General features: G+C 36.1%; 2 protein-coding genes and 1 non-coding gene across 4 annotated transcripts; 1 reads left to right on the top strand and 2 right to left on the bottom strand.

Moving 5' to 3' along the window:
• Positions 1-33,013: 33,013 nt before the first annotated feature.
• Positions 33,014-36,369, bottom strand: LOC107609799 (24-methylenesterol C-methyltransferase 2). 2 transcript variants are annotated; one of them, XM_016311828.3, is made up of 2 exons: positions 34,139-35,854; positions 33,014-33,377 (listed from the first exon to the last, which is right to left on the bottom strand). In XM_016311828.3, exon 1 carries the CDS (start codon positions 35,247-35,249, stop codon positions 34,155-34,157), a length of 1,095 nt encoding a protein of 364 aa, XP_016167314.1. In that variant the 5' UTR covers positions 35,250-35,854; the 3' UTR covers positions 33,014-33,377; positions 34,139-34,154. The 2 variants fall into 2 exon arrangements, with proteins under 2 accessions (XP_016167314.1, XP_088349179.1); XM_088493053.1 differs by lacking the exon at positions 33,014-33,377 and adding an exon at positions 36,238-36,369 and having other exon boundaries at positions 33,900-35,942.
• Positions 36,370-41,431: 5,062 nt separating this feature from the next.
• LOC148553818 (uncharacterized) lies at positions 41,432-42,259 on the bottom strand. The gene is made up of 2 exons (XM_088494892.1): positions 42,070-42,259; positions 41,432-41,928 (listed from the first exon to the last, which is right to left on the bottom strand). The coding sequence occupies exons 1-2, from the start codon at positions 42,257-42,259 to the stop codon at positions 41,432-41,434; spliced, it is 687 nt and encodes a 228-aa protein (XP_088351018.1).
• A 26,386-nt stretch (positions 42,260-68,645) lies between these two features.
• Positions 68,646-68,749, top strand: LOC148553819 (small nucleolar RNA R71). The gene has a single exon (XR_015892517.1). It is a non-coding gene; the product is annotated as a small nucleolar RNA R71 (small nucleolar RNA).
• Positions 68,750-72,089: the final 3,340 nt, after the last annotated feature.

Below are 72,089 nucleotides of genomic sequence, written 5' to 3' on the forward strand. Positions count from 1 at the left end.
AACCGAGTATTTAAACCTCGGGTCGTCTTCTCAAGGAACTGTAGAGAAGTATGTTCTTATTATTGGTTATGAGTTTGTAAATTGGGGTTCTGGAGTTTGGGCAATGGGCACAGGTATATTTTCAAAGCAATAAAAATAAATAAATAACTGTAAAATAAACTCTTGGCAAGGTATGAGAACTGCAAGCCCTATCCTGGTTATCCTTATCAATTGTAATGAGAATTGGATTTTTCTCCCACTTTGTTAACCTCTAACTATGAAGGTAAGTTAAGTGGATGAATTAATTTTTATTCCTCAGGTCCTAGTCCTTCCTTGGGAAAGGATAGAGTTATTGGAACTTGAATTAATGAAATGAAGAAATCCAATTTTCAGTCAACAATGAGTTTGATAACTCAAGTGTCTCCAATGACTCAACCAAAGCCAAAAGGGAAAAAAGTCTAATTGAATGAAAATAATTTGGATAAACAAAGAGCATTAGTAAATTAAAGAGAGCAATCATAAGTCTGAAATACCTCAAATTATATTAATAAAAGCAATCCAATCTAACATGAGAGATTTATGAATCAAATGGGAAACATAAGTAATTAACAAATAAAAGTATTAGAGTATCTAAAAGTAAAAGAGAAATATAAACTGAAGAACACTGAACCTGGGATTGAGAGTCACTCCTAAAACTAAGAGAAATCCTAAATCATAATCCTAAGAGAGAGGAGAGAACCTCTCTCTCTAAAAACTACATCTAAAACTATGAAAAGTGAATTATTAAAAAGCTTGATTATGAATGGATATATTCCCCCACTTTATAGCCTATAATATGTATTTTTCGGGCGAAAAATTGGGTCAAAACAGCCCAGAATTCGCTGGTTTTTCGTCACTGCGACGCGTCCGCATGGAGCATGCGGTCGCGTCACCTAACGTCAGGGAAACTATGGCATATTATATATCAAATCGAAGCCCCTGACGTTAGCTTTCCAACGCAACTAGAACCGTGTCATTTGGACCTCTGTAGCTAAAGTTATAGCCATTTGAGTTCGAAGAGGTCAGGCTGGACATCTTAGCAATTTCTCCAACTTCTTGTATTCCTTCCACTTTTGCATGCTTCCTTTCCATCCTCCAAGCCATTCATGCCCTGTAATCTCTAAAAACACTTAACACACATATCAAGGCATCTAATGGTAATAGGAGAGGATTTAAACATAGGGAACTTAAGGCCAGAGAAGTATATTTTCAATCAAAGCACATAATTAGGAAGGCAAATGTAAAACCATGCGAATAGTATGAATAAGTGGGTAAAGAGTTGATAAAAACCACTCAATTGAGCACAAGATAAACCATGAAATAGTGGTTTATCAACCTCCCCACACTTAAACAATAGCATGTCCTCATGCTAAGCTCAAGAGAAGCTATAAAGGTGAAGAAGAGTAGTAGAATGTATGAAATGCAACCTATCTATATGAATGCAACTACATGCAAAATGATTCTACCTACTTGGTTCTAAATAAGTTCTCCAAGACAAACATGAATCAGATTTCACTAATTCAAATTATACAATAAAAGACAAGTAAACTTGTAAGAAGATAGCTCATGAAAGCAGGGAACATAGAATCAAGCATTGAACCTTACTAGTAGTGTATATCACTCTAATCTCTCAAGTGTATAGGGTAATCACTCCACTCTTCCCTAGTCATGCTTTCTAAACCTTTTTTTCATCTAACCAATCAACAATATTTAATGTATCAATGCAAACATCATGAGGTCTTTTCAAGGTTATAATGGGGCTAAGGTAAGGGTAAGAGTATATATATATATATATATATATATATGGCTAAGTGAGCTTTATAAAGTGAATCCTTGATTAGTCTAAGATCTCACCTAACATATACATACTTTATATAATTTTAAAATGCTTTATCTAGCTACCCAAATTTTTTCCACTTTTGTATTACATGCTCATGTATCAAACTTATTTTTTTTTTTTTTGAATTTTGTCCCATGTGCATTGATTCTTTTTATTAACTTAACATTGGGGTAATTTTTGTCCCCTTATTTATTTACTTATTTATTGAATATTTTTTTCTCTCTTTTTTTTTTCAATACACATGGTAATTTAATTATTTTGATTTCACATGAGCATGCTTTCCAAATTTTCAAATAACTTATTCAATTTAATTCCCTACTTTTTCATATCATCCCATGTTCCCATGAAATTCCCCACACTTAAATTATACACAATATCTATCTTAAGCTAACCAAGGATTCAACTTGGGATTTTTATTTTGTTTTTCTGCTTAAGGCTAGTAATGTGGTTATGAAATAGAAGGGGGTTAAAAAGTTCAAAGTGGCTAACAAGGGTGATGTAAAAGGTAAGCTTATTTGGGAAAAGTGAGCTAAAATCAAACAATGGCCTCAATCATATGCAAGCATGTAACACATTAAACATTGGACATATAGAATGGAACAAAGCTAAGATTGCAATCATAGAGAAGTAAACACACAGAAATAAAATTTTATGGTTAAATAATGTAACCATGTAAATAAGCTCAAAATCTCACAGGTTGTGTGTTCTTTGGCTCAAAAACCATGTTCCAAATACAACTTCAAACAAGTTTTAATAGAAAAGTTTTTTAATTTAAATTAGTGAAATACTATATAAAAAAATTTTGAAAAAGAAAATATTACTTCAACCAAGTAGTAATTAAATGCACAAAATCAAACAAACATGCAATTAAATATGCGAATGCAGCAATTAATAAAGAAAATAAAATATTGGTGTTGAGAAGAAAATACTAACCCATGGAGATCGGTATTGACCTCCCCACACTTAAAGATTGCACCGTCCTCGGTGCATGCTGAGATGTGCAGGTGGATGGGTTGTTCCAACTGATGCTTTTCTTCAAGGATTGTGCAGATGGACTTGTTTGTCTCCCCTTTTAGAAGTTTCTCCCTTTTTCCGTCTTCGGTGGCCAGCCTGAAAGAAGAGAAAAAGAAGAACAGTAACCCAGAAATAAAGATAAAATAAAATATGGTTGGGTTAATACCAGATAATGAGGATCTCAATTACATGGTAGCTACAACATGCAAATGAGAAAACAGTAGAAGTACATGGCATACCAGTGGTGCAGAATTTGCAACAAAGGAGAGAAAAATGTGGGTAATGCAAGATAGTATAAGTTCATATCAATGCAAGAGAAGTACAAGTATCATAAAAGATTAGCATTGATTTAAATAATGTTACCCAATCAGAATAAAACAAGTCATAAGCACTAAGGTAATACCAGAAAAGACATAACAGTTGAATAAGAACATTTGAACACCAAAGGAAAAATAATGAATTTAGAAAAGAAAATAAAAGTATGCACAAAATTAAGATGTAATGAATGAAATATGCAAATAAATTAAGTAAAATAAAGTGAGAGATAAGAAGAATGAGAAGGAAAAGAAGGGAAGAAGAAGTAAGTGAGAAAGGAGGGAGGAGAAATTAGGATTGGGGAAGAAAAGATAAGATAATTGGCTGATCTGGATAAGCTGTGCGGCGCAAGCGACGCGGACGCGTGGGGCACGCAGTCGCGCGACTTGTGCTTATTCGGATTGACGCGGTCGCGTCGGTCACACGGTCGCGTGACTCGTTTATGCTACTGGCGCGAGGGCAGCCTCGCACTCGCACAACTTTCTGTTCGAAATCTTATTTTGCCAAATTTCAGGTGACGCGATCGCGTGGGTCATGCAATCGCGTGAGTGGCCATTTTCTTAAAATGACACGGTCGCGTGGGGCACGCGGTCGCATGGTGGGGCTTGGGCTTCCAGCACGAGTCCAGCCTAATTCCAGCTCAACTTTCAGCCATACACCTTTTTACGTCGATTTACAGGGCCACGCGGTCGCGTGGGTGATGCGGACGCATGGGGAGGCATTTTTCCCACATGACGCGGACGCGTCAGCGACGCGGTCGCGTGGGTCAAATTATGCTAAATGCGCACCTCCAGCCACGCTCTCGCATGACTCTCTGTTCAATTCTTTTCTTCCCGACGCACTAGTGACACGGACGCGTCAGCGACGCTGCCGCGTCACGTGCGTGCTTTTTTTTTATATGCAATTATGCAATTATGCAGTATGCAATGCTAATGTAGATGCTATGAATAATTCCAGGTTCAATGAAATTAAAATAAAATAAAAACAAACAACATGAAATAAAATTGAAAAAGAAACAATCATACCATGGTGGGTTGTCTTCCACCTAGCACTTTTAGTTAAAGTCCTTAAGTTGGACATTTGGTGAGCTCCCTGTTATGGTGGCTTGTGCTTGTATTCATCCAGGAATCTCCACCAATGTTTGTAATTCCAATGGCCTCCAGGATCCCAAACTAGGCGCAGAAAGCCTTCAAGTAAGTTAAAGCAAGTGACAAGGCCCCAAGAGTGTTGATTTCTAGACTGAATTCCGGGGTCCCAAATCTTGCTTTTGCACCCGTCTTCTAGTTGATTATCATGATTCCATCCGGGTGGTTCAGGTTTAGAATTCTCACTGAAGCGTCCAAACAACTTCCTAGACCCATTCAATTGAGCTCTACACCAACCTTTGTGTTTAAACTTAAAGCTTCCAACCATAATGAACCTTGCAGGACAATTCTTACCACTGGCCATCTTTCTCTTACTCTTAATGCCACAAAGAGCTCTAAGTTGACCATCCATCTCCAGTAGCCCATATTCAAGTGGGATTAGAAAGCTAAGGGATATGAATTTTACCTACTTGAATGTTGTGAAGGATGATGGCAACTTAGGGGGAGGGATCTCCAATAACTTTGGCAAGGTGATTTCAAGCTCCACTCCCTTGTGCTCTTTGACAACTTCCACCTCTTTGCAAACTTCTTTAATTTCAACCTCTTCCTCTTGGTAGCTTTTCTCCAATTCAATCTCTTCTTTATTGCTTATCGAGGGCATGGGAGGCCGTGCTTCTTCTTCTTTAATCTCCATCTCTTGATCGACCTCTTCCAAGTCCTTAATCATGATATACCTTGGAGGTTGTACACCCTCCTCAACATCAATTTCAATAGCCTTGGAAGGAGGTTCTATGTCTTGACTTTCCCATGGAGGTTCAGCATCTCCTAAGTCTTCAACTACTTCTTCCTCTGCAACTATTATGGCTTCCTCCACTTGTTCCAATACAAAGTCATGTTCCTCATTGTCCACCGAAGTTTCTAGTGTCTCCTTCATGCTTTGCTCTTCTTTTGATTCTCCACATGTAGCCATGGGAGTTCTTTGAGTGCTCAGATATTGGGAAGCTATTATATTTACGAACTCGCCTAAGGCGGCCATGAAATTTAGCACACTCTTATTCATCCTTTCTTGCCTTTGAAGAATAACACGAAGTCTGTCATCCATTGGAGGTCAGGACGGATATGAGGATTCATTGGTTGGGAGAGAGAGTTCATAATAGGAATGTGGTTCATGAGAGTAGTTGTGTTGGAAAGGTGGTGGTTCTGTGTATGGTTTATTTGGCTTATAAGGTGGTTGGTATGGTGGATACGGGTTAGGGTCATATGGAAGTGCATGGTTGTAGTTGGCTTGTGAGTGTGGTGGTTCAAAGTTGTGTTGAGGAGGTTCATAGGCATATGATGGGGGTCCATCATATCTATCATCTTGGTATGCCCCCTGGAATGGCTCTTGACTATAGTAATTTGGTGGATGTTGGTTGTCACGGAAGGGTCCACCATAACTATTGTCTTGGTATGCATCGTGGAATAGTCTTTGTCTGTGGTACTGTGGAAGGTGTTGTTGCCGGAAGGGTTGATCAGATCCTCGTGGCTCCTTCCATCTCTGATTGTTTTGACCTTGATGCATGTTCCTGTTATAATTTCCATTCCTTGCAACAACATTGGAACCAAACTCAAAGCGAGAGGGGTGAGAACTCATAATAGTAAATAAAAATTAAAAACAAAAATAAAAATAATTTGAAATTAAAAGGTTATTGAAATTTAAATTTGAAAATTAAATTTTGAAATTTGAAAATTAAATTTTGAAATCTGAAATTTGAAATTTTGAATTTTAAATATTGAAATTTGATTTTTGAAATAAGATAAGATAAGATTTTGAAAAAGATATGATTTTTTTGAAAAATATTTAAATTTTAAAATTTTAATTTTGGAATTTTAAATTTTGAAATTTGAAATTTGAACTTTAAATCTTTGAATTTGAATTTTGAAAATTGAAATTTAAAATTTTGAGATTTGAATTTTAAATTTTTTTAAATTTGAATTTTGAAAATTGAAATTTGAAATTTAAAAATTGAATTTTAAATTTTAAATTTTTGAATTTAATGAGGAAAGAGAAAAACAATAAAATGACACTAAACTTGAAATTTTTAGATCAAAACGAAGAAAACAACTAAGAACAACTTGAAGGTCAAGATGAACACGAAAAACAACTTGAAGATCTAGATGAACACCAAAACCAAATTTTTGAAAAAATTTTTAATAACTAAATAAAAACTAATAACCTCTTAATTTACGAAAAAGCAAAAATAAAAATAAAAATAAAAATAAATAAACAAGCAAAAAGCAAATATTTACAATAACCAATAATAAGGCACACGTTTGCAATTCCCCGGCAACGGCGCCATTTTGATGAGAGAACTTTTGCGTGGTCTAGAAATTTGCGGATAAATTCTCGTTGCAAGTATAGTTTCTAAAGCTTCAAAAGTCCTTTCATACAAACGTTTTGGTTGTCACAAGTAACAAACCCCTTTAAAATTGATAACCGAGTATTTAAACCTCGGGTCGTCTTCTCAAGGAACTACAGGGAAGTATGTTCTTATTATTGGTTGAGTTTGTAAATTGGGGTTCTGGAGTTTGGGCAATGGGCACAGGTATATTTTCAAAGCAATAAAAATAAATAAATAACTGTAAAATAAACTCTTGGCAAAGTATGAGAACTGCAAGTCCTATCCTGGTTATCCTTATCAATTGTAATGAGAATTGGATTTTTCTCCCACTTTGTTAAACTCTAACTATGAAGGTAAGTTAAGTGGATGAATTAATTTTTATTCCTCAGGTCCTAGTCTTTCCTTGGGAAAGGCTAGAGTTATTGGAACTTGAATTAATGAAATGAAGAAATCCAATTTTCAGTCAACAATGAGTTTGATAACTCAAGTGTCTCCAATGACTCAACCAAAGCTAAAAGGGAAAAAAGTCTAATTGAATGAAAATAATTTGGATAAACAAAGAGCATTAATAAATTAAAGAGAGCAATCATAAGTCTGAAATACCTCAAATTATATTAATAAAAGCAATCCAATCTAACATGAGAGATTTATGAATCAAATGGGCAACATAAGTAATTAACAAATAAAAGTATTAGAGTATCTAAAAGTAGAAGAGAAATATAAACTGAAGAACACTGAACCTGGGATTGAGAGTCACTCCTAAAACTAAGAGAAATCCTAAATCCTAATCCTAAGAGAGAGGAGAGAACCTCTCTCTCTAAAAACTACATCTAAAACTATGAAAAGTGAATTATTAAAAAGCTTGATTATGAATGGATGCATTCTCCCACTTTATAGCCTCTAATCTGTGTTTTCCGGGCCGAAAATTGGGTCAAAAACAGCCCAGAATTCGCTGGTTTTTCGTCACTGCGACGCGTCCGCATGGAGCACACGGTCGCATCGCCTAGCATTAAGGAAACTATGGTATATTACCTATCAAATCGAAGCCCCAAATGTTAGCTTTCTAACGCAACTGGAACCGCGTCATTTGGACCTCTGTAGCTAAAGTTATAGCCGTTTGAGTGCGAAGAGGTCAGGCTGGACAGCTTAGCAATTTCTCCAACTTCTTGTATTCCTTTCACTTTTGCATGCTTCCTTTCCATCCTCCAAGCCATTCATGCCCTGTAATCTCTAAAACACTTAACACACATATCAAGGCATCTAATGGTAATAGGAGAGGATTTAAACATAGGGAACTTAAGGCCAAAGAAGCATATTTTCAATCAAAACACATAATTAGGAATGCAAATGTAAAACCATGCAAATAGTATGAATAAGTGGGTAAAGAGTTGATAAAAACTACTCAATTGAGCACAAGATAAACCATGAAATAGTGGTTTATCAATGCCATATTTATTCATTAATCACATACATAATAATACAATCCATCTCAACCAATTAACCACATCAACAATTCAATTTCCTATCCTAGGGTCACTAGCCTAAGTTTTCACATTACATTACATTTTAGATACGAGAAACCAAAACCATACCTTGGCCAATTTCTCGATAAATCCGGAACACCTCAAGCGTTCCCGCACCACAAGCTCCACAACTCCATCCCCCTCACCAATGATACCCAGCCTCCAAAGTTAATCCTCTAGCTTCCAATTTCTCAAATTAACTCAAACCGATAACCAATTTCAATCTAACATTACAATTATCACTATAATCAATATAGAGTTCACTAATTCAACATTTCAGAAAGGGTTGGAGGGTTCTTACCTGACCCACAGCTCAAACAAGCTAAACCTGACAATACCCGCAAGTTAACTCAAAAATAGAAAATAAAATGCACAAGGCAACTAAGGACTTAAAAAAAACTAGTAAAAGAAAGTCAAAATTAAAAGGAAAGTAAAATAAAAACAAACGAAGGAAGGGGGGTTGTGAACGAAAAGGAAACAAATAAAGAGAAAAAATTGGAAAATAAAAATTAATAATACTAAAAAAAATAATTAAAGTAAAAATTATCTAATCTAAGCAATCAAACAACAAGTAGTTGTCAATCACAGTCAATCCCCGACAACGGTACCAAAAACTTGGTGTAGAATTTATAACCTACAAACTAACCGGCAAGTGCACCGGGTCGTACCAAGTAATATCTCAGGTGAGTGAAGGTCGATCCCACGAGGATTGATGGATCAAGCAACAATGATTGAGTGATTGGCTTAATCAGACAAGCAGAAAATAGTGTTTTCGTGTTGTGAAGCATTAAACGGTAAATTCAGAGAATTAATAAAGCAAGCAGTAAATTGGTGTGAAGAATATATGAGTAAAATAATTAAGGTTTCGGAGATGGTTATCTTCCGGATTAACTTTTCTTACCAACTATTTTAATCATGCAAGATTCAATTCATGGCAAACTGTAATTGACTAAACTCTGATTCCTTAGACCTTTTTAGTCTCCTCTAGCCTTCATCAACCGCCAATTCCTTGGTCACTTGATTCCGATTAGAGGGTTAAGTTCAAAACTAGTTTATGTGCCACAAAAACCCTAATTATCCAAATATAAGATGATTATATGTCACGTATTTCGTTAAGTCCAGATAATTAGAAATTTAGGAGAAATTATTTTCAAGCTGTTGTCCAAGTAAATTGCTTTTCCAAGGTTTTACAAGAACTCAAATAGAATAACGGTCATACTTCCATTCCATCCAGATTCATAAGATGAAGAATAAAAACAAATTCTTGAAATTGAAATCAAAACAGAAAATAAAATAGAAGAGTAATAGTATCAATCCATACAATAAACAGAGCTCCTAACCTCAACCGTGGAGGTTTAGTTGCTCATGGCTCAGAGAGAAAACAAGGATTCTGAAAAATTGTAAAGTGCGGAATGGGGTAAGGGAGAAGAGAGGAGCCCGAAGGGCTGATTCTTTTCCCTTTTATTTCTAATCCTAATTAATGTAAAATATATTTTCTAAAACTAAATAATATCTTTTCCTATTTGTAAATAAAATAAAATTTTAATCAAAATAAAATAAAATCTTCATAGCATTCCTTTGATGGACGTGGGGCGATGACTGGAAATTTGCACGACAAAAATTCCTTCGGCAATTATACCAAATCGCCAAGTAATAACTCACAGTTGAGTGAGGTCGATCCTACAGGGATTGATGGATTAAGCAACTTTAGTTATGTGATTTATCTAGTCAAGCAAATATTTGATGATTTTGTGTAATTGAGTGAACAAAATTGTAATTGAGAAAGAAAGTAAATGTACGGAAATTAAATTGTTGAAGAATAAAGAGCTGAAAGTAAATTGTGAACGGTAAATGGTAGAAACTTAAATAACAAGAAATTAAAGAGCTGAAACTTAAATGACAAGAAAGTAAAAGAAAGAATGTAAATAGCAATGAAAGATAAATTACATGAAACGTAAATGGGTTCTGGGTGCTGGGAATCAAAGATAACAAGAAATTTAAAGTAATTGAAAGGAAGAGCAACAATGGGTGAGATTCATTAGGGATTGGAGATATTATAATCCTTCATGAATCAATGGGTCTCAACTTCATTCTCAATGATATGAAGTAGATCTATGGCAGATTGTAAATAATTGAGTTCCAATTCCTTGGCAACCCAATTTCTCTTAACACAATCAATTGCCAATTCCTTGATCTAATTGTTCATGAGAAGAGGTTAAGTTCAAATTTCTAATCCATAAGCCACACAACCCTTAAGATCTCAATTCAAAGAGGTTATATGTCACATACCAACTAAGAATGTGTTGATCAAAAGAGTTATGAGGGAGAAGCTTCAAACTAAATCCTATGATCCCTTTTCAAAGGCTCACATAGAGATTCAAGTAGATCCAAACCCCCTTCCGATAGTGAATGGATCTATGAAGCACAAAAGCTTTCCCTTAGCTACAACAAGCAGATTGAGAAGAAGAAGAAGAATTGCATTAACTCATTTGAATTACAATAGAGCTCCTCCCTCTAATGATGTGGGTTTAGTTGATCATAGCTCTAGAAAACTCAGAGAGAAAAATAAAGTACATGAAAAGTAAAACTAAGTACAAAGAAGAAAGAAAAGTAGTCAGAGTTTCCTAATTCGGAACCCCTAATTTCGATATGATCGATCCCCCATGCAAGTTCAAAACTCCTCCTATTTATACTACTCTTCTGATCTTCAAGTGAGTCTTCAAGTACTTGGATGTGGTCCATTGGCCTTAGTTGAAGCAATGAGGGAAATTTGAGGCCCTTCCCAAAGCATTGGTACTGGCGTTAACAACGTTACCAACGCTGCCTTCAACCCTTCTGGCGTTAATACTGGCGTTAGTGTGCTAACACTGCCACTAATGCTAGCGCCTGTTGTACGTACGCATGTTGACTCATGCGTCCGCATCCTTGTAAGTTTTGCCTCGTGTGCGTATGCACACTGCTTCGTGTGTACGCACACTGACCAATTTTCCTCTGGTGCATACGCACACTGCTCCGTGCGTACGCACACTAGCCAAATCTTCCAGCCCTAACTCGTGCCTTGATCGAAGATGTTAGTATGCTAACGTTGGTGGCATTAACACACCAACGCTACTTCCTTCTTCCTTGGGTAACAGACGGAGGAAAAATGTCGGTAAAGATTTTCACAAAAATTATCGCGTTGCAAGTATAGTTCTAAACCGACAATTAAACCTCAATCAATGTTTAAAATGTTTGTCACAAACACAAATCCAATAAAATTAACTGAAGTATTTAAACCTCGGATCGTCTCTCAAGGAATTGCAGGGAAGTGTACTTATAATTAGTTATGGAAAAGTATTTTTGGGGTTTTTGTGATAAGAGACAAGTAATGTAAATAACAAGGAAATAAAATAACAACTAAGAAAAGTCCTAGCAAGGATTGAGAATTGAGATTCCTATCCTCATTATCATCATCAATTGTGATGGTAATTGCCTTTTGCTTTCACTTAGTCAACCTCTAACAATGAAGGAAAGTCAAGTGAGCAAAATCAACTTAAGTTCACAAGTCCTAATCAAAGACTAGATTTAGTGAAGCCTAAGCTGACCAGCAAGTCTCAATCACCAATCAACAAAAGAATTTTGATAACTCAAGAGTCTCTAATTGATCAATCTAAGTTAAGAACATAAAAATCTAATTTAAAATCCAACCAAGTATTTTATCAAACACATGGAAGGCATAACATAAAAACATAAAAAACTAACAAGACATAGCAAAATCTAAAACCAACAATTGCAATAGGAAACAATAATAACAAATGGAGAAAGAAGCAATCATAGACATGAAAACATAACTTGCATTAATAAGGATTAAAGGAAACAAGAAGAAGTCATAAACTAAATTGGCAACATAAAGGAATCAATGATAGAAGTAGACAAACTAAAGTACTAGAACAAATAAAAGTAGAAGAAAACTAAATAAAAGTAAGGTAGAAATCTGAATTTGAGAGAAGCTAAACCTAAAAACCTAAAACCTAGAGAGAGGAGAGAGCCTCTCTCTCTAGAAAACTACATCAAAACCTAATAATTGTAAATGAATGAGAAGTGAATGATTTTCCTTTCCTGCTCCACTCTGTAGCCTCTAATCAGTATTTTCGGGCCTGAAACTGGGTCCAAGGCAGCCTAGAAATTGCCCCCAGCGTTTTCTATAAATTGCAGCACATGACGCTCATCACGCGTACGCGTCAGTCACGCGTACGCGTTGCTGAAAAAATCCCTGGTCACATGTACACGTCATCCACGCGTACGCGTCGCTTGCCTGATGCGCTGGTCACGCGTACGCGTCGTCCGCGCGTGCGCGTTGCTGCCAGCTTCTCCAAACTTTAATTTCTTGTGTTCCTTCCACTTTTTCATGCTTCTTTTTCATCCTCTAAGCCATTCCTACCTTATAAACTCTGAAAACACTTAACACACATATCATGGAATCGAATGGTGATAAAGGAGGATTAAAATTAGCAAATTTAAGGCCAAAGAAGCATGTTTTCGATCATAGCACAAAATCAGGAAGGGAAATATAAAACATGCGAATTATATGAATAAGTGTGAGAATAATGGATAAAATCTACTCAATTCAATACAAAATAAACCATAAAAAAGTAGTTTATCAGTAATATTGTCCATGGCGTTAGTGAGCTAACTTTGGCCACTAACGCTGCCTTCCTCTTGAGTAACATTAGGACTGGCGTTAGTGTGCTAACTTTGCCCCTAACGCCAGCTTCTTCATTGGGCAGCGTTGGTACTGGCTTTAGTGGGCTAACTTTGCCACTAACACCAGTAACTCCTTCATTGAGCATGTTGACACTAGCGTTAGTTGGCTAACTTTGCCACTAACGCCAACACCCTCTTGCCTTCCTCTGCTTCTTCTTTGACTATCATCAATCAAATAAGTGCATCAAAGCTTGGCTATAATCACAAGATAATGTATCATTCATTGCATCAATTAGTTCTTGCATAAATCTCATGAAAATGATTATAATTCACTAATGTTTGATGAATCAAGACATGCATAAGTAACTCATCCAAATGCTTGCTTATTGATGAAGATAATGCATGAAACTAGCTTAAAAACTAACTAAAATGGCTTGTAAAACTAGCCAAGATGCCCTGGCATCACAACACCAAACTTAGATCTTGCTTGTCCCCAAGCAAGGAAATGAAATTCAAGAAAAGTAATGAAAGTGTAAAGAGGCATAAGTCCTTATTGAGACAATTTTAAATCTAGTTCATGGGGGCATGCATGGATTCTTTAGTGATTCTTCTTTGTGGCTAAGGTTGCAACATTCTTTTGGATACTAGCTTTGGTTGCACTCTATGAGACTTATTATTGTTTGATCCTTAACTTGAACTTTCTTGTTTTCTTTCCTTTTGAGTGAGACTTATTGCTTTGCTGAGGCTAAGTGCTCTGTGTTAAGGCAACTCTTTATAGTAAGATTTCAGCCAACATTCCCAAACCAGTTGGTTCAAGATGCTAGGTGTTGAGACATCCCTAAGGACTTACGTGCTCAAACCTCTCCTTAACACATACACACCACAGGCATTTAGCTTATTTTTGTTCTTTGGACATTGGTGCCTAGCACCTCTTTGGGTTACTAAATGCCTTGTCACAAAGCAGCCCTTGATTGTGGACTTTCAATTGGCAATCCCGGATTAGTTAACCCAAGTTGCCAGGTGATGAAGCACCCCTTAGAACTTAGTCATCCAAGCTTATCTTTGTACAAGAACATCACAGACATATATCCAAAGTTTCAAGCCATTGGTGCCTAGCCTTATTGCTTATTTCTTTTTGCTTCTTTCTCTTTCATTTGCTTTCTTTTACAAGGATCTTTTGATTTGCCAAGTCTCATAGAATATAACTCAAGTTCATACCTAAAGAGTAATGCTAACCTTTATCTTATTCATGAATCAACAATTGAACTAACATATACCACCACCCACTAGAACTTTATTCATCCTTCATAATTGAACTTTACTCTTTCTTTTTTTCATAATATTTTCTTCTTTGTTTAAACTTAGGAAACAAGCATACAATTTAAGCAAGGTAAAGTGGCATAGGTACTTAAACTAGCAATCCAAAATAAACATAAAATCAACCTAATACAAATGAATCATAACTAAAAGGACACCGATCAACAGGGGCACAATTGCACTTTCAATTAACACATTTAAGCTAGAGACAGTCAAGTAACAATACAACATCTTGGTGTCCACTTGTTTCCTCCTTGTCATCACCATCTTTTGACTTTTGTATCCTTCTTTTATCTCTCTAGATGGTGGTGCATATTCCCTCCAAGAGGTGAAATAACTATCTGCAAAGATATTGAAAGTTGCTTGTTCCCCAAGTACTTGAAAGATTGTTATCATGCATGTATGTTTATGAATTCTTGAACTAAAGGTGGTGTGTGAACACCAAACTTAGTTTCTTGCTCATCTTTCTATGCAGAAACAGAGTGCATATTTTAGCTTTTCATGCATGCATGAAACATCATGTGCTTTGCTACTATGAGAAAATAAACTATAAAACTAGAAATTAAACAAGTAGGATGCAAGGTTAATTGATTTTTGTGATTGCTAAAAATTTGTGATTGTTCATGATTGTCTCAAGGGTTACTTTGTGCTCACATGATGTTAATGGTGGAACACCAAACTTAGTACCATGCATTCACCCTTGATTTTGTTCCTTTGTTAGCACAATCACATTGGTGTGCAATACCAAACTTAATTTCTTGCTATATACAGGAATTTAACTAACCATTTATTCTGAAGAGAGTATGAAAGAGTTACCTAAGGTTGGGTTGCCCCCAACAAGCACTTTTTTAACGTCACTAGCTTGACGGTTGTCCCTTATTTAGGGAGGTTGATGATCACAGTGCCTCAATTTCTCCCCTCTCACTGTAAGCTTTCTTCCAGTATCCTTCTTGATGATTTTCACATGCTTAAGTGAAAGGATTTTGTTCACTTTGTAATATCCAAAAAAGTGTGGAGATGTTTCCACTTGTTGATAGATTAGCCTTACTTTATCCCCAGGTGAGAATCCTTCAATTAGAATTTTCTTATTTTTCCAACCTTTAGGCACTTTCTTCTTGCTGTTCTTCCCCTTTTTTTTATGATTTCTCCCTCTTGGTAGGCTCAATGTCAGGAGCTTTCTCATTTGTCACCATTGAAAACTTTGCTTGTGGCTTTTCTTTGGCTTCTCTGACTCTTTGAGCTTTCTGCCTCTCTTCAGTTTCTTTCTTCTCTTCTAAGAATGAGCTTATGAGTTCTAGAGGTAGCTCCTTAGATTTCTCTTTCCAATTTGGATCCCCCTCATCAGTCCTCATGCATTCCTTCTCTTGAGTGGGCTCATGCAAGATTCTGAAGACATGAAACACTAGGTGCTCATCATTACTCTTAGCATCAATTCTCCTTTTTCAACATATATTAATGCTCTGTCTGTAGCTAAGAAGGGCCTCCCCAGAATAATGGGAGTGTTGAAGTCCTCCTCCATGTCTAGGATGACAAAGTTAGCTGGGAGAAAAAATTTTCCCACTCTTACCAGCACATTCTCCACAACCCCGAGTGCTTGGTTAATGGATTTATCGGCCATTTGAAGAGCTATTTTTGTGACTTTCAATTCATGAATTTGGAGCTTCTTCATTAAAGATAGGGGCATGAGATTTATGTTTGCACCAAGGTCACAAAATGCCTTCTCAATTGTCATTTTACCTATGGTACAGGGGATATGAAAGCTCCCTGGATCCTTCCTCTTTCTTGGCAAATCCCTTTGGATTATGGAGCTACACTCCCTGGTTATCACAACAGTTTATCTTTCTTTCAAGGATTTTTTCTTTGTCAACACTTACTTCATAAACTTAGCATATAGTGGCATCTGCTCAAGGGCCTCTATGAAAGGGAGGTTGATATGGAGTGTTTTGAATACCTCCAAAAATTTGAGGTATTTCTTTTTCTTGTCTTCTTTTTTGGATTTTTGAGAATATGGAAAGTTGAGAACACATGGTTTTGCTTCTTCCTCCTTCTCTTGTGGCTATGATTCAAGAATGTTCTTGTCTTCCCTTGAGATTTGTGCGTCTGTGTTCCTGGGCTTCTTTTCTCTTCCATGCTCTGTCTTTTCTTCTAGAACCTCTCTATCATGCTTTTCCTGGATGGTGGATTCAAATTCCTCAATATCTTCACTTTTTAATGCAATTGCCTTGCACATTTCCCATTTTGCAGCCTTGCATTCATCCTTTGGGTTGGAGATTGTGTCACTGAAGAAGGCATTTGTGGGTTTCTCAGCAAGTTGCTTAGCCATCTATCCCATTTTCCTTTCAAGACTTCTTATTGATGCCTCCTGATTTTTGAGTGTCATGGCATGATCCTTCCTTGCCATTTCTTGATTTTGGATAAGTTTCTCCATCATTGCTTCTAAATTTGAGATCTTTTGAGACTCTAACTGTGGTTGTGCTTGCATGGGGTGTGATGGTTGTTGATAGAAGTTGTTGGAGCCATTTGAAGAGTGGTTAAATGAGGGTGTGGGGTGGTTGTTTTGATGCCATTGTAAAGTGTTTTGAGGTTAGAGATTTGAGTTTTGGGATTTTCTGGATTGGTTGTTGTTAGTGGGTGGTTGGTTGTAATTATTTGTGTTGCGAAAGTTATTGGAATTGGAGTTCTTTTGCCATTGATTCTACTGGTCACCCCACCTCAAGTTATGATGATTCTTCCAAGATGGATTGTAAGTATCACCATGGAAGTCATTTTGGAATGAACTTGAGGTGTTGTTCATGTACTGCACTTGCTCAGGCCCTTGTTGCTCATTGTTGCATGACTCAGAGCCTTCTTCAGATTGGTTCCATCCATTTAAGGCTTGGCTTGCTGTGCTCACTACAGCCAGTTGAAGTCCATCCATTCTCTTGGCCATCATCTCCATTTTTGCTGCTAGATTTGTTGGTGCATAAGTTTGTTATGTGCTAAGATTTCATCCACTCCCTCAAACTCCATTACTCCTCTCTTTGGAATTGTTCATCTCTATGAAGAGTAGAAGTATTGGTTATTTGCCATCATGTCAATGAGGTCTTGTGCTTCTTGAGGGGTCTTCATCATTTGGAGTGAGCCTCCTAATGAGTAATCCCGTGCTTTTCTTGCTTTTGGGGAGAGGCCTTCATAGAAGTTTTGGAGTCTTACCCACTCACTGAACATATCTGGTGGGCACCTCCTTATCAAGGCTTTGTATCTCTCTCATGCCTCATAGAGTGACTCTCCCTCCATTTGTGTGAAGGTTTGTACCTTTGTTTCAGCTTGATGATTCTCTGAGGTGGGTAGAATTTAGCTAGGAACTTGCTATTCAAATCTTCCCAATTGTTGATGCTCTTCTTTGAGAAGGTCTCCAGCCATTGAGATGCCTTGTCCCTTAGAGAGAATAGGAATAATAGTAACTTGTAGATGTCAGGATGCACCCCATTTGTCTTGACTGTTTCACAAATTCTCAAGAAAACAGACAAGTGTTGATTAGGGTCTTCAAGAGGGCCTCCTCCATAAGAGCAGTTGTTCTGAACTAAAGTGATGAGTTAAGGCTTCAACTCGAAGTTGTTTGTATGAACATTCGGGGTGAATATACTGCTTCCACAGTTTCTGGGTCAGGGATGGTGTAAGAGGCTAACACCCTTCTTGTAGGTTGGCCATTGTTGTTGGCCACCCCTTCATGATGGTTGTGTATCTCATCCTCCATGACTTGGTCTAAGTCTCTCTTTGATGACTCCTCTTCACCAACTACTCTCTTCCCTCTAGATTCTCTTCTCAATCTTCAAAGAGTTCTTTCTGGCTCAGAATCAAAGGAAATTGATGTTGCTTCCCTTTCTCCTGGCATACACAAAACAAAAACAAACCAAAAGCAAAGTGGATACTCTAGTGTTCAAATGTTGTTAGAGTTAGATGACACAAAGTGTCAAACAGTTAATGTGCTTAAACAAAACAAAAGAAAAGTGCTTAATCTAGAGTATCACCAACTTAATCATTGTTAATCTAAATTAATCCCCGACAATGGCGCCAAAACCTTGATGACTGAAAATTTGCACGAAAAAAATTCCATCAGCAAGTATACCGAATCGCCAAGTAATAACTCACCGTTGAGTGAGGTCGATCCCACAGGGATTGATGGATTAAGCAACTTTAGTTAGGTGATTTATCTAGTCAAGCAAATATTTGATGATTTTGTGTAATTGAGTGAACAAAATTGTAATTGACAAAGAAAGTAAATGTACAGAAATTAAATTGCTAAAGAATAAAGAGCTGAAAGTAAATTGTGAATGGTAAATGGTGAAAACTTAAATGACAAGAAATTAAAGAGCTGAAACTTAAATGACAAGAAAGTAAAAGCAAGAATGTAAATAGCAATGAAAGATAAATTTCATGAAATGTAAATGGATTATGGGTGCTGGGAATCAAAGATAACAAGAAATTTAAAGTAATTGAAAGGAAGAGCAATAATGGGTGAGATTCATTAGGGATTGGAGATATTATAATCCTTTATGAATCAATGGGTCTCAACTTCATTTTCAATTATATGAAGTAAATCTATGGCGGATTGTAAATAATTGAGTTCCAATTCCTTGGCAACCCAATTTCTTGGCAACCCAATTTCTCTTAACACAATCAATTGCCAATTCCTTGATCTAATTGTTCATGAGAAGAGGTTAAGTTTAAATTTCTAATCCATAAGCCACACAACCCTTAGGATCTCAATTGAAAGAGGTTATATGTCATGTACCAACTAAGAATGTGTTTATCAAAAGAGTTATGAGGGAGAAGCTTTAAACTGAATCCTATGAACCCTTTTCCAAGGCTCACATAGAGATTCAAGTAGATCCAAACCCCCTTCCGGTAGTGAATGGATCTATGAAGCACAAAAGCTTTCCTTTAGCTACAACAAGTAGATTGAGAAGAAGAAGAATTGCATTAACTCATTTGAATTACAATGGAGCTCCTCTCCCTAATGATGTGAGTTTAGTTGATCATAGCTTTAGAAAACTCACAGAGAAAAATAAAGTACATGAAAACTAAAACTAAGTACAAAGAAGAAAGAAAAGTAGTCAGAGTTTCCTAATTCGGAACCCCTAATTTCGATATGATTGATCCCCCATGCATGTTTAAAACTCCTCCTATTAATACTACTCTTCTGATCTTCAAGTGAGTCTTCAAGTACTTGGATGTGGGCCCTTGGCCTTAGTTGAAGCAGTGAGGGAAATTTGAGGCCCTTCTCAAAGCATTGGTACTGGCGTTAACAACGTTACCAACACTGCCTTCAACCCTTCTGGCGTTAATACTGGCATTAGTGTGCTAATGCTGCCACTAATGCCAGCGCCTGTTGTGTGTACGCATGTTAACTCATGCGTGCGCATCCTTGTAAGTTTTGCCTCGTGTGCGTACGCACACTGCTTCGTGTGTACGCACACTGACCAATTTTCCTCTGGTGCGTACGCACACTAGCCAAATCTTCCAGCCCCAACTCGTGCCTTGATCGAAGACGTTAGTGTGCTAACGTTGGTGGCATTAACACACTAATGCTACCTCCTTCTTCCTTGAGTAACGTTCTCCATGGCGTTAGTAAGCTAACTTTGGCCACTAACGCTGCCTTCCTCTTGAGTAACGTTAGCACTGGCATTAGTGTGCTAACTTTGCCACTAACGCCAGCTTCTTCATTGGGCAGCGTTGGCACTAGCGTTAGTGGGCTAACTTTGCCACTAATGCCACCTTCTTTTTCTTCCTTGGCAACGTTAACACTGGCGTTAGTGGGCTAACTTTCTCACTAACGCCAGTACCTCCTTCATTGAGCACGTTGACACTAGCGTTAGTGGGCTAACTTTGCCACTAACGCCAGCACCCTCTTGCCTTCCTCTGCTTCTTCTTTGCCTATTATCAATCAAACAAGTGTATCAAAGCTTGGCTATAGTCACAAGATAATGTATCATTCATTGCATCAAGTAGTTCTTTCATAAATCTAATGAAAATGATTATAATTCACTAATGTTTGATGAATCAAGACATGCATAAGTAACTCATCCAAATGCTTGCTTATTGATGAAGATAATGCATGAAACTATCTTAAAAACTAACTAAAATGGCTTGTAAAACTAGCCAAGATGCCCTGGCATCATGAGGACCATTGCTCTCTTTAGGCTTGGCACCTAACTTGGAAAATCCTAAGCTAGGTGCTACTATAGCAGCAAAACTTGGAGGCATTCTTCTGATCTTGGCGCTTAACTTGGAAAATCCCAAGTTAGGCGCCACCAATGCAGCACCTATTTCACGCATAATCCTTCTTCTGGCACCTAACTTAGGTAAACCCAAGTTAGGCGCCAGTATGGGCGAGCCTTATGGAGAAGAAGTGTATACTATTATACATCGTTGGAAAGCTCTGAAAGTTAGCTTTCCAATGCCACTAAAATCATGTCAATTGGACCTCTGCAGCTCAAGTTATTTCTGTTGGAGTGCAGAAAGGTCAGAGTTGACAACATCATTCACTTTCTTCTCTTTTTCTATAAAACTCCGTCAAATATATCTGAAAGCTACCTGAAATAAACAGAATTGCACACAACTCAAAGTAGCATTCATAATGGCCAAGAATTATTTAAATCTTGATTAAACTCACAAATTTGGATGCAAATTCACTAGAAAAACATAGGAAAGATGCTTACGCATCAGTCACAACAAGATCTTCTTCCAAAAGAAGAATGGAGGAAAATAATTTGACATTTATTTCTCAAATAGAGCCACAAAATGTAAAAAAAACTCTTGGTGATCCTTCTTGGGTCAAAGCCATAGAAGAGGAACTACAACAATTTGAGAAAAATAATATGTATACAGTTGTGCCGGATCTAATTGGAAAGAAAGTGATGGGAACAAAGTGGATCATTAGGAACAAATTGGGAGAAGATAGAAGTATAGCAAGAAACAAGGTAAGATTAGTAGCATAAGAATATGACTAAAAGAAAGAAATAGATTTTGATGAACTCTTTGCACAAGTTACCGAATGGAAGCAATTAGGCTTCTTCTTGCTTATGCTGCCCATTGTGGTTTTAAACGTTTTCAAATGGATGTGAAATGTGCATTTTTTGAATGGTATAAATAGAGAAATATATGTGACGCAGCCTCCCGGATTTGAAAATAAAAAATTTTCAAACTATGTTTTCAAACTTTCAAAGGTTCTTTATGGCTGGTGCACGAATCCCCACGCTTCATACAACTGAACTAACAAGTGCACTAGGTAGTCCAAGTAATACCTGAGTGAGTCAGGGTCGATCCCACGAGGATTGTTGTTTGAAGCAAGCTATGGTTATCTTACAGATCTTAGTCAGGCGGATAGAAGAGTTGTTGGATTTGTGAGATCTGAACTAGGTTGATATATTTAATTGCATAAGAGTAATAATAAAGAAAAGGGTACTCAAAACTCAGAAGTCGTGTAAACTATGATAAGAAGGTGGTTAAGGCTTGGAGATACTTTGTCCTTCTGGATTAACTCTGGTCTTACTGTCTTCTTCAATTGTGAATGATTTCTTCTATGGCAGGCTGTATGTGATTGATGCTGGTTTGAGCAGCCACCAATACTCCTCCAAATCTAAACTCCAGGGTTAGTGCAAATCCATTCTGATTGAGAGTGAAGCTCCTGCAGTTCATTCTCTTTGGTGATCCTGCTTAAAACACCACAGACAACGTCGAATCTTCCGGATCAGAGGATGCTGTGCCTTTGGGTTCTAGCCTCTACCACAGAGACCCTAATCTCCCCATACTTTGGCTGAACTGGTGTCTCGAGAAGTCCTCAACGAAGTCGTGGATTAGCCGTCTAAGAGATGTATAATCAAGCTGGTGGTTCATCATTGTCTGATAAAAGACTCACTCTGAACCCATGTAGAATGTGATAACCTTATGCCAGTTCAACGCATTCATATTGATGAAGAACGAAGATACATCTTAGAATAGAGAATCAAACACGGATTGAAGAGAAACAGTAGTACTTTTATTAATCCATAAAACTCAGCAGGGCTCCTCCCCTCAACTTAGGAGGTTTAGAAACTCATACTGATAGAAAATACAATCATAAAAACATGTAAAGTGTGCGTCCTTCCCTAATGAGAGGTGTAAAAGCCTTTAAATACTAAACTAATGACTAAGGATTACATAAAAAAGGGTAAAACAGTCTTTTAGTGCTAAAATCCACTTATGGGACCCACTTAGTGAGGGTTTGGGCTGATATTGGATGAGATCCACGTGCTAGGAGGCCTCTAGGGTGTTGAACACTGCTAAGGGGGGTCCTCTTTGGGCCTTTGGACGCTCCTCCTTTGGGCGCTAGACGCTTGGAATGGGGCAGGAGGCTAGTGTTGGACGCCAGTTTTGGGTCTTCAATTCTGAAGCAAAGTATAGACTATAATACATTGCTGAAAAGATCTGAAAGTTAGCTTTCCATAGCCATTGAGAACTCTCCATTTGGACATCTGTAGCTCCAGAAAAGCTCTTTCGCGTGCAAGGAGGTCAGATCCGGACAGCATCTGCAGTGCTTTCTCTGTCTCTGAATCAGACTTTTGCTCCAACTCCTCAATTTCAGCCAGAAAATACCTGAAATTGTACAAAAACACAAAAACTCATATTAGAATCCAAAAATGTGAATTTAACACTAAAACCTATAAAAACTTAATAAAAATTAAACAAAATATACTAAAAACTATATGAAAATGATGCCAAAAAGTGTATAAATATCTGCTCATCAATGGCTTAAGACAAGCTTCTAGAGCTTGGTATGAGATACTTAGCTATTTTTTTTTTGAAAAATGGTTTTCAAAGAGGCACCACAGATACTACTTTATTCATTAAAATTCTAATGATTTTTTCATCCTTATACAAATATATGTTGATGACATTATATTTGGTTCAGCTGATGAATCCCTTTGTGCTAATTTTAGTAAGCTCATGTCAAGTGAGTTTGACAAAAGTATGATGGAAGAGCTTACCTTTTTTCCTTGGACTTCAAATTAAGCAAACTTCCAATAGTACTTTTGTACATCAAGAGAAGTATGCCAAAGAATTAGTTAAGAAGTTCGGATTGGAGGATGCCAAGCCTATGGGCATTCCAATGCATCCGAATTCGAAGTTAAAAAATGATTAAAGTGGAAAAGATGTAGATGAAACAAGACATAGAGGGATGATTGGTTCTCTTACATATCTTACTTTATCTAGACCTGACATTGTACAAAGTGTTGGAGTTCGTTCTGGATTCCAACCACAACCTAAAGAACAACATCTTTTAGCAGTTTAAAGAATCATTAGATATGGTCATGGCACTTCTAATTTTAGTTTATTATACCATAGGTCTGATGATTTTTCTTCACTGGGTTATTGTGATGCAGACTTTGCCTGAGATAGAGTTGATCGAAGAAGCACTTCAGGAATTTGCTGCTTTCTTGGAAAATCCCATAACGTGTGGTCAAGCAAAAAAATAGTCTACTGTGGCTCTATCCGCTGCTAAAGTCGTATATATAGCAGCAACATCATGTTGTCCCCATTTATTATGGTTAAAAACTCAACTAGCTAATTTTAAATTGAAAGCTGAAAATATACCCTTGCTTTGTGATAATATGAGTAAGATAAATATTTTCAAAAATCCAGTTTTGCACTCAAGAACAAAGCATATTGAAGTGATATTTCACTCAATAAGATAACACATTCAAAATGGTAATATTGATATTGAATTTGTTAAATCGGAGGAACAACTCACTAATATATTCATTAAGCCTGGCAGAAGACAGGTTTTGCAAACTTAGAATCAATTTGGGCATTCTCTGTTATGATTTCTTGTTTTAATATTGTTGATGTGTTGTGTGAAGATTTTGTCTCAGTGGTCGGTGTGAGACATTTCTGGGCAGATGAAGAGCCTTCTGACAAAAACGTTAAAACTGGTTTTAATTCTTTGAAAAATTACACCAAGTGGGCCTAGAAAATTTGTTGATATTAAGTGGTCCCTTGTGTTTCCTTAACACTCTCTTTTGGGCCCAAAATGAGTTTCTCTTTACATGAATGGGCCTTATTGATTTTTGTTAAAAACTAATTCACATTCCTTAAATTTTTTTTTGTACATTAAATATTTATTTCATGTACAACCTTTTTAACTTTTGTCAAATCCTTTTTCAAAGCTAGTCTTTATTAGGTTCTGTCTTTTCTTTTCCAAGAAGCTTTCATAACTTGTTGCAGTTACCTTTGCTCTTATATCACATCATCATATAACTTGAAAAACTCTTCATATTTCTCATTATCATCATTTCAAAATTTTTTGAGAAACTGCAACTCCTCTGTGTCATTAAGATGAGGAAGAAAACCATTACACAAAGAGGCACATTCGTTCAAAACCAACCCAGAATCCCAGAAACTTGTCGAAAACCTTCATCAGTACCAACCCACACTCACATCCACATTAACTCTCGCTCTCTTTCTCCATCTCCTTTTCCTCCACACAAGGAACCCATGGCTAGAACCAAATATGTTGCTCGTCGTCCTTTCACTTCCCAAGCAACTGAACCATCTTATCCTCCATCTCGCCCTAGCACCTCAAAGGGAAAACATCTAATGGCTGAAGCGGAACCATGTTCTCCTCCTGTTCGTCCTTCCACAAGACCTAACCCTCGGTCCGTTCCTCGTCCTCCTCCTTCTCGCCCTCAAAGAGGTAACCTTCGTATCATTCTTCGTTTAGTCAAAGAACCCTTTGACCTTGACCCACTTGCTTTCAAATTTCACTTTAAAAACTTACCTCACTCACATTTCAACTTTCTTCGTTTTTCATCCGCAATGAACTTTAAGTTTTATAGGGTTGTAATCGTCCTTTGTGATCTTCATATCTTTCCGATCTCTCTTCTTTAGCAACCAAAGGACTTGATTTTGTTGAAAATATTGAATTTCTGGACCGAAATCACTTGTTTATTTTTCAAAAACCTGTTTACCTTGACTTCGCCTGTGAGTTTATGCTAACATGACCTATCATAATGAAAAGGTTCACTCTTATGTTAAAGGCTGTGAAATAAATTTGAACACAGATACAATCAGTCAAGTCCTAGGTTACACTGATGTTGGTGTGAATGCTTATACCTCTGATAAATGGGATGAAGACTTAGGTCTTTCGTACCAAGAAGCCCTAGCCTCTGCATGTGTGAACATTTTTCTCATTGATGGTCTTACTCCTAATCACAAAGCCTTAAGTCCTGTTCGTGCTCAACTCCATCAAATCATAAACCACATTATTCTCTCTCAAAGCGGTTCATATCAAAGAGTTTTCTTCTGTAACACATTGGTGTCGTATGCCATTCTTACAAAAATTAAAATTACATTTACATATTTGATGATGAGGCATATATATGACTGCATCAAGAGTGATAAGAATCTGTCACTCCCATATGGCATATTTTTAACTTGCTTTTTTGAATACTTTAGTATTGACCTGACCCATGAGTCCTATAAAAATAGAAACTCTTACCTAAAAGGGGATGGTGTAGTTAAGAAACAGAAGAAAGGACCAATTCGATTAGAAATGGTGGATCTTGATGAAGAAGAAGAGTTTAAAGACATTCCTCCTAGATCTACAACTAGAACATTTACCTCCTCAAGCAACAGGTCTCTTCTAAATGGTGTTGCCAAAGATGTCTTGCAGGAGTATGTAAATCTGTCTAATTACCTCATCTCTTCTAGCCAACAAGAGAGAAAGTTTGTTGTTCACAATGAAAATGCATTGCGCAAGTCAAGAGATAGAGTTGCTGTACTTTTGAAGTACGTGGACAACCTGAATGATGATGAAACACCATAGACAGATCATGAGGAGCCTCTGGACTTAGAGGATGAATGTTCAGGTGCCTAGGAATGTCTACTGCTGCTGACTTAGATTTCTGTTTCTATTTACTCTGAATTTATGAGACAATTCTGCTTTTGCTACTATTTCAATATTTTCTGGATGATTGTAAAACTTACCTAAATCTTTGACACTAATTTCCTGGTGATGATTTCATCTTTAGCATTTAACCTGTCTCTTGCAGGGCAATTTGGTATTTCTTTTTCCTCCTTGATAACAAAAAGGGGAGTAGTACCATGAAAGATTGATAGAGATTGATAGATAGGATAGATTGATAAATGTGTTTGATTATTGCATTTAGATGGCTGATTCATATGTGGCGCATCTAATTGCATTTTTAGGTTAAATCCTTTTAACTAAAGCACAATCATGAATAGCATATTTTCAATTGTATTCTTAAGAATTTGTGACTCAAGTACCTTGTCTATTTTCCATCAAGTGGGAACATAAATCACAAAAGAAAGAGGGAGCTATTCATGCAAATCAAAGTAGTATAACCAAAGGAAAGTTTTTAATCTTAATTTTGTACTTCAATCCCTTTAATTCTTTTATGAATGATATTTGTCATCAAGGGAGAAATTATTGAGTTGAGAAAATAATAATCATATTTTTGGTCGACAAACACATTAAATTTAGTTGGTTTAATAATCCAAAGTTGTTTGAAGTATATTTTATCGTGCAGGCCACGTCACCTTTTTGTAATGAAGCCCAATTGGATCACAAGACCAGCAACCCATTGAGAAATCAACGTTGGATCCGCTGTTGAAGCTTTACCCGAAAGGGGCAAAGCAAATCAAAGAGAAAATTGTTCACTTTTCGATGAAACCAAAATCATTCACGAAACAGGCATTGGAGGGAAAATCAAAAGATTAGAGGATAAATCAAATCAATGGAGTCAAAATCAAATCCCTAAGTCAAGGATGTTCAGAAGAAAACGGTAAAGCAAATTTACCTTTCTTGTGCACACAAGATAACTTGTTGAAGGTACTTTGAAGAGCAATCACAATTTGGGTAAGAAGAAGAAAATAGAAGTTACTTTTCTCTACTGTAAATCAAAGGCCGAAAATGAAACTTGGGGTCAAAGTACAAGATTAAGGGCATTGATTTGGCAAACACATTGAGGGTCTCTTGACCAAGTCATCGCTGTTGCCCATCTCTCTTCTACACAACTCATCTCTGATTTTCAACCCTGATTTTCTGCTTAAATTTCTTGGGAGAAGAAAAAGAACTTAGCTGGTTCAATGCTCAAGGTGTTGATTCTTACCTCTAATCAAACTTTGGAGGCATTACGCCATACAAAGGGGAGCAACCAGCCAAAGATTGAAGCAAAGAAAGAACCTACAAATCTGAACCTACGTAGCACCCTCAGCACTCAAGTCTGAAGTTTTGGAAGTAATGTACCTACACTAAAGGGAGCATTCTGCCAAGATAGAAGGCAATATTTGAGAGTTTTGAAATCGGGTTATGCTTATACCTTTCAAGCTATTTTATTTCTTCTCTTTCATAGTTTTTTATTAAATATTCTGGTTTTTTAGTTTATCTTTCTTTGTTTCATTGAATGAAAAACATGCATAAATGTGAGGATTTAGAAAAAGTCATTGAGAGAAAAGGCAAAGAGAGTTAGCTTGGAGAAAAGCCAAAAATTATGTCAATCTCTTTTGTAATTATTTTCTGTTTTGTTTCTTGTACTTGAGAGGTATCATTTGCTAAGTTGGGTGAGCACTTAGTGTTGATAGTCTAGGGAGTGAACCTAGCCAAATCAAGCTTGGTTAGAACTAGGATATATGGTGGAGACTAGATGTAGGCCACATTGAACAAAATGGTTGAACTAGGATATATGACTGTGTATTTTTCTATTCTCTGCTTTGTTTCTGGTGCGTTCGTTATGAGACAAAAATAATTTGTCTCCTGCATAATCACTTTCGCAGACTCAGCAGAATCTATTTTTGGTGTTAAAGTTTAAAAGAACTAAAAAGAGGTCATATATTCAACCCCCTTCTCTAGGTTATTGATAACCTTCAATTATCACAGTTCAATTTGTTGCTGAAAATTATTAATGATCTGAATTTATTGTTTTGAGTTGAATTTGTTGCTGAACATATCACTAAGTTATTTTTTTGTTGGAAAAACCACTGAGTTGAATTTGTTGCTTATTATCATCACTAAACATTGATTGATGTCTTGATTAAATAATCACTTAGCTAAAATCTTTTGTTGTTGTAAATATTTTTTTGTTAAAATTTTAAAAATGACTTTATCACAAACCCCATCAAAAACGCCATCATCTCAAGGACAAGCATCATCAACTCATGATACACTTTAGATGATCTTGGTATGTAGTTGAATTACTTGAACATTTTAATTGTCAGTTGCGGTTATGAATTATTCTTAATATTGATTTGTAAAAATACACAAATATAGATCAATTAAATTTAGAAGATGATCAAGATAATAATAGACCGAGTAACAATGCTACGAAAGTTATAAATATAAATCAAAATGAGAAAATTATTGGTCAATCTCCAAATATGTTCTATGAAATATAGATGCCGACTTTTGAGATCATCCATTGGATTTGATTTATTGTATTATCTTTTGTTCTCTTTTGTCAATTTAAATTGAGAAAGTATTTTATATTAGTGACTAATTTATTATCTCTTTTTGCATCATTAGTTATGTCTAAGAATTGATACTTAATTTTATTATATTTGTAAAGATAAGTATTTTAACTTTTAATTTTAATTTTATTTTTATTTTATTATGACCGGATCAACTGGGTGAATAAGTGACCCACCAATTAAACTAATGACTGAATAAAATGGTCGTATGACCAGATTAATAACTAGTTCAGTTCTGATAACTATGCCATACAATAGCCATCACCTTACCTTTGATTTTTTACTTTCTCTTTTAATTATATCCTTAGACCATAATATACGGAAAGAAAAATCCATAGTTGTAAGTAGGGATGGCGAAAAATCCGAACACACGGGTATCCATGAGGATTATCCGCAATGGAGAGGAAAATGGAGACCCGTTAAGCTTCCACGGGGACGGAACCGGTCTGCACGAATAAACGAGGATGAAGGTGTGGACCGAGGTACTCGCCCCACGAGAATCCGCTAAATTCCTGTTAGAATGAAATTATTTTAATATCCTTTATGTATGTATGATGTAAGTATATGTTTAATTTTTTTTAGTTTTACTTAGAAACAAATTAATGATTGCATAATATCTATATTTACCCCAACTAATTATTCAAATTTATATCATTACAAGAAGAAAATATTATCATCGAGTTATAATCGTCGACCCAGATTTGTTATTTTGTTATGTTGAAAAATTTTCTATTTTGTTTTATTTTAGTTCGTATGTTGGAGATTTTGTTGAATAATATTAAATTGGATTTAATAATATTAAATGTATTTGAATTAGATTTGATTTGATATGTTTTAGTTAAATTATATGAAATTTTATCATGATTAGACTTTTTTTATTTTTTAATGGGGTTAACCACCAAAAATGTCCCCAAATTATTCAAATACTGACAAAGATGCACCCGAATTTTACTATCGACAAAAATGCCTTTAAATAATTTAAAAATACATGCAACAAGAATACCCAATAGTAAATATATATTTTAAAAAAATGCCTTAGAGATTGAATTTTGATGTAATTTTTTACAAGCATAATTAAAAAATGAGATATTATTATTCTTAAAATTTGATCATTTTTTCTAAGTATATCTTTTTTTGTGATTTTTTAAAAGTATTATTAGTTGTTAACAAAAAAATTACAAAAAAAAAATATACTCAACAAAAGATACCAAATTTTAAGGATAATAATATCTCTTTTTTTAATCATATTTGCAAAAAATTGTATCAAAATTCAATCTCTAATGTATTTTTTGAGAAATACATATTTAATGTTAGATAGTCTTGCAAAAAAACTAACATTAAATGTGTATTCCTCAAAAAATACATTAGAGATTGAATTTTGATGCAATTTTTTGCAAGCATGATTAGAAAAATGAGATATTATTATTCTTAAAATTTTTTGTGATTTTTTGTTAAGTATATATTATTTTGTGATTTTTTAAAAGTATTATTGGTTGTTAACAAAAAAAATTATAAAAAATATATACTTAACAAAAAGTCACCAATTTTTATGTATAATAATATCTTATTTTTATAATCATACTTGCAAAAAATTGCATCAAAATTTAATCTTTAAAGTATTTTTTGAAAATATATATTTACTGTTGGGTATTATTGTTGTGTTTTTAAATTATTTAAAGGTATTTTTTCGATAATAAAATTCGAATGTATTTTTGTCAGCGTTTAAATAATTTAGGGGTATTTTTGGTGATTAACACTTTTTTAATGTTTAATATCCATAAATACCCGGATATCCACGTCTCCCGTGGAGGAAATAAATGAGACCCGTGATGGATATCAGACAGAAACGGGGGCAATTTCTTGAACGGGACAAAGGGAAGAGGGGGGGGGAGGAGAGAGTTTCTAGTTGTAAGCCTTTTTTTTGGGTACCTGCAACGGTTTTACTTTGGGCACGATCCATTGTTTCTGGAACTTTTGGTATTATCCAGAGGATTTTTTGGGTACTGGTGTTATTAACATTTACGAATTAGTGGGCCAAGCCCAAAATGAAACCTGGGATTCATACGGCCAAAAAATATATATGTAGTTCGTAGTTTCGTACTGTTTAGGTTATGAATTTCACAGCCAAAAATTCATATTTTTTTAAACCATATTTGTTATTTTGTAAATTGAAACATAATTTAATTACACAATTAATTAATAACAATTATATTATGAACAATTATATTATTGTATGGTTATTGCTTTCCTTTAGTTCATCAAATTACTAACCAGCCTAAATTTTAACGTAATATAAAATATCAGTATCTATAGCTCTATAGCCGCACGAAGAAAGATACCGAGACTACTAGTTTTGTCAGGATCACCGATCATCAGCATTATTAGGTTGAAAAATGCAAACAAAAATTAAAACTAAGCCGTTTGATCCTGACTTGTCCTTTTTCCCTTAGATGTTATATTAAACTTAAACAAAAACGAGGATACACGCGTAGGGACCGCTAACTAAAACCGTATAAAAAGAGTTTTGGTTGGAATTGTGCTGATGTTAATGATTGGGTATTTAAGCTGCACATAAGTAATAAATATTCGAAACTAACCAGATTTCCAATTTGGTAAATTGATATAATTCAATGGTCCCATTACGATTCTTTTCCCACTTTAGGATATATGAGTTAACTAATTAGCATGGTGTACACGGTGCATAAACCATGGTGGGAAAGAAGAGTAAAGTACTAATTTGGTCCATGTTCATTTCTTAAAATGATAAGACGACCCTTAATCAAAAATACGTTTTATTATGGTCTCTGATCCTATATTTCGTCTGCCAACCCGGTCCTTTTGTCAGTTTTTTGGTGAAAATTTGACCGAAATTGCTGACATGTCAGGTTAAAAAATGGACAGGGACCTAATTGTCTCTAAATTTAAATTAGTTAGAGGTTTATTTGTCCGTATTATTCTTTAAATAATATTTTTTAATTATTTTTTTATTCATTATATTAATATTATTTTTTTAATAAATAAGTATAAACTAATTAATAAATTATTCAAATTTAAAAATATCATTTATTATAAAACCAAATAAATAATTTTTAAATATATAAATAATAAACATTAAAATTCAGTTAATACATTAATAATAATAACCCTATGATATACTATTAGTATTATGATTTAGCTAATTTTTACAATAAAGTGAAGAGATAAAAAATTAAATTTGTTACTAGTAAAAAAAAGTTTACTATATATCAAATAATGTGTTCATTATTTATAATATTAATAGTATATCATAGGGTTATTATCACCAATGGATCCATTCCTATAGGTGTGGGGGCAAGCGCCCCACTACAGTTTGAAATTTTATTGAGTAGTATATAATAATAATATTTATTTGCCTCCATTAAATTATTAAATTTGACCCCATAATAATTTTTTATTCAACTTTCGACACTTGATAATCAATTTGAGAACTTCATATTAGATTTTCATTATAATAATCAAATTTTAAATTTAAATAAGATTGGTGTTCTTTTTTAGAAATCGACTCAAAAGAATATTATCTATCTATTTGTGTTTCTTCTTTTGAAATTAGCTTTAGTTTTTTTTTTCATAATAACTATACTAATTGAATGAATTTTTTCAACTATGAATATCATCAAAAGCTAATTGTATGAAAGTTGAGTTTTAAATCATTGTTTAACGACATATACAAAAAAAAAGACATTTTTTTACTAAAAAATGGACATTTTAATTATATTGTCAATGTTTCAAAATATGAAATATAAAAAATTAAATTTTAAATTATGTGTTATTATTTAAAATTACTATTTTCGTATTTTAATTTGTAATTAGATATCTTGAAACCTAATCATATTTTATAATAATAAAATATAATTATAACATCAATTATGCTATGTAAATATAAAATAATCACTTGTGCAGAATAAATCTTAAAATACAAATTTCAAAATACAAAATACACATTAAAAATAAGTTCATATATACTCAAATTTATAGTAGATAATTTGATAGCTAATTTTTTATGTAAACGTAATATTTTTATTATAAAAATTATTATCATGTTATATATATTTCGCCTCCACTATCAAAATTTTTTGGATCTTTCACTAGTTATTATTATTAATGTATTAACTGAATTTTAATGTTTATTATTTATATATTTAAAAATTATATTTAAAAATTATTTATTGGTTTCATAATAAATGATATTTTTAAATTTGAATAATTTATTAATTAGTTTGTACTTTTTTATTTAAAAAAATATTAATATAATGAATAAAAATATAATTAAAAATATTGTTTAAAGAATAATAAAGACAAATAAACCTCTAACCAATTTAAATTTAGAGACAACTACGTCTCTGTCCATTTTTTAACCTTATACGTCAGTAATTTCCGTCGAGTTTTCGCCGAAAAACTGACAAAAGGACCGGATACAGAGTTAGGGACCGTAATAGAACATATTTTTTGTTAAGAATCGTCTTGTCATTTTGAGAAATTGACAGGGACCGAATTGGTATTTACTCGGAAAAGAACCAAAGAAGAAAGGGTGTTAAATGTGATACGCTTTTACTTAACACACGCCTAGGTGGCGTCGTCACGGGAACACGATGAGAGCAAGGATTGGCAGATCCAAAGCAAGTGCTGGCCAGATGTCGTTACATGTGTGGCACGTCAGCTTTCAACAAGGAAGAAAGAAAAAAAAAACAACATAAAAATCGACGCACAACGTGACAAGAGTAAAGGCACACACAAAAAAAAAAAAAAAAAACACAACAAAGCAGGGCCAGATTCAGATTCAGACCTCAGAAAAGCACAAGCAAGACCACGTTACGGGTACTATACTACGAGTCTAAAGTTATCACTAGTGGTTGCCACCTAAGCGCACGCTAGTGTAGTCATCTAACATGTGCGGGTACAACTCTTATTTCATTTTCAGACTTTCACACATCTACCCAACTTTTTTAACCATCTAATAATCCCATCTAATCAAAATCAAAATCAAAATCAAAATCTTTAACAACTGGCACCCTAATTCTGAAGTATGCGAGTTTTCGGAATCATTCAATCGAATAATTGAAGTGACCCCCCTCTCTCCCCTTAAAATACGCCAGTTAAATCAGACAGTTCTCAACCTCCATCAAAGACCAACCACCAAACAATCAGAAGGAATTCTACTAAATTAAAGGAGACATTAACATGAATTAATTATAAGGCGACTGCTTGAACAAAAAGCTAAAATCAAAGATCTCAAAAACCAAACTACACCGAGTTCACATAAATAAAAATAAGCTAAATCCAAATTGAAATTAAAATTATAAAAAAAAAAAAGAAACGAAGAATAAATTTGGGGATGGTGGTGGCAGCTAGCGGAGGCACATTGAAACAGGTTACCAGGTTTTTCCTTTTTTTCTTTTTTTTTTTTCTTTAACAGAGTACCTGAAAATGATGATGACTAAGATGATGTTGTAGTAGTAGGAGGGGATTTTGGTTTTCTGCAGAGGACCATGTGCATCGGTGAGAAAATCCCAGTGTCACCACCTCTGGTCAAATAGTCAGCGGTCTTGAATAGCATCTCGTGAACATCCACGGTACCCTTGGGGGCAATCCCCAGCGCCGCCAGAACAGTGACCACAATGTGGTTCCTCCAGTAAGCGATCCGACCCATCTTGAGCCGGCTCCACCACGGCTGAGCCGGCGGTTTAGCCAGATCCTGCTCCTTAACCACCTCAAACCCTACCTTCCTAGCCGTCTCAGCAATATCAGCGTAGCTCCTAAGCCCAGGCAAAGCGTCACCTCTCTCGATTCCCTGAATGATCTCCACGTGTTCAGGGTTTTCACCTCTATACTTGTCCGTCGTAACCCACTCATAAGAAACGTAGAGTGCGCCAGGTTTCAAAACCCTAAAAATTTGAGCGTACACATCTTCGAGCTTGGGTGCGTGACAAGTGGCTTCTATGGAGTACGCGCCGTCAAAGCTGTTATCAGGGAACGGCATCTCCAAGAAATTGCCGCACACAACTTCGCAGAGAGAGTCCAGCCCGGCCTTCTTGTTATGGATCCTGGCCCGGTTCACCTGGTACTCGTTGATGGTGATGCCCACCACGTTGGCTCTCGAGTGGGCTGCGATGGCACGCATGGGCCCACCTACTCCGCACCCGACGTCCAGTATTCTGTGACCAGGCTTCGCCTGGATGAGATCGACGGCCATCTCCTCGTGGAGGCGCGTGGCGTCACGGTGGGACTTGCCGGGTATTGAAGGGGAGAAATGGAAGGACTGACCCCAACCCCACTCGTAGATGTCAGTTACGAGGTTGTAGAATGTGTCGACGAAGTCTGGAACCTTCTCGGCGGTTTCGATTTCCTTTGGGCGGCGGAAGAAGGACCAGTATTGCTTGTAGTTGTCTTGGACTTTCTCGGCGGATATGGAGCCGCCGGACAGATCGGTGGCGCGCTTGCCCTTCTGCTCGGCGGGGCCCAAAATGCAGACGAACCAGTAGAGGCCGCCGGCGAGAAGTGCTCCGGTACAGAAGAGAGAGAGCGAATCCATTGGGAGAGGGAAGAGAAAGAAAAGGGGCAGAGAATTTCTCAGCCTACTTTACTTTGGAGGCGCTGGATGTGTTAACTAGCTAGTACTCCTCTCTAGTTAAGTGAAGCGAGACCCTTTGTCTTTCTCTCCCACATATTTATTATTATTTTTTTTTTTAATTTTATTATTCATTTCAACCAAATAGATACATCCTCAAAATAATAATCTCACGGAAAAAAAAACACTAATGACAAATTATGTTATCATATATAGAAGAGAAATTTTTCGAATGGGTAATTTTTTTATTAAACCAAATTGTTTTAGCATATCAGATATTTTCTGCGACCTTATTATATTTATTTATTACTTATTAATTTCAAGGGAAAAAAAATCTTCTGTGTCTTTTGTTTTTGTGTCCGTCCACGTGCTTGGCGCGTGAATTCTGGTTTGTTTTGTTTAATCAGATGAACAACCCAACCCCCCATTGTTTAGGCGATGGTGAAGATCTAAGAAATAAATCTTCACATGAAGAAGACAAATCTAATGGTAATAAATAGACATGTGGCTTGGTATGACATATAGCTAAGTTCCCTCGAATACACCATAAAACTTGTCTAATGTACCTGCTGCCGCATGTTAAACCTGTCGCCGCCGAAGTATCACCGAGTTATCGTGTTGGAGATTGCCTCCTCCGGCCATAACGGACATTGGACCCTGAATAATTTGGACGGCACTAGAGCTTGAGTTTAGCAGCTTAAAGGGGGTGTTTTGAGCCGCCAAAAAAATAAGGAACAAGCAATTTCGAACCAATTTAAATTAGCTGAGTGATTAATTCAATCTTTTGTTTAAATAAATGTTCGATGGTCCAATTCCACCATTTCAAAGCAGTAATTATTTGTCTCTCAACAAATTCTTAACTAGAATTTAAATTTACGAACTTGCAGTGGAGGATGTACCACTTTGGGAGCACTAACGACAAACGTGCAGGCTAAGAAAGAGGGAAACTTACAGCGCCGATGGAGTTATTAACGAGATGGCGCCAGGGTCACGGTGGTGGTTTGTGAGTCATTCTTGACTTCTTGTGATGAGAGAGGAGGAAATTAGGACCAAAGAAGATGACATGATCTTCTCTCATCATAAACACATGGCATACATCTTCAGATTAATAGTGTCTTATAGAAAGGACAATTTTTCTTTCTTGATTATAACATCCACTAATTTTCTATTTTTCGTTAATTATCTTATTTAAATGAATAACTTAGTGTCACTATGAATACTTAATTAATAATATATGAATTATAAGATATTATGGGCAAGACAAGAATGTATAATTCAAAAATTCAATTGTCACAAAAAAATTCAAAAATTAAATAAATCTATTAAACTAAAGTTAGCATTTTAACATAGAATCTGGAAGTCCTAAGATGGCCGCCTCGACCACATGTAGAGGTAATTAGATTTAAACTCAAATTAATTACATTAATTATATTTGATAGGTGAATAACAAAAGTTAACTTATAATCAGTTAATAAAAAAAATTGAAAATCAAGTATTTAAAATTCATACAAACTGGTCATTAGTTGATTTTTATTATTTTTAATTTATCCATTATTGATTATTGATTAATAATTTAAGTTCACAAAATTAAAAATTAAAAATTAAAAAAATGCAACAAACGCAGCACAAGGCTTTCTTCTTCTTCTTCTTATTATTATTATTATTATTATTATTATTATTATTTTTTTTTTTTAAAGTTAAGAATAAGACTCAAACTCGCCCGCTCTAAATAAATATGGAAAGACTATATTATTTAAGATATAATTCATTGACATCATTATTATTATTATTATTATTATTATTTCTAGAATCTAAATTATTATTTATTTATTCTTTATTTTTTTTTTATTTATGGGCTAAGTCCATTAACCTTGTCCGGATTCCACAGCTCCATCCATCCATTCTTAGGGATGTCAGTGGAGTGGGTAGGGACGACCGGACGAGTATTTGTCCTATCCAACTTTGTTCCGTCCTCTTTGCACTCTTATACTACCCGCTTCACTCCTATCCGGAGTATTACTCTAACTCGCCCCACCCTTATCCGCTCTTATAAAAAATAAATAATATTTTAATTTTTATATATTCTTATATAAATTAAGATAAAAATTTAAAATTTATATTTAAATTAAAATACAAACATAAGATTTATATAATGTCAAATAACTTGAAATTAAAAAAAGTTAATAATTGATCATTACAAATTTAACACTATAATAAAAAAAAAATCGCATCATTAAATATAAGAGAATTTTCAATTTTTATTCTTGATCACTTTTCACATCTTCATCATCACTAAAGGTTTGAAGGTCAAAATTTAAACTTAAAAATAAAAAAAAGATAGCAATTAATTGTCACCAAATTAAGAAGTTCTATTTCAAAAATAAAACATAATACTCTACATCAAAAACTTATTGTAAGATTGATAATACATACTAGAGATGAGTCGCCAATGTGCAAAACGGGCAGCGTAGCGTCCCCATGAAGACTGTAGTTGCCGTTGCGCTTGATTCATCCTCTTCTCTGTTCATTTCAAGCCTTTAAAAAATGAAATATTATCTAAACCTTCAATTGAATAATACCAATATAGAAACCAATTCAATTAGACACATTTTATGGATTCCCTACTTTGTAGACTAGTTTATTGGCTTTACCGTTTCAATAACTTGGCGTCAACTTTGGCAAATGCTTCCTCTAATACTTCTTCAATGGCTTTGAAATCTTTCTCAACCAATATTAACCCACCTTGTAAGGGTTCAAGACACTCCTTGTAGAATTTCTCCCTATAATTTGTACTTGGCACATCAAATCAACAAATCAGATTATGTAAAGAATAATAATTCAACTCATTACATATCCTTAAATTAATTAATATTGTGTATCCTATGAAAATAATTAACAATGTGTATTAACATAGAACGTGCTTGAGAAACTCAACAAAAACACTCCTAATATTAGCTTTATTATCACTTTTAACAGGATTTGATTCTTCTAAATTTAAAACATTATTATCGTTGCTTGTGGAGTTTCTACAATCAAACACATTAATATATTAAATTATCATATATTATATATATGTCCTTATAATCACTAAACATGACAAAATAGTGAAAAACATACCTATCACAAGTATTGCACATTGTACTCACCTATCAACTCAATTCATTTTCATTTTTTGAACATTGTCAAATTTAATTGTATGATTTTGGGCATGCTTGCCTTAGGTTTTAGTTTGATATCATTTCATTTCTGGATATGGTTGACTATTTATTCATCGGTTATTATTAGAAGGTTTGTGAAATCACCGAAATAAATTTGAAACATTTTAATAGTAGCCAAATTAAATTGATAACGGTATGCACACAAGGATAATTAATTAAAAATCATCTTTACCATAAGACTAGTTTCAAGGCAAAATCATGAAATGCTATATGTACACTTAATTCAATTGTGTTCACACGATAAACATGTAAGCATATTTTTTTGAATAATAACTGATAAATCATATTTTTTTGGTATAGGTTGTTGTTCATTATTTGTCAAAATTTTTAGTTCAATTTTTTTTATAGTTATTTCAAACTGAGCTTCCTGTATTTTTTGCAGAGATGGTAGAGCATGCTTGTGTGATGGCAAATCTACAAAGACAGAGGGGCTCAGAGGCTTACAGACGGTCAGAGACAGAGAAAAAAGGCTCCGGTGACAGGCTCACATGCAATGGCGACGATCAATCTCACAACGACGACGACTAAGCGATGAATCTGTGGAAGAACAAGAGAAGAAATTATATCTTGCAATGATGGAAAGATAGAGAGCGCGAGAGAGCAAGAGAGAGAGGAACTTACGGAGTTGTGTGAGCTGAGCAGCGACAGCGAGGAGCAGCGGGACTAAGCGGTGATGCCAAGGAGTTGTGGCGATGGCAACGAGCTGCGGCGACGGCGCAATGGCGGAAAGGGATGAGAGGCTGAGCTAAGCTACAAGGAGCTTTGGTTCTATGAGGAAGAAGAAGATGACTTAGGAGTTGGGGTCTGATGGTTGGTGGAGGCACTTAAAAACCCTAATCTCTAAAAACATGTATATATTATGTACTCCGAGGCGGGTACGAGCGAGTTTACCCTGACCTCGACTCCACCCCGTCCCAACCTGGTAGATGCGGGTCGGGTACCCGTGGGTTCGGGTATTCCTGCTGCCACCCTTATCTATTCCCAGATCCCCATCGTTACTTATAATTCTTTATTTTTTCATCGCACAGAGAAAGCTCTCCATGGTCGTTGTTGTAGGACTCTTCCCAACGGAATCTCCCATGTTCTTTGAATCTGGAATAAATGAAGATGATGGTGCATTTTTCGATCAAATCTCTCCATTGGCGGTGTCCTCAAGGAAGCTCCGCCGTAGAGGATTGAGAGAACGAGCTCTCCACACAACCTTTTCTCCGCCAGTACTTTAAATTCCGATAATACTTCCTTCGGTCCTTGCTTCTTCGGCTATTGTTGTTTCTATTTTGCTGCTCATATCTTCATCAACGGTTATCTCTGTAACACCCTAATTAGCCTAAGCTTTACCTCGTATCGTAAAGTAAAGGTTAATCAAAGGTTACGACAGTTCTAAACTCATACATATAATATATATAGAAGAAAATAATATAATCTAGAAGCCCGATGAATGATATAGCTCAAACACAGGATTTGAAAAGCGCAAAACGTACTAACAAAACTACTAACTTAAAGCACAAGATATAGATAAGATATAGCAAAAGACAATAGTATAATATCATAAGAATCTAGCAACGGCTCGCGGAGTTTAAGCCAGCTAGTCATATACAGACTATACAGAAACCAGACAGTAAAATCAGCTTATACAGTTTTTCTCTCTCAATACAAGCCTCTAGGAAAAAACAAAATACAAAAGTGAGAGATGTATAACAAAATAAATAAAAAAGACTCCAAGAGTAACAGGATCCTCCGCTTCTGTCACCATCCAAACAACTCACCGAGGTAGGTTGCGACCTGCATCTGAAAAACACAACAGAAATATGGTATGAGAACCGGAGATTCTTAGTATGGTAACAGTGTCCAGCGATGTAGGATATAAGACCCCGGGACGCCAAAGGCAATCCTAGACTTTATATCCATCACAAGATTCATCTTAGGCATACTAAAACAATAAAGTATATATATAGATCTTAACATAAATAAACAGGGTAAACTATCTTAGGGGATTTTTATTCTAACCAAACGCCGCTGTCCCGCAGCCTTCACCAACTGATCCTCCATGCGATCCCATCGCCACCGCCTTCCGAACCTCCTCAATCCCAGTAAAAATCACAATTAATTACAATGCAAGTAAAACACAAGTAGAAGCATATAAGGCAAGTAGTTCAAGTAAGCCAATAGGCATATTATACAAATAGGCAAACCATTACAAGTAGTCAAAGCATACAAACAGATAGAAGATACACATGATGAATGCCTGCCTATTGGCTGTGATATCACATTGTCGGTTCAACTGCCAACCCGACACATCTCCATGGAGATGTCGCCCTTCGGAATCATCATTGGGAACCCCCGAGATATAGTGCTCGGATCATTGTCCAGGGTTTTGTGCCTGCACACTCTTGCCACAGATCTCACATCTCAATGTAAGCAGGATTTAACCACCGTTCTTACGCCGCCGCCGCTACCTCGATAGGCAGGATCCAACCCCCGTCCCTGCTGGGCGCATAGCGTCTCATCATTTCTCAGTATAAAACAGTAGTTCAATGATTTTTCAGAAAACATTTTCAATACATCAATGATTCATCATTGCATATTCGAGTCCTCGACTTATCTCCCCATGGTGACACACTCGGTCGAATGAACCTCTTGTTCAGAAACTCTTCCAACTGAGTCTTTAACTCTGCCAGCTCTATCGGAGCCTTTCTATATGGCGCAATCGACACTGGTCTGGCTTCCGGCACCAATTCAATCGTAAATTCAATTTTCCTCTGAGGTGGGAACTCAGGAATATCTTTCGAAAACACCTCCGGAAAGTCTCTAACTACCGAAATTTGATCTAGTTCCTGATTATCACCTAACGTGTTTGCAGCCAACAGAATATAACCCTGAAACTCTTTCCCACTACAGTACACCATCACAGAGTTCAGGTAATAACGTTCAGCTATCACTGCTCGATTTTTTCCTTCCGACATAAACTGAATTGGCCTCAAAGCAATTCAACAAAACTCGGTTCTTCGACAACCAATCAAACCCCAAAATTATCTCCAATCCAACCATTGGTAAACAGATCAAATCATGCACAAAGTTTCTACCCTCAAGCTTGAAACCTACTTGTCTACAACCTGACCTAATCATAACTGTCTGATGAGGAGTATGTCCATGCAAATCAAATGCTAACTCTGATACTTTCAAGCCTAGTTCCTCAACTTTAGCAAATGAAATAAACGAATGCGAAGCTTCAGTATCATACAATGCAATTAAGGTCTTATCACCAACTAAACATATACCTCTCATCAAATGATCCGCCTTAGAAGCATCCTTGGCATTCATAGCAAAGACTCGACCTTGATGCTGACTCTGGTCCGCGTTCGGGTTCTTCCCACGAGTGCAATCCCTCGTAATGTGGCCAGGAAATCCACAGTTGAAACAACCACCTAAACCAATCTTGCACGAGTCATACAGGTGAAAACGTCCACAACGCACACAAGTCAAATCCGGAGAAATCTTACTCTGGTTTTCTCTCCCTTTGCCACGCTGAAACTAATCTTGAGTGTTCTTTCTGAAGCCTCCTTGACCTTGAGGCGCATATCCTTCTCTCTTGAAACTTTGACCCCTCGGATGGAAATACTTGCCATGTCCCTTACTAGTATTCCCTCCATGAGTATCCTTGGACGCTGCTACTGTCTTGGCATACTCTTCCATCACCCTTGCCTTATTTACCAAATCGGAGAAGGTACGAATCTCCATAGGAGCCACAGAAGTCATAATGTTGTCCTTCAACCCCTCTGATTCTTTATACATTTCCAGCTTTCATAGGTCTCCGGAGCACCCTGACATACCCTAGAAAACCTACAAAGCTCCTCAAACTTGCTTGTATAGTCTGCCACTGACAAGGAACCTTGCTTCAGCTGCATCAGTTCCATCTCCCTCGCTTCCCTTGCAGACTCAGGAAAGTAATTCTTGTAGAAGGCCTTCTGGAATACATCCCAAGGGACATCAGCGTTCTGAAGCTGTAGCAAACGGCACTCTGCTTGCCACAAGTGCTGGGCCTCTCTTGCCAGCTGATAAGCAGCAAATTCAACATATTGATTATTCAGAACGTGCTACGCCTGTAAAGCACGCTCCATGACCTGAAACAGTTATCTGCTTCAGTAGAATTAGTTGATCCTCAAAAAATTGGCAGATGAACCTTGAGAAAATTCACCAAGGTCATCGGGGCACCTCCCGCATTATCTCCATTTCCCTCAGCATTATCATTCACATTCCCTTCACCATTTCCGTTGCCATTTCCGGCCGGTTGGCCTAACCTCTGCACAGCTTGCAGAGTCGCAGCAGCATTAGCCTCCACAGTATTCGCAAGGTTTGCCATGGCCGCCATGAATTCGACATGGTTGTCCGCCGGTTGTACATTCCTACTCTCTCGTGAACGTGCTCGACCTCGTCTTTGAGTGGCCATTAGGGTTCCTGCCTACACCAAATAATCAATATCAAGGTAATTAGTCTCAATATCAAAAGCCTAGTGCTTCAATTATCCTAAACAGGTACTCACAAACAAGCATGCTATTCAATATCAGACAGATAACCTAATAGCATCAAAGAAAAGACATACAAAGTATGTAATGAAGCACAATTGGTCCATCCCTCAGGCTCACAAGAACGAACTACTCTGATACCACTAAATGTAACACGCTAATTAGCCTAAGCTTTACCTCGCGTCGTAAAGCAAAGGTTAATCAAAGGTTACGACAGTTCTAAGCTCATACATATAATATATAGAAGAAAATAATATAATCTATAAGCTCGATGAAGGATATAGCTCAAAAATAGGATTTGAAAAGCGCAAAACGTACTAACAAAACTACTAACTTAAAGCACAAGATATAGATAAGATATAGCAAAAGACAATAGTATAATATCATAAGAATCTAGCCAGTGCTCGCGGAGTTTAAGCCGGCTAGTCATATACAGAAACCAGACAGTAAAATCAGCTTATACATTTTTTCTCTCTCAATACAAGCCTCTAGGAAAAAATAAAATACAAAAGTGAGAGATGTATAACAAAATAAATAAAAAAGACTCCAAGAGTAACAGGATCCTCCGCTTCTGTCACCATCCAAACAACTCACCGAGGTGGGTTGTGACCTACATCTGAAAAAAACACAACAGAAAATATGGTATGAGAACCGGAGATTTTCAGTATGGTAACAGTGCCCAGTGATGTAGGATATAAGACCCCGGGACACCAAAGGCAATCCTAGACTTCATATCCATCACAAGATTCATCTTAGGCATACTAAAACAATAAAGCATATATATATATATATATATATATATATATATATATATATATATATATATATATATATATCTTAACATAAATAAATAGGGTAATCTATCTTAGGGGATTTCTATTCTAACCAAACATTGCTGTCCCACAGCCTTCACCAACCGATCCTCCATGCGATCCCATCGCCACCGCCTTCTGAACCTCCTGAATCCCAGTAGAAATCACAATTAATTACAATGCAAGTAAAACACAAGTAGAAGCATATAAGGCAAGTAGTTCAAGTAAGCAAATAGGCATGTTATACAAATAGGCAAACCATTACAAGTAGTCAAAGCATACAAATAGATAGAAGATGCATATGATGAATGCTTGCCCTATGGGCTGTGATATCATATTGTCGGTTCAACTGCCAACCCGACACATCTCCATGGAGATGTCGCCCTTCGGAATCATCATTGGGAACCCCCGAGATATAGTGCTCGGATCACTGTCCAGGGTTTTGTGCCTGCACACTCTATTGATCCGAAGGGATGTGAGTGGAATACTCTTAACCACCGTCCTTACGCCGCTGTCGCTACCTCGACAGGTGGGATCCAACCGCCGTCCCTGCCGGGTGCATAGCGTCTCATCATTTCTCAGTATAAAATAGTAGTTCAATGGTTTTTCAGAAAACATTTTCAATACATCAATGATTCATCATTGCATATTCGAGTCCTCGACTCATCTCAACCACTATAAATCAACATTTCTGTTCCGAGTCCTCGACTCATCTCAACTTCTGTCAATCCACATTTTAGTTCCGAACTCAATAGTTCATAGTTCTCATTTCACATACCAATCATTCTTCACACGCCATCAAACCCATCCTTAGTACATCAGAAACCTAAGCCTCCATTTTCTAATTTTTCATAATAATCATCAACTAAACTCTTAGGTTATTTCCCATGTTCTCATGCCCAAAATTAAGCCCAAAAGCCTTAAAATGGTGTCACAAAAGCTTATAATCTTGTTGGGAAGGTAAAATAGTTGGAAACAAAGTTTAAATTTGAGGAACAGGGTGTGTGCGTATGCACAGGGGTGTGCGCGCGCATGCCCAAGAGATTTTTAAACCCTGTATGTACGCATAGAGGTGTGCGTATGCAAGAGTACCAAAATTCACAATGTCTGTTCGCTCGCACAACCTGTGCTAGTGCCCTCAACATACTGACCTTCCCAACGTGTGCGTGCACACAGGGCTGTGCGTACGCACAGGTTGCAAATCCTCATTGGCGTGTGCGTGCACAAGATGTGCTAGCGCTCCAAACAGTTTGCCTTCCTCTGTGTATGCGTACGCACAGGTCTGTGCGTGCACACAAATGTAAAATTTTGCAGAGGTGTGTGTGCGCACAGGGCTGTGCGTGCGCACATACCAGAAATCATAAAATTCTGCAACTTTGTAGAATTTCAGATTTTGACACCAATCTTTGAATGATCATAACTTCCTCTACAAAAATCCAAATCTTACAATCTTTATATCAATTTAATGAGTTTTCAATAAACTTTAATTCTCAACAAGTTGCAACAATTTTTGAAAATTGAGGCATAAGTTATGATCAATCAAAGTTCGCCAAAAACTAATTTTTACCAAAAGTTCATAATTTTCTCAATTTCTTATCATACACAATCAAAACCATAGCAAACCATTCCAAACTCCATTTTTTTTTATCAAAATCAACCCTTTGTGTCATATTACACCAATCTTACCACATTTCCTTCACATTTTATTATTCTCAACCTCAACATCAACTATATAACATTTATGATCAATCCACATTCAAATTTACCATCCACATTACTATTTCATCAACCTTAACATCACATCTATCATAACAAACCACTTTTCCAATCCACACAATCATTCAACATCATCATATCATATCAATCATCATAATTGAACTCAAAATTTATTAACTCATCATAAACCATCATACATCAACATTCAATGACTCATCAACCATTTTAATTCAATCCTATCCTATAGATCACTAGCCTAAATGTCCATGAATATTATATACTACATAGAGGAAATCGAAACCATACCGTGGCCGATTCCCAATATGTCTTTAACCCCAAATTGAGCACAAGCAGACTCTCAACCACAATCCAAGCTTTAAATTCCACTTCAACAAGCACCAACAAGTTCTAATAGCTCTTAAACTCACAATTATTCAAGCTATATATACATAAATCATCATAAATCAACCTAGGGCTCAATATAAACATAATCTCACAAGGGTTTAATGCCTCTTACCTTGTCCAACAGTTTTGGTAGCCAAAATCCAACGCTAAGCAAGGATTAGAGTGAACCTAAACACCTAAAAATCACAAAACCTCACTTAATCAAAAGCCCTAAACTTGAAATTTTGAAGAGAAGAACTGAGAGGGACTCGAGCTTTTCTTACCAGTTTCTTGGATGGGTTTTGTAGAACTCTTCACAAGGAACGCGTAGCCACAAACGATGCAGCGATCGGAGCTCCGTAGCTCAAGATATGAGCATGAGAAGATGGTGATGAATAATAACTATGGGGGTTTCTCTTCTTCCCCTTTTCAGCTGTGTTTTGGTGTGTTTAATTGTTGATGGGTTCACTTATGAACCTATATATATTTTAATATTATCCTTAATAAACAGCAGTTATTATTATCATTTTTAAACCACTTGTCAACTTTTCTTTCCATGTATGATCTATAGTTATTTCAAATAAAAAAAAAACTTCCACCTATTTTACTTTGCAATCAATCTGTCATAATAACAACTCATTTTCTTCTACTTTATTTTTATATATACATTCCTTATTTCAAATTAAAAAATTTTTCACCAATTTTCTTTTCTTCTTCAAAATACATATTATGAAAATTCACTCCTCTATGCCTTTCTTACACTTAATCCTATTAGTCTCACGTTAAAAAGAAGTTTTTATAATCTCCTATAACTAACTTGCATCAACATTTTCATTATTTTTTTGTCTTCTATCTCTTGGGTCACATAAGTTTTAATTTATTTTTTTTCTGTCAGTCTTATGTTTTTATCTAACCATTAATTTTTTATAGAAAGTAGAACTCTATGTCTGTTATTCAAGGTTGTTGATTACAAAGTTAAAATTTTAAAATATATTTAGTTTCAACTATTGCAGCCATCTGATCAACAAGTGGTTTGAGAAAATAGATTTAAATTTGGATAACTAACTTTGATGGAAAAGTATTGGGTAAGTCATTTGTAACACCCTAGCTATCAGAATGTCACGCTTCCGCCCGCGCTATTCTAATAGATCGGGTATTACGACGACTCTTAATATATTTAATACTAAAATAGGAGCCTATTTAAAACATAAATACGGACATACGAAACAGATACAATACTTACAAATCATATACATACATACATACTTAGTATAATTTACAAGCCTTGCATATCAAAATTCCTATTCCTCTTACAAAAAAATTGTAAAGATAAGAGCGAGGGAAAAAGTTACTAATACAACACAATCTTTTTAACAGAAACGAAATAAATAAACTCTTTCGAACTTCGTCATCCATATCCCGAAAGGAAAAAACCTATAGGGGAGTGAGAACATCGTCCTCACTTGTTCTCATTATAGGGTTAGAGAATTGCTATAATGAGATACGTAAAATAAAACTATTTTTAAAGTACAGTGATTAATGCCCGCCTTATGTATCTTTTCAAAAACCAAATATTTACATTCAAAAGTTCGAAATCTTTTTTAAAAGAGAAATCTGTTAATTCTTCAAAAATTCAAAACCTTTTCCTTTTGTATCAATATTAAAATATTTCATAGACAGTATGAATGGCCAATCTGTTCCAAGCATAGGTTCATTAAGTCTATGCTGAACCAGTTTGATTTTTCATAATTTACTAAACCGAAATCACAACTTAATCAACATCTAATTCACTACAATCCATTCAATTTCAGTCACAAACACAAGTAGAAAAGTTCAAACACAATCAAGGCAGTTACATCAAGTAGGGCAATTAGCAATTAAACATAATTATTCACATAGGCAAATCAATTATAATATGCACACCCAAACAATGTCACATATATGCATATGATGAATGCCTGCCCTAGGGCTGATGAGTCCCATATGTCAATTATTAAGCCAACCCGACAAGTCCGGCTGCTAAACCCTGGACTGTCCCTCGAAGCGCATCTCCACGAATCTATGCATAGCTTTTTCTCATTCATATATAAATTTTGCTCATTGGGGGAATCCTTCCCAGGAATTTATACATGCCTGGTCACCCTTGCAACGTAGGGTCAACAGAGTATCGAGTCTCAACCTGGAGCACGTGGTGGCAAGCCACTGCTCTTTATCCAGGGAAACTCATACCCAGATAAAAGAAGTGCATAAGCCTCATTACCATTCTATTCATTCATAATCATTCATTCATAATTATTTCCGCACTTTCTTAACAATCCATATCAAGTCAAATCATCATTATGCCATATATAACTTTTCCTCAAATCACTTTACTTTGAAACCAAAATCAAACTCATCTTTGTCTCAATTTGAAAATCCTCATATCTCAAATTATTTCAAGCTCATAATCCCCTTTTTCCTCAAAAAATTAATTCTCTTTCAAAACGGAACCACTTTATGTAACATTTCCCAAAACTTCCAACCATTCCAAAATCATATCAAGTGAAAATTTTTTTTGAAAAAACTCAAAATTCTTCACTTTTGGCAAAGTCTCAAAACTTTAAAAGAGAACAACCAAATCCCTTTCCTTAAGTTCATTAAAATTCTTAAAATAATGTTTTCCTGGTTTGAACTAAATCAAGGAAAATCCAAGTAAAAACCAAATCATTTAGAACCGAAAACCAATCAGTTTGAACCAAAAACCATTTTCAATTTCATTCCTTAAAACTAAATCCATAACTTTTCCAAAACATCGCAAACGGAGTTATTCGACCAAAATCCATTTTTTTAAATTCACTGAAACTCCTCTGAATAAAATCCTCAAGTCAAATTCAAAAACATAAATCCTTCTCACATTTAAAACGACTTCTTTTCTAAATGACTTGCACCCAAAATATAATATTTTTGTTAAGAAACAAAGCTAAATCATAATTCTCTTTTCGATAATTCATTTCAAAACATAATTTATCACTTTCTTAAATAATTCAAGTCAAATATTATAAGTCTTAAATTCATAATTTTCTATATAACATTTTAAATAAAGTCTCAAATTTTATAAAAATTTCGGTAGCACCTCCCCTAAAACTTGGACTTTGCCACCATTTTCGGGTCCCAACCAAAACATTCTGCAACCCTTTCTAATGGGTTCAAAACCAAATCAGTTTCCAATAAAACAGAATTCAGACTTTCAATTATTAAAATCATTTCAAAATCAAACCAATTTCAGCAACCTCCATTTTAACAAAATCAGTCAATAATTCAATCAACAAACAACCATATTCATCCAAGACAAATCAGACAATTTATAAGACTTACATAATCACTAAAAACACATTTCGCTCATCCATATCAATTTATAACAATTCCAATTGCAAAAGTAAGTTTTTAGAAAGAGCCCCTACCTCGATAAGCAAACCTGTAAACCAAACGCATCATAGAAAGTCTTTTTTCTCGGCCTGCGGTCAGCAGAAGCTGCAACCTCAGCTTCAAACTATTTTTGCAGCAACTACAGCAACATCTAAAGCGACATGCAACATTCAGAACACGACCCTACGTTATCAGAACCTCTGAATTTATAACCAAACATGACAGAATACTAACACGAGGATTTTCGAAACATAATTCTTTACTAAAATAACAAAATGAAGCAGCCGCAAACTTCGAGCATGACATGAAAGCACCGATACTCAATCATATGACAGACAACGCCGCAACACCTCAGCATAAGATAACAGAACAGTGACAAAAAGAATTTTCGAACCAAAAATGCTTACCAAGACAGAGGATTCAGTGGCAATCTCCGGTGGCAGAGGTAGGGCGCGGTGACACCCAGCGGCTCCTCCTCCTTCCACGCGACCCAAATGGCGACACGGGCAGCCGCAGCAGCGGCGAGCTTCAGCCGCGACGAGGAACAGTGAAACAACGCTATTCTTCCTCTCCTCCGACTCTCCCCTCTTGAATGCTGCGCGCTCCTCTCTTTCCCGGCGACAATGGCGACTAAGGCGAGCTTGGTGGTGAGACGGCGGCCGTATGCGACAGTGGAGGTTCGTGATGAGGATGGCGGTGGCGCTGGCTTTGCGGTGAACTGATGCAATCTCCCTTACTCCTCGTGGTTCTTCTTCGATGGCAGTTCCAAGGTGGACCAGCGGCGACGGCGAGCTGGGTGGTGGTGCGGTCAGCTCCCCATCTCCTCCTCTCCTTCTCCGCGGCCCCCTCCCCTTTCCCCTTTCTTCTTTCTTTTCTTCTTTCTTTTTTCTTTCTTTCTTCTTTCTTTTTCTTGTGTTTCTGCGTGTGTGTGCTTGTGTTGAGTGTGAGTGTCGTGTGTGAGGGTGGGGGGAGAGGTGAGTGTAGTGTTAAGGGTAGTAGATAATTAAAAAAGTAGAATAATAATTAAAAACCAAATTAAATATAAAGTATCTATCTTTAAAAATACCTTTTAATTTCCAATCTGTAAATTATTTTCAATTAATACCAATTTAATAAAAATTGGAGAGAAGTAGATTAATTATCCTTTATTTATAAAATAAGATTAAAAATCTAAATATTTAAAATTAAGGCATATAAAATATTTACTATTTTTCAATTATAAAAACTCTAAATAATGAATAAAAATTTACTCAACTTATATATAAAAATCTTTAAAAATATAATCTTAAATAAATATAATATATCATAAATAATTTATTAATGACTTTTCAAAATTCGGGTCTTACATCATTTATTGAATGTTTCTTTTAAAAAAAATTATGTATTTATGTGTTATATCTTATTTTTGTGGCGAATGAGATTTATATCAGAATATTACAGTTCATTTTACATCTATATTCATTCATCTAAGTTTATTCATAGAGTACCTTACAAAAATTATGTTTAAATAATTTTCTTATATTATAACTATTTTATATTTTGGGATTCAAAATTTTGTATTTTTATTTTTATTCAAAGTTTACTTTTGTATTTTATTTTGGTTCTATTAATCAAAAAGTACTAATATTAATTTTAATTTTAAATTTTTTGGATAAATAAAAAAGATGTGATCTTTTTATAAATTAGATGATTCAAAATTATTTATTATAAATGAAGTTAGGATTACTTCTTGACTATATAAGTATATATAGTTCACTTTTTAATAAATATGAATTTATTATATTTTTTAAGGTTTACATTAATTATTAAAATTATTGTGTAATGAATGTACTCTTATAAAAAATAAAAATGGCTCGATAATTTTTTTTGTCTAAAAAATATGACTCAATAATTATGAAGTCAAATTTAAATAATCATAGATTTTAAAATAAGTAATAAAAAATAGACATAAAATTTAACTTTTTTGGCATGTGGTTAAATCATACTATTTTCATACATGAATGACATAAAATTCAACATTATCTTTCTAGAGTCCTCTATTTTTTAAGCTTTGTGCTTATTTTTGTGCTTTATTTTAATTTTACTAAACCAAAAGTACTAAACTAAAAAAATTAATTTGATGACTAAAAATGATGGACAAAAATAATAAATTTTGATAGGCTTCTAGTATTTTTCTATTTTAAAGTAGCATTTTAAAGTAGTGTTCACTTTGAGCGTAATAATTATTAACTAATATATGGTAGTAATTAATTGCGATCGAAGAAGAAAAGGTGGAAGGAGAATAAGAAAAGGAAGAAAGGAGAGACAACGAACCAATATAATAAGGTGAGTTCTATCCAACCCTCTCTAAAATAACATGTAAATTATCCTTTATGACATGGCTCATTTTAATTGGATGTTTAGTTTTAGTTTGAGTTAATTTAACCTAATAAGAGTTAACATGTTAACTAAAGTTTCTCTGTGCTGCTTTCTCACATGCACAATGTACATTGAGACATCACAACTGCAGTTTGCTCCATTAAAGTCCACCATTAGTGAACTGAAATCCTACATTCTTCTCCACTCGCTCACTCACTGAGTCAGTATTCCGAGTCAGACGCACCAACATTCTTTCTCAACTCTCCAATGACGAGAAGGGTTTCCAACTTCTCCGATCTGATCCAGCGAGTCACCGCAAACTGGTTCCTCCACCCTCTCGCCGTCGGGAGGTACAATGCGACCGGCAGGGACAAGGAAAATAACTCGTCACCGAGCGAGACTGAGAAAAATAGGTACGAAGAAGAAGGAGAAGAGGAAAGCAGCGACGAAGACGAAGAAGTGTTCGAGGATGAGGAGAATGACGAGGAGTTCTTTCAAGAAGAGAAAATGGTAGGAGCAAGGGTTTTGAAGGTGAAGCAAATGGAATCGATAATGGAAGAAGTTTTTGAAACAGTGTCGTCACTGAAGAGAGCTTACGTTAGCCTCCAGGAGGCACATTCCCCATGGGACCCGGAGAGGATGAGGGTTGCTGACATGGCAGTGGTGGCGGAGCTCAGGAAGCTTACAATGTTGAGGGAGCGGTTCCGCCAGAGCTCCGACGGCGGCAGAAAACAGAGGAAAAAGAGGAGAGGAAATAGAGGCGGTGGTGGCGTGTCGCTGAGGGAGGTGGTGGCGCCATACGAGGCGATGATGGACTTCAATGGAGCGAACTCTCTAAAAACATGATTTGGGGAAGAAGTAAAATTCAGTTTTTAATATTTTAATAAATTATATAATTAGTTAATTATCCATTTTAAAAAATGATTTAATTACAAAATAGTCTAACCATAGTTAATATACCAATCAATTAAAAAGTGACATGTCATAGAGGATAATTTACATGTTATTATAGGAAGATTTGAGTAAATTTACCATATAATAATGATAGTGAGACAATGATATATATGTATATAGAGAATGGTAAGAAAAAAGAATAATAAAAATAAAAAATAAAAATAAAAAATAAAAATTTTAAAAGAATAATAAAATTAGAGATAATTTAATACGTTGAATATAAAATTAAAAGAAATGAAAATTTTTTAGGCAATAACATTATGCGGAAAAAATAGTGATTTAAATATAAATTTTTATATCTATTTTAAATTAAATAAAATTGAGAAAATAAATAAATTTATAAATTTTTATCTTGATTGTTACACACAATAAGAATGTAATGATTTTAGTATTATACTTAAATTAATTTAAATTTAATTATTTTATATATTAAAAAATTAAATAACTTATAAAATTTTTAATTTTATTTATTAATAATTTATTTTTTATTAATTTTTTATATTTTTAATCCCAAATCTATAATTTAAAGTTATAAAAATAATTTTTCTAAAAATTTTGAAAAAAACTAACAATATAGTAGTTATTATTCTGTTTTAAAATTAAATAAAACTTTAAGAAAATCTTAAAAATTGAGTTATTTGGATAAATAGATGTTGATATATTAGATTTAAAAAAAGATTAAGAGTTATTACAAATAGTATTGAGAGTAGAAGAGTTATTCAATAATGTCAACTTTTTTATAAGTTAATTGTATATATTAATAGTAGCTAAAATAATAGCGTCCATATAATATTATTCTTTTAAGAAGATATAATATATTTGATATTATTTTTTATAATTATTGACAAATTTTGATAATTTGAACAAAAATTTTCAATGTTTGATATCTTAAATTTTTTTTTAAAGTAATAAAATATGACTTTACAAGCAAGTATAAAAAATAAGTATCCATATAATTATAGATCTAAATATCCAAATTAAACAAAAAAATAATTATTTTAGTAAATCTTTAATCGCTCAAAAGTTAACACGATGTGTAGTTATGAATAAAAATAATAAATAAAAATGAGAGTTGAGATAATGGTATGGTGGTAATTATTTACAATTGGGATGAATAGAGGAAGAAAATAAAAAAGAAAAATAAAACAAGACAAACATCATAGTAACGGTGAGACAATAATTAAATTAAAAATTAAAAATTAATAATTTAAAAATTAATAAAATTAAAAATAATTAAAGATGTACAATATAAGATTGAAGAAATAAAATTTTCTATCTATTAGAATTTTGCATGGAAATAAAGAGTGTTCTGAATAAAAATTTTTAAATTTGATTCAAATTAAATAAAATTTTAATAACATTTATAAATAACTAATCCGTAAATAATATTAGTAAGTTTTTATCTTGATATTATTACACATAATAACAATGTAAATTTTTTTAATTTTTTAATTTAAATTTATTTATTTTATATATTTTACATGCTAAATAACTTAAGACATTTTATTTTTTTATAATTTATTTTACAATTATTTTTTTTAAATTTAAAATTTTAAAATAAAAATATAAAAAGAATTTTTTTAAACTCAATAGAAAAGCGACTGAACTGACACGATAGGCTATTTTTTTCTTCATAGAAGTGAGATGAGTGATATACCTCAACATTGTAATTTTTGATATTTTTTAAAACTGTGGGTGGTAAACAAATAAGATCCTCCGATTTGCGTTAAAAAAAATTTCAATTTTTTCACCTCAAATTCTTTTTATTTTTTAAACACAAATTGGAGATTTTTTTGTAAATAAATAAATAAATATTTTATTTACCAAAATATACCATTTCTAGTATTTTTACGAAAGTCCATCATATCTCTTGTCTCGTTTACAGTGTAAATGAAATAAGAATACACGTATCTCATTTACACTGTAAACGAGATAAGGCACAAAAAGAATAACGTGTATATTTCGTTTACAGTGTAAACGAGATACGTGAAGAGTTATGACGTTTACAGTGTAAACGAGATACGTTACGACAAAATTTCAGCAGCTATAAAAGGGTGTGCAACCCTTTGGTTTCTCTACAAACACTACATTTCTTCTTCTCTTCTATTTTTCTTATAAAAAATAAGCCAAAATATCTAGTAGTAGTGGATATGTGGTTGTAAGTGTGTATCCAAATTGTCATATAAGAAATGTAAGAACCGAGACTAATTAATCGTTTAAGTAAATAATTAATATTGGCCAAAGTAGGATCTAAAAATTTAGAATGAGAATTTGAGGATTTAAAATGATTTTTGGACTCAGTAGATTTTTCTGAGTTGGAAAATGTATTTTCTGTGAAAAATCGAGTAAAACTGCGAACTCGCAGCTGAACCGGTCGAATCGATTTAAGTCTGCCTGGTACTGTGTAAGAGCAGTAAAAACAGTAGAAAACCTCAGGAAAATATTTAAAGTAAAAAACCGGGCGTTAATTTTAAAGGTTTGGCCCAAAGTTAGGCCAAACGGGCTAAAAACGCTAACGGGTTGGACCGGGCCCAAGTTGGACCCAAGCCCAACATATATAGCACTCTATTAATGAACCCATCAGCCATAAACACACACACAAGGTGAGTGGCTGAAGTGAAAGGGAAAGGAAGAGAGAAAAGTTACTATTCACATACAACTTCAATCCATTATAACTTGAGCTACAGAGCTTCGATCGTCGCACCGTTTGCGGCCACGCGATCCTCACGAAGAGCTCTACAAAATCCATCCAATAAAGTGGTAAGAAAATCACGAAATCTCTCTCAGTTCTTTCTTCCAAAATTTCGAATTTTTTGGGTTTTGTATTGAGTGAAATTTTGTGATTTTGGGTGTTTAGGTACACTCTAGCACTTGATTACTATTGAGTTTTTGCTCCAATCATCATTGGGTAAGGTGAGAAATTAAAATCTCTTGTGGTTTTATGGATTTGATGAACCCTAGGTTGAATTGTTGTAAATTATGTGTATATAGATTGAGATTGTGATTGTTGGCACTTAATTGGAGCTTTGGAGTAATTGTTGATGCTTGTTGGAGTTGGTTGGTGAATTGGTTATGGTTGGAGGCTTAAATTGCACTCAATTTGGGTTTTTCTGCATATTGAGAATCGGCCAAGGTATGGTTTCGGTTTCTTCTATGTAATATATAATATTTCTGGACACTTAGGCTAGTGACTCATAGGATAGGATTGAACTAAATTGGTTGTTAGAATTGTTGTATGATGATGTATGATGAATTGATGATTTGGGTTGTTGATTAACTGAAATGCTGATGTTGATAGTATAGTATTGAAGATTGAGATTAGAATTGATTATGATGATTGTTGGTAATGGTGGAATGATATTTGATTAATGTGTCGGTTGAAATATGAATGTATTGTTATGTATTTGATAATGGGGATTGATGATTGCATAAGGTGGAGTGGTGAATTGATGTATGGGAAGTGTGAAATCTGATGTGTTTTGGGAGTTGATGAGATGGTGGTTTAGTTTTGATTGTGAAATTGGAAAATTGAGAACTTTGGAAATTTTGGTAAAAACGGATCTTTGGTGAACTTTGATGGATCATAACTTGAGCCTCAATTTTCAAAATTTGTTGAAATTTGCTTTAAATTAAAGTTCATTGAAAAATATTTAAATAGATATAAAGTTTGTAGGAAATAAATTTTTGTAGAGAAAGTTATGATCATTCAAAGTTTGGTGTTGAAATCTGAATTCTGTGAATGCTACAGAATTTGTGATTTTTGGTTTGTGTGCGCACACACAGCCTTGTGCGCATGTACACCCCTGTGAGTTTTTGAACCTGTGCGCATGCACGGCCTTGTGCGTACGCACACACAGGGGAAGGCCCGCTGTTGAGAGCGCTAGCACGACCCGTATGCACACACAACCAACATAATTGGAAAATTTTACATCTGTGCGTACGCACACCTCTATGCGTACACACACATTTTGAAAATATTCTGGGCGTGCGCACACACACTTTTGTGCGTATGCACATGCCCTGTTTTTCAACTAAATTCTTGTTTTTAACTGTTTCACCTTCCCAACAAACTTGTAAACTTCTGTGACACCTATTTAAGACTCTTTGGCTTATTTTCAGGTATCGAAACATGGGAAAAGATCCTAAGAGATTTAATTTGGTTATACCTTTAAAAGTTAGAAAATGGAGGCTTAGGTTTCTGGTGTACTGAGGATGGGTTTGGTGGAGTGAGAAGGGAGAAAGATATATGAATTGAGAACTGATGATCTAATGAGTTCGGAAAGGAAAGTATGAATTGACAGTGGTTGAGATGAGTCGAAGACTTGGAGTTTGAAATTATGAATTATTGATATAATGAAATAATAAATTTTTCAAAACCACTGATATAATATTTTTAAATTGAGATTATTGAGATGCTATGCTCTCGGCAGGGACGACGGCGTAAGGGCAGTGTTCGTCCCGCGTGTGTTGAGATATGAGGTCCGTGGCAAGAGTATCCAGCTCGCATCCCTTCGGATCACTAGAGTGTGCAGGGGGTTCCCATTATGATTCCGAAGGCCGACATCTCCATGGAGATGTGTCGGGTTGGCAGTTGAACCGAAAATGTGATATCACAGCCAGTAGGACAGGCATTCATCATATGCATCTTCTATCTGTTTGTATGCTTTATCGACTTAAAATTATTTGCCTAATTGTATAACATGCCTAATTGCCTATTTGAATTACTTGATATATATGCCTATACTTGTGTTTTACTTTCATTTTAATTAATTGTGCTTTCTACTGGGATTGAGGAGGTTCGGAAGGCGGTGGCAATGGGATCGCATGGAGGATAGGTTGGTGAAGGATGTGGGACAGCAGAGAGATGTTAGTTAGAAAATCCACTAAGTTAGATCACCCTTTAATATGTTAAGGTTTTAAGTTCTGCTTTCCTATTTTAGTTATGCTTTTAGATGAATCTTGTGATGGATATGAAGTTCTAGGATTGCCTCTGGCGTCTCGGAGTCTTATATCTTACATCATTGGGCACTATTACCATACTGAGAACCTCCGGTTCTCATACCATATTTTGTTGTTGTTTTTCAGATGCAGGTCGCAACCCACCTCGGTGAGTTGCTTCAATGGTGACAGAGCGGAAGATCCTGGATATATTTTGGAGTCTTTTTGCTTATTTTGTTTATATCTCTCATCTTTTGTATTTACTTTTGCCTAGAGGCTTACTTTGAGAGAAAAACTTGTATAAGCTGTTTTTAACTTTCAAAATTCTGTATTGTCTGTATATAGCTAGCCGACTTAAACTCCGCAAGTCGTGGCTAGATCTTTACATTCTTATACTCCTATATTTTGCTATATTATATCTATATCTTGTGCTTTAAGTTTGTAGCGTCGTGTGTACGTTTTGCGTGTTTCAAATCCTGTTTTTGAGCTGTATCCTTCATTGGGCTTCTAGAATATATTACTTCTTCTATATATTATTTGTATAAGTTTTAGACTTATTGTAACCTTTGATTAACCTTTGCTTTACGACGCGAGGTAAGGCTTAGGGTAATTAGGGTGTTACATTTAGAGGTATCAGATCGGTTTGTCCTCGTGAGCCTGAGGGATAGACCGATTATGCTTTAATGCATAACTTTGTGTCTTTTTCTCTGATGCTATTAGGTTATCTGTTTGATATATGCATAGCATGCTTGTTTGTGAGTGCCTTTTGGGATAATTGAAGAACTAGGCTTTTGATATTGAGACTGATCACCTTGATATCGATTGTTTAGTGTAGACAGGAACCCTAATGGCTACTTGCGTACGAGGTCGTACGCGTTCACGAGCAGAGAGTAGAAATGAGCTACTGGCCGATAACCATGCCAAATTCTTGATGGCAATGGCTAACCTTGCGAATACCATGTAGGCAAATGCTGCTGCGACTCTGCAAGCTGTGCAGAGGTTAGGCCAACTAGCCGGAAATGGAAACGGAGATGGAATTAGGAACAGTAATACGGAAGGAAATGGTGATAACATGGGAGCTGCTCCGATGACCTTGGATACTTTTCTCAAGGTTCATCTGCCAAGTTTCAGAGGTTCAACCAACCCTACAGAAGCGGATAATTGGTTTCAGGCCATGGAGCGTGTGTTACAAGCAGAGCATGTTCTGAACAACCAGTATGTAGAGTTTGATGCGTATCAGCTTTTGGGAGAGGCTCAGCATTGGTGGCAAGGAGAATGCCGCTTGCTCCAGCTTCAGAATGCCGATATCCATTGGGATGTATTCCAAACGGCTTTCTACAAGAAGTACTTTCCTGAATCTGCAAGGGAAGCAAAGGAGATGGAACTTATGTAGCTGAAGCAAGATTCCTTGTCTGTGACAAAATATACTAGCCGATTTGAGGAGCTCTGTAGGTTCTCTAGGATGTTTCAGGGTGCCCTGGAAACCTACGAAAGCTGGAAGTGCATCAAGTATTAAAGGGGCTTGAAGGATAATATCATGACTGTTGTGGCTCCTTTGGAGATTCGTATTTTCTCCGATCTGGTGAATAAAGCGAGAGTTGTTGAGGAATATGTAAAGACGGTAGCCTCGTCAAAGGACACTCATGGAGGAAACACTAGTCGGGGACGTGGCAAGTACTTTCAGGCAAGTGGTCAGAATTTCAAGAAAGGAGGACATGCACCTCAAGGTCAAGGAGGCTTTAGAAAGAACACCTATTATCAGTACCAGCGTGGCAAAGGGAGAGGAAATCAGAGTAAGGTTTCTCCAGATTTAATTTGTGATCATTGTGGACATTTTCATCCATATGACTCTTGTAAGATTAGTATATGTGGTTGCTTCAACTGTGGTTTGCCTGGTCATATTGCGAGAGATTGCACTCGTGGGAAGAAGGCAAATGCGGGTTAGAGTCAACATCAGGGGCGAGTATTTGCGATGAACGCCAAGGATGCTGCTAAGGCGGATCATCTGATGAGAGGTAACTTTTTAATTGGTGACAAGATCTTGGTTGCATTGTATGATACTAGAGCTTCGCATTCATTTATTTCGTTTGCTAAAGTTGAGGAACTAGGCTTGAAAGTGTCAAAATTAGTATTTGAATTGCATGTATATACTCGCATCAGACGGTTATGACTAGGTCAGGTTGTAGACAAGTAGGTTTCAAGCTTGAGGGTAGAGACTTTGTGCATGATTTAATTTGCTTACCAATGGTTGGGTTGGAGATGATTTTGGGGTTTGATTGGTTGTCAAAGAATCGAGTTTTGTTGGATTTCTTTGAGCGGTCAATTCAGTTTATGTTGGAAGGAGAAAATAGAGCAGTGATAGCTGAGGGTTACTACCTGAACTCTGTAACGGTGCATTGTAGTGGGGAAGAGTGTCAGGGTTATATACTGTTGGCTATAAATGCGTTAGGTGATAATCAGAAGCTAGATCAAATTCGGTAGTTAGAGATTGTTCGGAGGTGTTCCCGGAAGATATTATTGAGTTTCCACCTCAAAATGAGATTGAATTTGTGATTGAATTGGTGTTGGGAGCCGGACCAGTGTCGATTGTGCCCTATCGAATGGCTCCGATAGAGCTGGCTGAACTAAAGGCTCAGTTGGAAGAGCTTCTGAACAAGAGGTTTATTCGACAGAGTGTATCTCCGTAGGGAGCACCAATTTTATTAGTGAAGAAGAAGGACAGAGAAATGTGACTTTGTGTGGATTACTGACAGCTGAACAAAGTCACTATGAAGAACAAGTACCCGCTGCCAAGGATAGATGACTTGATGGATCAACTGCAAGGAGCTGGAGTATTTTCCAAGATTGACTTAAGATCTGGTTATCATCAGATAAGGGTGAAAGAGGATGACATTCCGAAAACTGCATTTAGGACGCGCTATAGACACTACGAGGTTGCAGTGATGTCCTTTGTGTTAACGGATGCACCTGCTGTGTTCGTGGATTATATGAACAAAGTATTTCGTTCCTTTTTGGATAAATTCGTGGTGGTTTTCATAGACGAAATCTTAGTTTATTCTAAGACGGTGAAGGAGCATGAGGAACACTTGAGAATTTTGTTGCAAATCTTAAAGGAGCGAAAATTGTATGCTAAGTTGTCCAAGTGTGAGTTTTGGAAGGAGGAAGTGAAGTTCCTAGGTCATGTGGTAAGCAAAGGAGGAATAGCCGTAGATCCTTCGAAAGTAGAGGCGGTGATGGAATGGGAAAGACCAACGACGGTGACGGAAGTTAAGAGTTTTTTGGGCTTAGCCGGGTATTACCGAATATTTATTGAAGGATTTTCCCGGATTGCACTTCCGATGACTAAGTTGACAAGGAAGGAGGTGCCGTTCGTGTGGACGTCGGAGTGTGAAGAAAGTTTTCAGACCTTGAAACAAAAGTTAACTTCAGCACTTTTTTTGATTTTACCGGAACCGCATGAACCGTTTGAAGTATACCGTGATGCTTCTTTGAAGGGTTTGGGTTGCGTGTTGATGCAACACCGGAATGTAGTGGCATACGCATCGCGTCAGCTGAGACCGCATGAGGTAAATTATCCAACTCATGACATGGAATTAGCAGCGATTGTGTTTGCATTGAAGATTTGGAGACACCACTTGTACGGAGTAAGGTTTAGCATCTTTTCTGATCATAAGGGTCTCAAGTACATCTTCGATCAGAAAGAGCTCAATATGTGTCAGAGGAGGTGGATGGAGTTGTGATTCACGTAAACTTGTCTCTCAATAATTTTTCTTCCGACAAGTGTACCAGATTGTCATCAAGTAAAAACTCACTGTAGAGTGAGGTCAAATCCCACAGGGATTGGTAGATTGCTCAATGTTAATTGGAGAGTTATGCTAGTTGAAATTGAGATTGCAGAATGTAAATTTGGCGGGAAACTTAAATTGCAAAAATGAAATGAATAGAAATTAACTTGCAGAAATTAAATGACAGAAGCTTAAATTGCATGAAATTAAATGGGAATGGGGATTAAGCATGAAATGAAAGAAGCAGAATATAAAAGAATGGGTAGATCAGAGATGGGGAAATTCATTAGGGTCATGAGATGTGAGAATTCTCCAGATCAAATTCATTCTCATCTCTTCCTTAATCAATGCATTCATTGATCTCCTTGGCAATCTTAAGTGATTAGATCCCAATTCCTTGGTAATCTAATCTCTCTAAGCATGAAAAAGTGTCCAATTTCTTGATTTAAGTGCTCATGAAAAGAGATGAAGTTTGGTCATTGATTATACCACACAAATTCATAGATCAAAGTATTGGTAGGATTACATGTCACTATATCCATCCAAATCCCAATCTAATCCAATGTGAGAAAGCAATTCTAGCATGATCTCCTCATTCCTCTCCCAAGGTTCCAAGGAGATCTAATTAAGAATAGCTTCTTTCCCAAGATAACTATCCAATTAGATGAAGAACGAAAGCTTTCTAGTAAAATCAAGAAAAAAGAAAGAAGAAGAAGAATGAAAACTAGTATTGATCCATTGAATTTACACAGAGCTCCCTAACCCAATGAAAGGGGTTTAGTTGTTCATAGCTTTCAAAATGGAAATTAGAATTGAAAGATACATTGCAGGAAATTCAACAGAGAAATCCAAAGTGCAGTAGAAAGTAAAGTGAAAAAAAAAGTAAAAAAAGGAAAAGTCCCTACTAACTCAAATTCTAAGCTATTTATACACTCTCTTCCATTGATCTTCAATCTCTGAATTGGGCTTTTGGCCTTGATGGAATTGGGTTGAATTAGCTCCAATTGGTTTCCCTTCCTGTTGAGAAGAGATCTGTTTGAAATGCAGATTCTGATGCTTTACGTTGGAGTCAACATTTGATGGCCAACGTTGACTCAAATGCTCTTCAGAAAAATCAGATAACTTTGCTATCATTGGCATTTGACTCAACGTTGGAGGGCCAACGTTCCGCTACCCACGCGTACGCGTGCCTTGCGCATCCGCACCCATGGGGTAAAATTTCTCATCCACGCATGCGCGTGCTACATGCGTGCTCGTGGATGCAACAGTTTCATTTTCTAGTTTTAAAACCATGCAGGGGATGTTGGCCTCAGCGTTGGACCTCCAACGTTCCTTCCAATGTTGGCATATCCACGCGTGTGCGTACTCCATGCTTACGCGTGATTTGCCCTTTTTCCCATCCTCGTGTACGCGTCACTGACGCGTACGCGTCGATTCAAGTTTTTAAAATCCAAATTTTGGGCTCTTCATCGCGGACGTTGGAGGCTAGCGTTTGAGGCAACATTGGACTCCAACGTTCGTTTAGTGACGGGTACGCGTGACCCACGCATACGCGTGGATGGTCAATTTTTCCATTCCACGCATGCGCGTGACTCACGCTTGCGCGTGGATATAGAAATTTTGCTCTTTCATGCGTACGCGTCATAGATGCGTAGCTCCAGAATTGAACATTTTATCACAACGTTGGCGGTAACGTTGGATGTCCAATGCTCCCTCCAACGTGAGCATCAGCAACTTATGCAGACAATTGCTCTGCTTCTCTTCCAACGTGTGAGGCAACGTTGGTGGTCCAACTTGGCCACCAACGTTGCTTCTTCTTCATCTTTTTCAGACTCCTTCTTCAACCTTCCTCCATATTTTCTTTCACCTATCATCAACCAATACATGCATCAAAGCCTTGCTAAATTCATGAGAATTCTCATCATTCTTAGCAAACAAGTAATTATGGCATAATTCTCATGAAATTGCATCAAATTAATCATGGTTGAATGATTCTAGGCATACATAAATTTCTAAGCCAATTGCTTACTTATAGCTCAAGAAAGTGCATAAAACCTATTAAAAACAAAGAAAAAGACTAGTGAAACTAGCCTAAGATGCCCTGGCATCACAACACCAAACTTAAATCTTGCTTGTCCCTAAGCAAGTAATGAATTATTTGAGAAGAAAGAATGAAACAGAAAGTGATGTTCATATCAGCAAGACATTATTAGTAGCTCATGGGGTTTTATACAGACAATGCAGCAGCTCACTTTTTATTGATCTTTAGGCATAGGCTGTCTCCTTAGGCTACCATACTTATTGCAAAACTAAATACAACAGAGTGCAAAACAACTTAAACTAAAAAATACTATCAAATAAAACATACATGTTCTTTCTTTATTGAATAGAATAGCCAAGGAGCAAGTCCACCTTTCATTTTTTATCCTGTTTGTCTTTCTTCTTCTTCTTGCTTTCTTGCTTACTGGTTTCTCCCTTGCCTTTGCCCTTTAGCTTTTGCCAGAATCCATCTTTCTTCATTGTCTCTTCCACTCTGTTTTCAAGGCGTATTGCTTTGTCTATTTCTATGTCACTCCTTTCCTTGAAGTATTGATCATAAATTGGAAATGATGGGTCCATACTATGTAGATGTTCTGTAATGTAGTTGAGCTTGATTTGGCCATTTATGTTATAATCAGCTTGAACTCCATATCTTGCATCCTGAAGGGTCGTGAACTCCTTGAAAGCTCTCATGTTATCAACTTGAAGTTGGGCCAGCTGATTGAAAGATCCTTGAAATTGTGAAGCTTGTTCCCTTTGCATAACTAAAGATCTTGACTCATAATCTCTCTATTGACTCATCATTCTCAACTGAAGCTCCTCTTGTCTTTATTGAGCTCTCATAATGGAATTCTTCTTGCTTCTCTTGAACTCTCATGTACTATTCTGATAACCTTTCAATTGCTTCTTGCATAAGCCCCATGTCCATGTTGTTTTGTGGTTAGAATTGTTGTTCCTCTTCTTGTTCTTCTTGTTGTTCTTCTTCCTCCCGTGGTTCTTCTCTCCTTTTCCTCCTTTGTGGTCTTCGACTTTGTTGTACCTCCGTGACATTCATCATCCTTTTGAGGGTTATAGGCATGCCTGGATGCAGCCATGTTGGGTTTGCATCCTCCAGTGGCACTCTGGCCTTCATGCATAACCACATTATAGTGCTGGGGTAGTATAGCCAAGATTCAGCAGAATTTTTCTCTGAGATCTTTTGAATGTCATTTGCAATAATCTCATGAACCTTTACCTCTCCTCTCACTATTATACAGTGTAGCATGACAACCCTTTGCTTGTTTATTCAAAGGTGTTCACTGTGCCCATAATTGATCTCTTTATAAGTTCATACCAACACCTTGCTTCAGGAGTGAGATCTCCCCTTTTTAGGTACTTGTGCCTTCCTTCATTGTCTCTCTCCCAGTCAGTATTAATCATACAGATATCACTAGAGATTTCATCATAATCTGGGTTCCCATTTATTCTTTGGTGGTATCCTGGCTCATCAAAATATGCTAGCCTTAGTCCTAAGACATTCATAATGGTCTTCGGGCTAAAGTCTACTTCCACACCCCTTACAAAACTCTTGTATGTTGGTGCTTCGGTCATATCCACCATTGTAGCGTTTGCATAGAACTCCTTTATGATGTTTGCATTAATCCTGGTGATTGGTGAGGTCAGCTCTTCCCACTTCCTCTTTCTGATCTTGGCTTTTATTTCTGGGCATCCCTCCTCAGGCAACAGGAAAGGGATTTCTGGATATATCTTTTTGTCATTTATCCACCCAAGTTGCATTTGGTGGAACCATGATATGAACTTCCATCGATCATAGTCATTTTCAGCTTCCTCAGTAATAGGTTCCTTTCCTCTCCTTCTTTTGGAACTTGAAGAAGATGCCATGCTTTTCTTGATGGTTAGCCGAGTAGGGGTTAAAGGTTTATGAAGAGGGAAGGTTGGTGTGATGCACTCTCGGGGGAAAAGTGTTTGAAGTTAAGGTAGTGTTATGGAAGCAAGTGAACAAGGGTGATTTGTTGCACAAAGAACATGGCTATTGGGCTTTAGTTTTAGAGAATACAAGAGTTGAATTTCTAGAGTACAAGAAGTGTGAAACTTTAGTTCCCATGCACGGTTCAAGGGAGACTATTTATAGTAAGCTTTAATGAAGAATGGATGGCTAGGATTCTCTGGGACAAGTGATGAAAGAAGGGTGTGAATGTAAGGTTGAATGAAGACAAAAGTTGCCTCTTCATGAAGCATATCTCTTCGGTCTAATTCCAAAGGCTTCTTCCAAGGATGTGCAGGCTCACCTTCCAAGCCATGTGATCTACTTTTGTCTTCATGCTAGCTTTCCCTTTCCTTGTCTTGTCTCTTTCATTAAATAGTTCTCTGCTTACCTAACCATCATAACAAGACAAAAGAAGTAAGTACTAACAAGTGGTGGCAAGAGAACAATTAATATTTAAAACTAAAAATTTGACTAGCATTCCTTATGCTTGTTTAACCAACCGTGACTCTTTTTGTGCTACCATATATGGTCTTGGAGGACACCAAACTTAGTGTTTGGTTATATGGTTCAAAGTGTTACTTCCTCCAAGTATTGTCATTGAGATCTCTCCGGGATTAGTGTTACTTTTGGTTAAACCATCATGAGAAACACTTTATTTTTCTATTTCTAAACATGAACTAAAGATTATATAAACATGGTTGCACTTTCATGACTTTCAGAACTCAAAAGAACTTTGACTCTCATGACTTGTTCTTGCAATATATATAGAACACCAAACTTAATGTTTGGTTATATATTCCAGGAAACACAAGTCGAAATGTCAATATGATCATCATTTTTTTGAAAGGTATCTTAGTGTGCCTGTATGCACACCAAACTTAGAATTGGATTATATGCTTCACAATGTCATGGATAATTCTCAAAATTGTCTATACGAGATTGAATTCATGTTAGAGCAACACTTATTATTCATACTGAAGTATTAAAAACAAGGAAAACTAAATCATGGGCTGCCTCCCATAGAGCGCTTCTTTAGCGTCATTAGCTTGACGGTTGGTCTTTGTCAAGGTGGATTATAGTGCCTTAGGTCTTCTCCCCTTACAGTGAAGTGGTCTCCACTTGATTCCTTAATGATTTTGACATGTTCCAGGGAGAAGACCTTTCTAATGGTGAACACTTGAGGTAATTGAGATGGAATGGTTGGAAGATGGGGTGGGGTTGGTGGATGGTGGGCTGATATCACCTTGTCTCCAGGGGAAAAACCCTCTGTAAGAATCTTCTTATTTCTCCATCCCCTTGACAATTTCTTCACAACTCTTTCCTCTTCTTCCAGTGATGCTCCAGTGATTACTGTGTCAGGAAGTTCCTTGTTAGTTGCTCCTCTCAACTCTTGTGGCTTCAGTTCTTTCTTGAGTTCTCCTGGTTGCTGTATCTCTTGAATTTCTTGCTTGTTGACCAAAGACTGTTTCAGTGGTTCAGCTACTGATTTACTGTTGCTTTCCTTTGTGCACATGTTGCTATGATCATCCTTTAACTCTTTAGGTTCTAGCTCAGACTCAGATGTAGGTTTGAAAACATGGAAGGTGAGGTGTTCATCATGTATTGTCAGGATTAACTCTCCTTGTTCCACATCTATCAAGGCTCTAGTAGTGGCAAGAAATGGTCTCCCCAGAATAATGGGATGAAGGTAACTTTCCTCCATGTCCATAACAACAAAGTCAGTGGGGAGGAAGTACTTTCCTACTTTTACCAATACATTTTCGACTACTCCTTCGGCCTGCTTCTGAGTTTTATCTGCCAATTGGATGATTACATCCGTGGATCTTAGCTCATTGATTTGCAAATTATTCATAAAAGATAGAGGCATCACATTTATGCTAGCTCCTAAGTCACATAATCCTCTGTCAATTTTTGTCTCTCCTATGGCACATGGAATATAAAAGCTCCCTGGATCTTTTTTCTTCATGAGTACGTCTTTCTTGATGAGGGCACTACATTCCTTGTTCATTGTCACTATTTGTCCCTCTTTTAAGGTTCCTTTCTTGGTCAACAGTTCTTTCATGCACTTGATGTATGTGGGCATCTGTTGGAGAATTTTGATGAAGGGGATGTTGACACTGAGGGATGCAAACATGTCTAGGAATCTTGAATATGACCTATCTTTCTCACTTCCCTTGAGTCTCTGGGGAAATGGTGCTTGTGGAACAAAAGACTTGAGGGATTCTTTCTCTTTTTGTTCCTTCCTCTGTTCAGGGCTAGCCATTTGTTCTATCTCACTTACATTCTTCCTTGACTCTCCTTCATCATGCTCTGAGTGTCTGAAGCATTCTTCCTTCAGACCTTCTTCACTGCTTAGATTGATTGACTTGCATTCTTCCCACCTTACTTTTTTGGTCTCTCCTCTTGGGTTCTTTTCAGTGTCACTTGGGAAGCTATCGGTGGGCTTGGGAAATTATTGTAAAAGATGTCCTACCTAAGATTTGAGATTCTTAAGGACCTACCCTCGGTTTTTTATACTACCTCTCACTTTTTCCCTAAATTTCTTCATGTCTTCACACTCCTTGCTAAGGTATGCAAGCATGGCTTCCATTTTGGCCATCCTGTCATCATCAGGTGGTGATGGTTGGTTGGAATTGGGGTGTTATAGTGGTTGTTGTGGCTTTGGTATGGTGGCTATGAATAAGTGCTTTGTTTGGTCTGGTATGGTCTTTGGTTGGAGTTCTGGTGAGTAGAGTTGTTATATTGGTTTAGATTATGGAGTCTGTGATCTTGGCCTTGATTTTGTTGGTTTCCCCACCCAAAGTTTAGGTGGTTCTTCCAACAAGAGTTATAGGTTTTAGAGTATGGATCATTAGCTGGCCTAGATGAATTTTCAAGATAATTAGCTTCCTCCTAGTTAACTCCTTCTTCTGTGTCCAACTCTTCTTGGGGTGATGGTTGAGTGTGGACAGCTGCAGCCTGATTCTTCTCTATTTGCTTGGTCAGTTCAGCTAGTTGCTTGGTGATCATCTTGTTCTTGGCCAAAATTGCATCCATATGGTTTAATTCCAAGACTCCCCTGTTGTTGCTCCTATCTGAGGCATAAAAGTACTCATTGTCAGCCACTGTCTCTATAACATCAATGGCTTCTTCAATGGTCTTCTTCTTGTTTAGGGAACCTCCAGATGAGTGGTCTACAGCCTTCTTTGATTCATGATTTAGTCCTTCATAAAAGTTTGGATTTGCACCCACTCATTAAACATGTCAGGTGGGCATTTCCTTGTCAAATCCTTGAATCTCTCCCAGGCTTTATATAGAGTCTCACCATCCTGTTGTTTGAAAATTTGTACTTTAGTTCTCAGCCTGTTTACTTTTTGTGGAGGGTAGAACCTTGTTAAGAATCTGTTCATTACATCCTCCCAGGTGGTCAAGCTTTCCTTGGGAAATGATTCTAGCCATTTTGATGCTTTGTCCCTCAAAGAAAATGGAAACAGTAGCAATCTATAGGTGTCAGAATGAACACCATTAGATTTAACTTTGTCACATATCCTTTGGAATTTAGTGAGATGCTCATTAGGATCCTCTTGTGAACTTCCTCCAAAAGAACAATTGTTCTGGACAAGAGTTATGAGCTGAGGCTTCAATTCGAAATTATTAGCATGAATGGTTGGCTTTTGAATGCTACTACCACAATTTCCTGGGTTTGGATTGATGTATGATCCCAGAACTCTCCTCTCTTGTCCAGCAGGGTTAGCTCCACCTCTTTTGGCATGATTGTTCACCTCTCCTTCATGATGGTTTTCCATATCATCCTCTATGGTTATATCAAAGTCTTCCTCCTCTTCTTCTGCACCAACAACCCTCTTTTCTCTTGCTTCCCTCCTTAATCTCAGGAAGGTTATTTTCGGTTCACTATCAAAGGAGGTTGAAACCTCTCTTCTACCTGTCATACAATGAACAAGTACAAGAAACAGCAAGTGTATAATCTGCTAAAATAGAATATAGTTAGCTTGGTTAGAACAATTTATCAAATAGTTAGTAGGTTAGCTTGCTGGAAAGTAAAGAAGTACGAGAAATTAAAGAGAAACAACTAAAAATGGCTGAGAATAAAATGAACAACTGAATTAAAATTCAATTAATCAAAAGAAAAAGTAAAGTGCTCAATCTAGTTATCCTTCAATTTAGTAATTCTCAATACAAAACCAATTCCCGGCAACGGCGCCATAAACTTGATTCACGTAAACTTGCCTCTCAACAAATTTCCTTCCGGCAAGTGCACCTGATTGTCGTCAAGTAAAAACTCACTATAGAGTGAGGTCGAATCCCACAGGGATTAGTAGATTGATCAATGTAAATTAGAGAATTATGCTAGTTGAGCTAAATCGGAATTGAAATTGAGATTGCAAAATGTAAATTTGGCGGGAAACATAAATTGTAAGAATTAAATGAACAGAAATTAAATTGTAGAAATTAAATGACAGAAGCTTAAATTGCAAGAAATTAAATGGGAATGGGGATTAAGCATGAAATTAAAGAAGCAGAATATAAAAGAATGGGTAGATCGGAGATGGGGAAATTTATTGGGGTCAAGAGATGTGAGAATTCTCCGGATCAAATTCATTTCTCATCTCTTCCTCAATCAATGCATTCGTTGATCTCCTTGGCAATCTTAAGTGATTAGATCCCAATTCCTTGGTAATCTAATCTCTCTAAGCATGAACAATTGACCAATTCTTTGATTTAAGTGCTTATGAGAAGAGATGAAGTTTGGTCACTGATTATACCACACAAATTCATAGATGAAAGTATTGGTAGGATTACATGTCACTATATCCATCCAAACCCCAAGCTAATCCAATGTGAGAAAACAATTCTAGCATGATCTCCTCATTCCTCTCCCAAGGTTCCGAGGAGATCCAATTATGAATAGCTTCTTTCCCAAGATAACTATCCAACTAGATGAAGAATGAAAGCTTTCTAGTAAAATCAAGAGAAAAGAAAGAAGAAGAAGAATGAAAACTAGTATTGATCCATTGAATTTACACAGAGCTCCCTAACCCAATGAAAGGGGTTTAGATGTTCATAGCTCTCAAAATAAAAATTGGAATTGAAAGATACATTGTAGGAAATTCAACAGAGAAATCCAAAGTGCAGTAGAAAGTAAAGTGAAAAAAAAAGTAAAAAAAGGAAAAGTCCTTACAAACTCAAATTCTAAGCTATTTATACACTCTCTTCCATTGATCTTCAATCTCTGAATTGGACTTTTGGCCTTGATGGAATTGGGTTGAATTGGCTCCAATTGGTTTCCCTTGCTATTGAGAAGAGATCTGTTTGAATTGCAGATTCTGATGCTTTATATTGGAGTCAACATTTGATGGCCAACATTGACTCAAACGCTCTTTAGAAAAACCAGATAACTTTGCTATTATTGGCGTTTGACTCAACGTTGGAGGGCCAATATTCCGCTACCCACGCGTACGCGTGCCTTGCGCATTTGCGCCCATGGGGTAAAATTGCTCATCCACGCGTGCACGTGCTGCACACGTGCGCGTGGATGCAAAAGTTTCATTTTCTAGCATTATAACCATGCAGGGGACTTTGGCCTCAGCGTTAGACCTCCAACATTCCTTCCAATATTGGCATATCCACGTGTCCACGTACTCCATACCTACGCGTGATTCGCCCTTTTCCCATCCACGCGTACGCATCATTGACCCGTACGCGTCGATTCAAGTTTTTCAAATCCAAATTCTGGGCTCCTCATCACGGACGTTGGAAGCTAGTGTTTGAGGCAACGTTGGACTCCAACGGTTCATTTAGTGACGCATACGCATGACCCACGTGTACACGTGGATGGTCAATTTTGTCATTCCACGCGTGCGCGTGACTCACACTTGCGCGTGGATATAGAAATTTTGCTCTTTCACGCGTATGCGTCGCTTAAAAATCATTCAGCTCCAGAATTGAACATTTTATCACAACGTTGGAGGTAACATTGGATGTCCAATGCTCCCTCCAACGTGAGCATCATCAACTTATGTAGACAATTGCTCTGCTTCTCTTCCAACGTTTGAGGCAACGTTGGTGGTCTAACTTGGCCACCAACGTTGCTTCTTCTTCATCTTTTCCAGACTCCTTCTTCAACCTTCCTCCATATTTTCTTTCACCTATCATCAACCAATACATGCATCAAAGCCTTGCTAAAGTCATGAGAATTCTCATCATTCTTAGCAAACAAGTAATTATGGCATAATTCTCATGAAATTGCATCAAATTAATCATGGTTGAATGATTTTAGGCGTACATAAATTTCTAACCCAATTGCTTACTTATAGCTCAAGAAAGTGCATAAAACCTATTAAAAACAAAGAAAAAGGCTAGTGAAACTAGCCTAAGATTCCCTGGCATCAAGTTGCTAAAGGATTATGATTTTGAACTAAGTAAATACCCTGGAAAGGCAAACATGGTGGTGGACATGTTGAGTCGGAAGTCTTTACCAGTAGCTTGGATGAGAAAAAGGAAGAGGAGTTAGTGGATAAGTTTGTGGATCTTAAGCTGGATATTGGTGAAGTTGACGGAAGAGCTTGTTTGAATCAGTTATAGATTTCAAGTACATTTAAATCAGAGATACAGAGGGCTCAGCAAGATGAACAAAAGCTTCAGCAATTATTTCAACCAGTTGGCAAGAAAAAGCATGGAGAGTTC

This window comes from Arachis ipaensis, chromosome B7 (genome assembly GCF_059453495.1).
Source record: "Arachis ipaensis isolate K30076 ecotype BB chromosome B7, ASM5945349v1, whole genome shotgun sequence".
In the NCBI taxonomy this organism is placed as follows: domain Eukaryota; kingdom Viridiplantae; phylum Streptophyta; class Magnoliopsida; order Fabales; family Fabaceae; genus Arachis; species Arachis ipaensis.

Coding starts and splice junctions, on each gene's coding strand:
- LOC148553818 (XM_088494892.1), bottom strand. CDS start 42,259: ATGACTTCTGTGGCTCCTATGGAGATTCGTACCTTCTCCGATTTGGTA. Junction 41,929..42,069: donor AGAAGGATATGCGCCTCAAG/GTCAAGGAGGCT, acceptor AGATTGGTTTAG/GTGGTTGTTTCAACTGTGGA.
- LOC107609799 (XM_016311828.3), bottom strand. CDS start 35,249: ATGGATTCGCTCTCTCTCTTCTGTACCGGAGCACTTCTCGCCGGCGGC.